This window comes from Telopea speciosissima, chromosome 6 (assembly GCF_018873765.1).
Source record: "Telopea speciosissima isolate NSW1024214 ecotype Mountain lineage chromosome 6, Tspe_v1, whole genome shotgun sequence".
Lineage (NCBI taxonomy): Eukaryota > Viridiplantae > Streptophyta > Magnoliopsida > Proteales > Proteaceae > Telopea > Telopea speciosissima.
Window position 1 is genome coordinate 50,326,416 of NC_057921.1, and position 71,415 is coordinate 50,397,830.

The window sequence follows — 71,415 nt, forward strand, 5'->3', positions numbered from 1 at the left end:
GCTAGCAAAACCGGTACGTATCGTCGGATACGGGTGATACGATACCAATACTTAGGACCATGATCGGTTCGAAGAAGAACGATAAGGATGAAATGTTGAATAAAAAATTAATTAAATAGAAAAATTGAAGAAAAAAAAACCAAATGAAGTAAAAAACAGAAGAGAGAAGAAGCGGGTGGGTGCTTTCATTTTTTATTATTTTAATGACAAAAATAGTAAAAAGTAGAAGATGAATAGTGGATTAAATAGATTAGCAGGTTACTACGTGAAAAGGAAGGGCAATCTGGGTAAAAACATGAGGGTAGAAGGAGATGTAAAAGTTTAAAAGCAGGGTAATTTTAGAAAAAAAGTTTAAAATAGGATAGTTTTAATAAATATAGGCTAAGTGTAGGGTAGAGATAGTAATTGTCCCAAGAAGTTACGTATGAAATGATTGGCTACGTGGCTCGCGTTTTTCTCTGAAATCTGGTTGGTAACAACTAATTAATAATTAAAACGTGCCACCTGCCAATCCCCAACCTCTTTCCATTCCCACTCAACTTTGAATAAAAGAAAAAAACAAATCTTTTCTTGTCTTAACTATCTTGTGAAAAAAATTAAAACAGTCACAGATACCTACGTGTCATCATAGGATCATTACAGATTCTAATCCAACGGTTATTAGAAAGGATTGACTCACGTGATAACCCCCGTTGTGATGCTCCATGCATGAATCTATTGGCAACTTCGCTTATAAAAAGGGTTTTAAGGACTCTTGAGTCTTGACTACGAAGAAACAGTTGAACCATAGAAGCCAACATTTTCTTTGAAGTCTTTCTTTCAATTCTTTCTTTCTGTCTGTGTACTTTGTTTCTGTAGTTTCCTTTTGTTATCTCTTGAAACTTGAAAATTCTATCGAATAGGTAAAATGGTGGTGAAGGTCTATGGTCCTGCTATGGCGGTTTGCCCTCAAAGGGTAATGGTTTGCCTTCTGGAGAAGGGAGTTGAGTTTGAGCTCATCCATGTCGACCTTGATGCCTTCGAGCAAAAACGTCCGGAATTCCTTGCTCGCCAGGTGATCAATTTTTGGCCTACTACGGTTCTCTAGTGGATTTTTTTTTTGTTCCGCTAAAGATCCTTTGTATTAAGAAAATAATAGAAAAAAAAAAAGAATTTACGCCCTGATATAGTAAACTGGAACAGAGACAGAGACAACAACAAAAAGTATGATAAAAAGCTAAGAGAGAGAGAGAGAGAGAGAGAGAGTAGGGAAATGAAGGATATACCTAGTGGTAATTTTGCACGTAGTGATTATACTTATCCATCCCATTTATTTACATAAATACACTTAAATACTTATTTACCCGAAAAGGAGACTTAATCACCATTTAATTAAATATAATCAAGTTTATGATCCATTTTTTATTTATTTCTAACTTTGAGTTTGTGGATGTTTTGTAGCCATTTGGGCAAGTTCCTGTGATAGAAGATGGAGATTTCAGACTCTTTGGTAAGATCACTATTTACCAATACCTTGTCTTTTATGTCTTGATTCGTAAATTTTGCTACATGGAAGGTTGATTTGATGATTCTAATGATTTAAAATTCAGAGAGACTGGTTTAGATTGCCTCGTGTATGTTCATGCATCATCTTGGTAGTCCATGTACCCTTTTGGTAATCTTCAGTTTTCAATACTTTATTTTTCAACTTTAACAAATTCCGTTTAGACTGAAAATTTCTCTCCATACAATCTACTTATCCATAAATTTCCACCACATACGTCCAAATTTTCTAGACATGAGCATGAACAATAAGTTAACAAAATTTAAGCACCAATTTTTGACTCATGAGGAGATACCATACTTAGTAGATATTGACATAAACATTAATAATTTGTTAACAAAATTTACGAATCAATTTTTCTTGTTATGCTTACAATTTCCTCCCTCGGGTTCAACCCTTTACCTCCCAACCCAAGCTCCTTAGGTGAGACAAGATTATTCCAACACTTGGGAGCAATAGGTTACATTCTAACCATTAATTGTACTAATTCATTGATATTTCGAATCGTAAAACAGCTTCTCAACAAAGTGGGAGTAAAACTGTGTACATTATGACCCTCACCAGAAACCGTCATGGTGGGCCCTTTTATTTTTTAGGAGACGCAAGATGGCAGATACGACTTTAAAGTGACCCAAATTTGCATGCATGTTTCGGGTAGAACACTTACTTTATTAGATAGGGGGTATAAAAGTAAATGCATGCAATGATGCAATCCTTTGAGCTGAACACCATTCATTCAATTTTGTGAAGTGACACGTTGGTCCGATTTTATTATAAAAATGGAAAGAAAGAAAAGAAGGTGACTTCAACGGCTTTTACTCTACCCATATATGGGAAAGATCCCTCCCCGCCACTTGCATGTAGCCTACTCCCGAGACAAAAGATCATGCAAAATGACCGAACCATCCCTTGAAATGAAAATTTCTACCCCGTTGATGTCTCTTTACGTGTTCTCATGGGCTCCATGTTTGTGCACGAACCACACGCTTGGAGGAGAGAGAGCACGAATGGTCTAGTATGCATGGACCACATAGCCATTTCATCTATGAGACACTTTTTGGGACATAAATCTATGGACGAAAGGAGCTGCATGTGAGATGTGGACCTCCTTTTAATTTGAGATCTCAAAAGCAATGCTGGGGAATCTTCTAAGCCACACTAATGTCGATTATGGGAAATAGTATCATTCACATGGGGTTCATATGGATGATATTATTTCTTATAACTGTAAACAAAGTGCAATAATTCCTTGTAAAAAGGATTCATACGTCGTCTGTTGTGTGTATTCCTTAATATGTCTTCTCATAAAAATGGACCCTACACACACAATCTCTCTCTTTTTGGAAGAAAAAAAAAAACACTCTATTGTGGGATTCATAATTCAACCCTGTTGCTAATTTATCTCACAACCTTGCAGAGTCAAGAGCAATCATAAGATACATTGCATCAAAGTACGCCAACCGTGGCCCTAATCTGTTGGGGAACACACACGAGGAACGAGCTTTGGTCGATCAATGGATTGAAGTTGAAGCACACAACTTCAATGACTTGGTCTTTACTTCAGCATTGCAACTCCTCATCCTTCCAAGGTTGGGACAGCATGGGGACCTGACCTTAGTTGATTCATGTAAGAAAAAGCTTGAGGAAGTGTTTGATGTCTATGAGAAGCGCTTGTTAGAGACCAACTATCTCGCCGGAGAGAGCTTCACACTCGCGGATCTGAGTCACCTTCCCGGCATTCAACTGATGATGGATAAACTCGGAATGAGTCATCTTGTGAGAGGAAGGAAGAATGTTATGGCATGGTGGGAGGATATCTCTAACCGGACTTCTTGGAAGAAAGTAATGAAGCTTATGGGTTGATGCATACTTGAAGGTTGAAATCTCTCCTATATCATCTAAAGAATGAATAATATATAGGCTCAAGAAAAATAAGATATGACATGTGGAGTCCGGAATCTGATCTACCCATATGTTGTCTTGCTAAATGATAGATTATCATGCATGTATTAGTATGGAATCCATAGTCTAAGCATGAATGTACTTGAGGTTTTGAGTTGATTATATACTACCTAATAAAATGCTGAATTCCTTTGAATTGATTAAGGATCTGTTTGGATGGCTATAACACTTTTTAATCTTACATCAACATAAGTAAAAAAATAAGAAGAGGGTTTTCTGAGCAAGCGACATAGGAGAACACACCAATGAGTTGGGATGGAACAATTATACACAAATTAAGGAGGGCAACAAGACAACAAGGGTTCTTAGAGGTCATGGGATCGATTCTTTGAGAGAGAGGGGGGGGGCGGATATGGAGGGAGATTAAGATTAAATATAAAAAAAAGTCTACCCCACTTACCAACCGGCCACAACCCCTGTCCCTCGAGGAAACAACAGGAACTAACCAAGGGTGGGACCCCAAGCACCAGAAACTAAACATCTATAAAAAGATGATACATCAAAAGCCAAGGAAGCAAGGAAATAATACTCAAAGGGATGGTACATCAAAATTGGGGTAGGGAGGAAACAACTAGACAAAAGTTGTTACATAAAAAATTGTGGGGGTGGGGGGAGAAGAAGCAGAAGATCCCACAAAAAGGCAAAATACCTATTCCTTGATGTTTTATCTTTCTCTTTAAAAACAAAAGGAAAAATGCTATATTAATTTTGTCTTCCTCTTTAAAAACAAAAGGAAAAATGCTATGTTAAAAAAAAATTCTAAAATTCTAGATGCTTTGTCTTGCATTTCCTTTGGTTAGGTCCTAACCTTGATAAGAAGATCCATTATATTGTGGGAGATCATCTCTTCTTCCTTTGCCCATTCACGACTACTATTTGGAAAGACATAAGACAATCTTTGCTCCCCTCTTAGGGTGGATTTGTGAATAACTTTTATGAAGCAAAATGGATGATAAAGAATTTTGGAGAGGACTCAATTGGGGTCTTAGCTAAGATTGCATTCTATGCCACTATTAGTCATATTTGAAATACAGAGAATGAAGTGATAATTTTGCAACAAAATCAAGACGAAACTTGGTTCCTTTTACAAATTCAAAAGGGTTTTCGATTTTTCTTATTGACATCCCTCAAAATGTCAAATAATTTGTAACTTTTCTCTTTTACTTTGGACATGGTCAATGGGGTTCTTATCAAAGGTTAAAAAGGTCAGTCCTGAAATTGATATTCGAGTTTTCTCTACTCTAGGTGGAGTTTTCTTGTTGTACTTGTGTTGGCTTTTGGCTATGCTATGACTTTTTCCCTCTCATGGTTCTCTCGGAAGGATGTGTCTCTTGTTTGCTCCCTTTTAGGAACTTCTCCCTTTTTTTTTTGTTTCTTCCTTCTTTTCGAATAAATTAATGTTATCTATCAAAAAAGAAAAAAAAATTAATTATTCTTCTACTCTTTTCTCAAAAGATCTCTGCTTGGTCTCCCCTATTAATAAAGAAATGTCGGCCACAACTTCATTCACCTTATTGCATGAAATCATATATTGAGGTTAAAGGGTACGTCTCCATGTGTGACTCAAACCTAAACCTTAAAGGTATATTTTATACGCACATAATAAATACCCAGAACCACAACGATAGAGCCCTGTCCTTAAAGGCAATGTAACTATCGGTACTAATTTGGGAAATTTTTTTCTTTCCAAGAGTGGCCTATGTCAGCACTCCCCTGTGTCTATTTTTCTCCTCCCCTTATAAATTGACATCTCTACCAAATATCAAAAGCGACGTAGGCCATTTACCCAGAAAGCAATTTTGTCAAATTTCAATAATTGTGGGATCCATGATATTCATTTCTTTGAGACCCGAGAGAGAGAGAGAGAGAGAAAGAGCATCCACGATTCATCAAATTGGAAAGTGTATTTGTCATTTTGATCAACCAAACATTTACTTCCATCCGATGTTTTGTGCGTGATCAAAACCACCTGTGACAAGAAATTAGTCAACAATTTTAATAAAAGATTTACCTACGCAAGCATGCACATTCAAGCATGTGATTTAAACAAATTTCATGAAGTAATGTACTGTAAGACTTGTATATCTCCAAGTAATTAAGGCATCATAAATATCATGATTTTTTGTTATTTCTAGTACTAAAAGGACCAAAGGCGCTTCTAGAAACCTTTCGAGGTCTAAACTTTCGAGATCTAACTCAGCCACTAAAGTAGTCCAAACAAGTGTAGTTTTCTAGAATTTATTTCTCTACCCCATGTGGGTGTATAGTCATGTTAACATCAGTTCAGATATCAAGTCATGTTCCCATCAGTCTTGTTTCCAAGGCCCAACGACTTTTTTTGATTAGAACAAGACCCAACTCATGTGTCCATTTTGATCCCCCCTCCCCCACCCCCGACCTCAAAAAAAAAATTAAAAAAAAAAAAAAAACCCATGTGCCCATGAATGTGGCCTACACTAGTAGTCTCATGAGTCTCTCTCTCCTCTCCATATGAAAAGACACATCTACTCCGTTGTTTCGAGAAGGAGAGAGATAGACACATGGGACAGTTGGTATAAGCCACAGTATCGACAGAAAATTACTTCCCTAAAAATTTATATCAACCAAATACTCTTTAGTCTTGAGCTAAAATTGATCCCATTGACATTGCCCAAGACCACAGCCCAATTGTTTAAGAGAGCATTTTTTTGGGCTTACCTTCCTTACATGTCTAATCACTGGCTAAAGGGAATGAAAATACCCTTATTTAGAAAAGGAAATTCAATTCCTATCCCTAAAATAATCAAAAGAATAAAATTTTCCTACATATATAGAGAGTGAGGTAAAACCATTCCCACACAGACAACTTTTCTATCATGTAGGTCAATAAATTGGCAATTTTTATCTTTACATAGATGAGGGAACACCACCCTAGATAAGCCACATTTCAAATTTGATGCATCTATCTTAATCATATGTCATGCCATTTATATTATTATTTTTTTAAAATAAAGTTTGATCTTTTAATAGTTTCAAGCAAATTCGAATTTCATTAGTCATGATTAAATAACAATGTAGACAATAATATATCTACATCGTTTGGACTCTTCGAAATAATGCCACATGGGCAAAATAAGTTATGGGAGAGGGTGCTTTGAGCGAGCAGGGTACTCCACACCCTCTCACACTATTTTTTAATCCCTCCAGCAAAAGTTTGTATCACATATAGACATTTTTTTTTTGACTAAGTTTCCCTCCACCCATAGAGGGTGGTTCACCCACCATCCTAGGGTTTACAAACCCCTCTTAGGGTTTTTGTATGTTCCAAAATACCCCCCGATATTCTTTGCCACCCTCTCCTGCCCTGCGGTGAATGGGATTCCATTCACTTGGGTGGAGGGAAACTCGGTCCATTTTTCTTTTGTCATATACTTCGCCATCGACATAAGGCATTATATATATATGAGTATAGCTGTGTATAAATGGGCCAATGGTATATGAAGAGGCCCATTAGAGATGTTCCCCATGCATTTTAAAAGTATATTATAAGGGAAAATGATCCCTGCCAGGATGCGTGGAACCTATGCGCCCACACATAGTAATAGAAATAAAACTGAGTCTGTTACAGTTGTTAGTTAGTTTGTTAATTTTTCTGTTTCTGACATCATAGTCCACATGGTCCCCTCATGTCCACGTGTAAGCACAATATGTAACTTAAGCTATTGCTGTTTCTATATAAATGAAAGCAGCTTGTCTTCTCATGCTCAGTGTGAGAAACATTCCCAAAATCTCTGTATCTTCTCATTTCCTCTGTATTTTCTCATTTCTTGTTATGGTATCAGAGCCTCAAGAGTGAACTTCTCTCGCACAACAATGGTGATTTCATCTTCTTCAATGATCGGTTATGATCTTCTGAAGTCTTTCTAAGTGCAGATCTGCAGAATGTTAGGGTAACTCTACAGATCAATTTCTCCTTTCTTGAGTCTTTCTCGATCTATTTTTCTTTAAAGATCTTAAATCTTTTTTGTTTAGATCTTGAGTCTTTCTCCATCTTTTCCTCTACGATTGTTTTACTGTAAGTCTAAGCAATCATGTCTACTGGTACAAACAACTCTGAATCTGTTATGTACGCTTATCCTTGCACCCTCAATGTTGCAAACTTTGTAACTCTTAAACTCAATCAGAACAATTTTCTCCTATGGGAAACTCAAATTTTGTCTCTGATAGAAAGTCAGGATCTCCTTGGCTTTGTTACTAGGGATCTTCTCATACCAGATCGAAAGACAATCGATTCCTCTGGTAACTCAACACCAAATCCAGCCTATATGGCCTGGATTCGAACTGAACGATTGGTTAAAGCCTGGATCACTGGAACATTATCTGAAGATGTTCTCGGTTTGGCCGTTGGAATTCGGACTTCAGCTGAGCTATGGAAGACACTTTCTACAGCTTTTTCTCAAGCATTTGAGGCTCGAGAATTTGAGCTCCTCTCTAAGCTGCATTTTCTCAAGAAAACAGATGCAAAGTCTTTATTTGAATATCTTGTGGAATTCAAGAACATCTGTGATCAGCTCAATGCAATCGGCAAACTTGTGCTAGATCAGAAGAAAGTGTTTTCTCTACTTACCAATCTTGGACCTGCTTATGAGACTTTTGCTACGACTATGCTAAAGCCACCGGTGCCTTGTTATGCTGACTTGATTCCTCTGCTGTTAAGTCATGACTTGCGCAATCAGAATCATCAATCTGATACAATGACGAATTCACACATGGCTTACTATGGTGACCACAACAAGAAGCCTAAACAACAACAGAACTCCTTTACCTCTCATGGTAGAGGTTTTGTTCAATACAGCCAGCGTCAACCACAAGGCAACAGTCAATGGCCAAAGAAGATCGATACAGATTCTGGTCAGACTCAGCAGAAAGCTTCTGGCCAGACTCAATTCAAGTCACAATTCAACCAAACCACTGACAAACAGAGTTCCTTTCCAAATCAGCGCCAAAATCAGTCTTACGGTTCTCAGAACAAGTATGTTGGCTCACCGATTAGGTGCCAAATCTGTTACAAATATGGACATGGAGCTCTGAAGTGTTGGAGCAGGTTTGATAATAACTTCCAAGCTAGAGATGTTCCATCTGCCCTGGCTGCGATGCACATAGCTGATGCACAGGACTTAGCATGGTTCCCAGATACCGGAGCTACAGCTCATATGACTGATACAACAGGTAACCTTAAAAATCTCATCCCTTATAATGGTTCACATACTGTAATGGTTGGGGATGGTACTCAATTACCAATTACACATGTTGGTGAAGGAGAAATTGTGCAAGGTAACACAACTTTACGATTAAAGGATGTTCTACTTGTCCCTGCTATTCGTAAGAATCTACTGTCGAGTTTCACATCTCACTAGGGATTTTCCTTATGCTTTTGAATTTAATGGTGCTGGTTTTGTGATAAAGGACCTACAGACAAGGAAGATATTGGCATCCGGGAGTAGACTTGGTGGACTGTATGCTTTTGATAATAAATCACAGCATGAAGCTTATTTTTCACATCGATTCAAATCAGCAACAGCAGATATATGGCATCAGCATTTGGGGCATCCCCAAGAAAAAATTACAAAATTTCTTCAGAATAAAGGGGTCATTACTGTAACCCATAGCTTACAAGGTCTTTGTAGCAGCTATCAACTTAGTAAGAGTGTTAAGCTGCCTTTCATTTCTTCTTTTACTCGTAGTACAGAGCCATTAGCTCGCATACACTGTGATCTTTGGGGTAATGCTCCAGTTACTAGTGTTCAAGAATTTTGATACTATGCTTTGTTTGTAGATGATTTCTCTCGGTATAGTTGGATTTACCCATTACGGCGCAAATCTGAGTTCTTTAAAGTGTTTGTTATTTTTCAAAAAATGGTTGAGTGACAATTTGAAAAGAAGATCAAGGTGTTTCAATCTGATGGTGGTGGTGAGTTTATGGATTCAGGGTTTATTGCACATCTCAATCAGGCTGGTATTATCCATCACATCTCTTGCCCAAAGACACCCGAGCAAAACAGCATTGCTGAGAGAAAACACCGGCATATTGTCGAGTTGGGTCTTGCGATGTTATATAATGCTTCCATTCCTCTTCGGTATTGGGTAGAGGCATTCTCCACTGCTGTTTTTCTTATAAATCGATTGCCTTCCTCTGTTATAGGTATGGATACTCCCCTACATCTTTTATTTGCCAAGGAACCAGATTATACTGTGTTGAGAGTATTTGGAACTCAATGTTTTCCTTATTTGAGAGGTTATTGCCCAAACAAGTTTGCTCAGAGGTCACTCCCTTGCATTTTTCTGGGGTATAGTGATAGACACAAAGGCTACTTCATTATTCTATAGGGAAAGTCTACATTTCACGTCATGTTGTGTTCACTGACAGTGTATTTCCACTTCAAAGAGCTGCAATTCCAACTCCGATTTCTCCAGAACTTCCCACTGTCGACTTTAGTACCTTTGAGAGATGGATCCCTTCGGCCATTTCCTCACCAGCCTCTACAAAGTCTGTCCCTGATTCTACTACTATAGGTCCATGGTTCTCCAGTGTACATGGCCACATATATCCACCTATTTTGCCTCAACCTGAACCTATTTTACCTCAATCTGATCCTATTTTACCTCAATCTGAACATGTTTTACCTCAATCTGAACCTGTTTTAGATCAACCTGAACCTATTTTACCTCAATCTGAACCTGTTTTACATCAACCTGAACCTACTTTACCTCAACCAACTCCTCTTCTTGAGACACCTATTGCACAACAGTCCTCTTCTTCCTCTCATCATATGGTCACCAGGAGCAAACTGGGTGTTGTCAAACCAAACTCACGATATGCTCTTACCTCTATGACCATTCCCACAGAACCACAATCTATCAAATCTGCCATGTGTCATGATGGTTGGTGTGCTGCAATGGTTGAGGAATTGGAGGCTCTAGCACATAATAATACTTGGACATTGGTTCCTCGAACCAAAGAAATGAATATTGTTGGGTGTCGGTGGATTTACAAGACCAAACTATGTGCTGACGGTAGCTTGGAATGCCTTAAGGCGCGTCTTGTTGCTAAAGGATGCAATCAACAGGAAGGTACTAATTTTCTTGAGACCTTCAGCCCGGTTATTAAGCCTGGTTCCATAAGGCTGATTTTTACTGTTGCTACAGTCCGATGTTGGCCTATACCACAACTTGACGTCAAGAATGCTTTTCTTCATGGGAATCTCTCCACTCCGGTTTACATGAGTCAACCCCTTGGGTTTGAGGATGTTTCTCAGCCCACTGTCGTGTGTAAACTTCAACGAGCACTCTATGGTTTAAAACAAGCCCCACGGGCTTGGTTTGATCACTTCAGTGGTTTTCTTTTGGAGTATGGCTTTTATTGTAGCGTGTCTGATCCGTCGTTATTTGTCTATCGGCATCACGGTCGCATCTTACTTCTCCTACTGTATGTGGATGATAGTATCTTGACTGGGAATGAACCTTTGTTCTTGAATGAATTTATTTCAGCATTGGGTTCTACTTTTGCAATGAAGGATTTGGGTTTTCTGCATTATTTCCTTGGTATTGAGGTTTTGTAAGATGACCACGGTCTTTTTCTCTCCCAATCAAAATATGCTGCCGATGTTCTTCGGCGAGCTAATATGACTGCTCTCAAACCAATTTCTACTCCAATGAGGCTTTCTACATCCTCCGACTCTGCTACAAATGTTTTGTGTTCTGATCCCACTTTGTATCGCAGTCTGGTGGGATCACTTCAATACCTCACTATGACCAGACCAGACTTGTCGTTTGCTGTGAATACCGTTTGTCAACATATGCATCATCCTACTCTCTCTCACTTCAGGATGGTGAAACACATACTTCGGTATGTCAGTGGTACTCTGAATCATGGAATGCGTATCTTGCGGGATAGTTCCCTTGATCTGTCTGCCTATTTAGATTCGGATTGGGCTGGCTGCCCTCTCACTCGCCGCTCTACAGCTGGGTTTTGTACTTTCTTAGGCTCTACATGTATTTCTTGGAGTGCTAAGAAGCAACCAACAATTGCTCGTTCAAGTACTGAGGCCGAGTATAGGTATAGGGCCATGGCTTCCACAGCTGCTGAGTTGACTTGGCTATCTTTTATTCTTCGAGATATTGGTGTTTCTCAGTCCAAGCCTGCAACCATGTACTGTGACAATATCAGTGCCTTGCATTTAACGATGAATCCTATTTTACATGCTCGGACTAAACATATAGAGATCGATTACCATTTCGTTAGAGAGAAGGTGGCTCTTGGATCACTACTCACTCGGTTTATTCCCTCCTCATAGCAGTTAGCTGATGTTTTTACAAAGCCATTACCTCGGAGGGAGTTTTCTAGCATTTGTACCAAACTGGGCTTAGGTCCTAAACCTCTGCTCAGTTTGTGGGGGGATAATAGAAATAAAACTGAGTCTGTTACAGTTGTTAGTTAGTTTGTTAATTTTTCTGTTTCTGACATCATAGTCCACATGGTCCCCTCATGTCCACGTGTAAGCACAATATGTAACTTAAGCTATTGCTGTTTCTATATAAATGAAAGCAGTTTGTCTTCTCATGCTCAGTGTGAGAAACATTCCCAAAATCTCTGTATCTTCTCATTTCCTCTGTATTTTCTCATTTCTTGTTACATAGGAGGGGCAAAATGACTGCCCTACCCCATTCATTGAAAAATCCTACACCTTGTGGATGCCCCTGTGTGCACTCTCATTGGCCCCGGGCTGATGCACGGGCAACACAGCCTGGCAGTGATCTTATATGTATTCAAGCAATCCATTAGAGGTTACTATACCTAGTAGCCTATCAAAATCATGGATTAAGCTTTTAAGCTCTGTGTTGGGACCGTTCAATACACACATTATGAGCCCAATCACTGTTTCAGAGCTTTGTCGGGCCTTAGGCACTGGAACCAAACTTAAGTAAGGGCTTGACTATGGGCTTTCTCTTGGCAATGCACATAAAATCGTGACTTTTTCACTTTTGTAAAACTCAACTCCCAGTTTTAACCAAACTCATGATAGGCTTGGTTTTACCCTGATAGCTTGATGTCTTGGGGGTCTTGATGAACCCAATTAACAAAACTAAGTTTTGTTGGAATGGTTAGGGTTTTAGAAATGTCTTGGGAAACTTAAACCAAGTTATTAGGGATTCCACTTCTTGAATTAATAACCCTAGCACAGTTTTTATGAACCCAAATTACTACCTTGGGGTTTTTTATCCCTTAACTATGTTGAGTTTTATTGTAAAAGTAAAAGTTTATCTGTTGTAAGGGAAGTGTATGTATTCTCCAAAAAGTTAGAACGAACTAAATGAAGATGTTGTAGGCTTGAGCGTACAACGAATCAAGTAGAATTATGTAGGCTGAGGTTTGCCAATGGGCATTTTCCTTAAGATCATAGATGCACGTACCCTAATGGTGCAACCGGGTGAATTCGAGTTGGCCTTCAAGAAACAACAGCTTTGTGGCTTTCAGCAGTAGTAGTGTACTTCCTTACTACAATTCCCTTCGAGTCTCACAATGTATGCTCAAACTCACACCAAAACGTAGGAGGAAGAAGATAAACCGACGAAATCAATAAGCAAATGTATTTTAGAAACAAAGTTGTAAAGAGAGAGATTTTTTGTAAATGGCCTGGAAATATGTCTCTTGAAGGTACCCCTTGGAATGGGTGTGCCCTCTTAATTCCAATGGATGGGATTTAAAGATTCCAATCTGAGTTCTGTGAGTGTACCGGTACAAATGGATATATCTCTGCATAGAGTCAAGTCTCTACAACTCCTCACCACATGAGTATTAACATGCAAATGGGAGGATGGGCGCCTAGCTGCACCGGTAAGGTTGTTCCATTGTGATATGCTCTTTTGTTAACATATATGCAAATGGCATTGTCTGCTTATTGTAGGTATTTTTCCCTTTATTGAAATGCAAGTTGTACATGATGATGACTCCCTGGCCGGGAAAGTCCTGTCTTGTGTGAGGAGGCGGAATGTCAGAATTCCACTCCTTGGTTGTCTGAAGTTTGCATGTAAAGACATCTTGAGCAATGCTCGTATTAATAAATGATCATTTCACTACCCAAAAAAAAAAAGTTGTACATGATGATGTGTGTGTCTTAAATGATGGTTATAGTTGACGTTTAAGAAAATCTAAAACTAGCATTACGTGTTTATTTTTAATGTTTCGCGACACTAGTTTTATACCACTTTCATCGTACTTAATTTTATTTTTAGCGACAAAATTATTTTTCCAATGTATAATAATAACAACATAATTAAGGTTCTATTGCAATTGTACATTCTATCTATCGTAAGTAAAATTATTTACATTGGATATTTATTTCCATTGTAAATAATAGTTGTCTCGGAGTTCTAGTTATGTGTAGTAAGAAAAATTTCCATCGCAAATACCATTATTTGTTGTAATGGCATTTCATTGAATCTGATTTTGAAATTTGATGTGATTAATCCAAACCTTGTCCTAACTATCCAATGTTCAAAATTATCGACACTATCCTACCACGTGACTCAAAATAGTGGATCATTCTAATAAATTTATCAAATGGACCATGAATTTAAAATAAGCCTTTTTCCCATAGCAATCCTGTCTCCCATTTTTTATATCAATTCTCAAAGTCTATCTCAACCATATAATCTTTCTCTTGTAACTTCAGCAATAATCAAATGGTGTTCTAAGTCATCGACCGGCCTTTTAACCTTTATTTAATCATCTAAGTAGCCAATATAGGTTTATGTGTTTGGGCTTGTACATAGGTAGAGGCTTTTTTTTTTTGGGTAAATAGACAAGGTAGAGGTTGAGATGTAGAAGAAGCTTATAGAGTTTCAAAGCTAGTTAAGGTGCAAAATGGCAGAAAAATATGAGCTGTGGACAAATATTCGGGTTGTAAACTCTATATTAAATAGTGTGCCTAATTATCTTCTCCTAGGGGAAGACTACACCCCCATGAAATTATTAGGTGGTTTAGAACCTAAACTAAAAGTTAGACTTATCTACATTGATTGGGCACCTCTCCATTGAGTGGAGAGCCCAATGAGGTATCCGACGGCTGGGCTGTGATGCACACATCTCAACATGCGTCCAGTCAATCGTTGGGATGTGTGAGGCACAGCCCAGCAATCAGATGCTTCATTGGGCTCTCCACTTAGTGGAGAGGAGCCGGATCCTATCTACACTCGCAATCTAAAAATTTTAATCTACATAAGGCTTGCTTTTTTTATTTTTTTTTAAAGGCTGGCCACATAGAGCTTGTTCATGTTCTTTCTTTTTCTTAATTTGAACAATTTTTGTTCTACAAATCCTAAAAGCAAATCTAGTCATATTTGCTTTGACCGTGGTCTTCCATGATATTACTAAATTCCTACTAAATGGATTTCTATTGGTAGTATTTTGATTGTTTTCTTGAGAAAAAAAATTCTCGAATTGTGCGGTACTATTATGTATAATGTATCATAGGGAGAGCGTTCTTTGTGGTGGAGGATGGCCTCTATGCCCAAACACGGGTGCATGAAATGACCATCAAGCCTGCATGATTGATGTCCACACATGATCTCCCAATGGCTGGGGCGTAGGTGAAAGGGCCACGCTCCCAAATAAACTTCTTTTTCCCTGTATTATATTAGGTAGAAAGAACGCTGCCAAGCCGTGTAGCATATGCTTGTGTCTGCTTGTGTCTATCTCTCTCCTCCCTCCTATGAAATGACATATCTGCTTCCTATAAAGTTGGAGGGCGTGATAGTCAACTGGACACAATTTTATTATAATGTATTATGAGGCTATCTGAATGACACCTGCATGGATATATTTAGAACATGTAAGTTCCTTTTGATTGTCTTTGTCTTACTCCCAAAAGTTCTTTAAGTCAAGAAATAAAAAGGGTTTTTTAAAATATTATTTAAAAGTGGTTTTCTATTATGTCATTGTTTCGAATGTTTTTTGAGTATACCTATGAAAGACAAGACATATTTTACAGTTACTAAAAAAAAGTATGTTAAGTTAATAGCTAGGGGAAAAAAATAAGGTTACAAATTATTTGACCACTTAAGAAACGTTAATAAGTAGAGGACCAAGTTTTCCCAAAGCTGCAGTGAAGGAGGGATCTCCTGACTGCGGCTTTCGATTGGGTAACAGAGGGTATCGCACAATAGGAGAAAGACATTTTTGACTTCGCTTAATAGGAAAATATTTTAGGATCCTAAGATGGTGCATGTTGAACCCTTGCGTGGTAGAGGAAAACTTTCTCCATAAAAAAATCCCCTAAATAGATTCACTTATTGGTAGAATTGTAGAGTAATCACCTTACTTATTATGGGCTACAAAAGCAAGATCTAGGTCCATTGTGTGGGACCTAGCTGCATGATTAATACAAGAAACTTAGAAACCACAACCACACATAGAATTAGAAACCCCAACTACAAAAGCAGGTCAAGGGCCAGAATTATTAAGCTAAGCTAATTGCATGAGTGCATGGGCTCCCTCATGGATGGGCCAAGAGAAAGCTCTACACATATATATACCTCCTTATTCAAATTCTCTTTCACACACACACACACATAATCAGTTGTGAGGTTCGGCTTTAGTCATGAACACTCTGCACCATCTGTAGCATATTTAATTAGCAGCAGTCTAGGCAACCCAAGTCAACTTGAGCACAGCAACCCTTTGGACAGCCAAATAGTGGAATACTACTTGGCACTCTGAGGATTGGTGGAGCTCCTTCTATAACTGGGATTCTGGGGATTGGTGGAGCTCCTTCTATAACTGGGATTCTGGGGAGCTTGACATCATTAACCCCATCCATCTTTGTAGCCTTATTCACTGCATGATGATAGTTACAACAAGCCCTGTAAGTGTTAAAAAGCTGAAAGAATTCTTTTTCTTCTTATTTGGATATTAGGGGGTAGACCTCGACACAACGGTAAAGCTGTTCGATTGCGACCTAGTGGTCGTGGGTTTGAATCAGAAGATAGTCTCTCCGTAAAACAAAGGTAAGGCTGCATAGATTATGACCCTCAGCAGACCCTACAATGTCACGAGGAAGCTATAAAGGAAACGAAAATGAGTTATGGGAAGGCTTACTTGTTGTCATCCTAGTGGAAGTCTCGACTAAGTCCCGAGCTGCCACTTCTGAAGAGATGAGTAGAACAAGAGCCAATGCCAGACCCAAGAGACGAAGGAGAGTCCTTGAAGCCATTTTTCTGAACAAATGCTTTCTTTCTTTGATGAATAAGAAAAAGACTAAAGGAAGGATGAGGAAGGATAATAACATCTCTATCCTTTATTTATAAAACTACGTATATACATTATACAATGACAGGGATCCTCTTTTTTTGGCTCATTCATGCTTAATCTAACTAATGGTCCCTACTGTTGACACGTGGAATGCTGTGGAACAGTAACAAAGTGATGTGGACCAGAGTGACGTCTCTTTGATTTGGATCCGTACCCATAATGTTGGACTTTCAGCTTTGGACCCATGAAGTAGTTGGCCATTGTTTACTAAAAAAAAAAAAGAAGTCGTTGGCCATTGAGTTAAGGGTGTTTGGTATGGCATTAGTATGGACAAAATGGTAAAAATGTATCATATCGTAATCGAATCGAATACTTGTACCAAACAATACCGAATAGATTCAGTATGGTATATATGAGATTTTTGTACCAATCAATATTCGATAAGGTATCGTGCCATAAAAAAATATTCGATATGGTGTTAATATGAGGTAGATGTGTAATGTAACGTATCGATATCGTACCAAATATTGGATATCGTATCGATTGACACATTTATATTGAGTTGGATCCGAAATAAACCCCATATATAACAGATAGTTATATGAGTGCAACAAAACAGTATAAAAATTCATAGAAAGAAAAAATTGAGTCTCATTTCTTATGTACAAAAGTTGGGTGAAAATAAACGTAAAGTAAAGCCGTGTAAATTATTTACCCCAACATTGATTGATTAATCATCAGAGCTTAAAGTGGGTGCAAAAGATTCTTTTTACCAAACATATGTAAATCCAATCACGATCTTATAATAAGAACAAGAGATTTTTCTCAATTAATCCCTTTATCCTTCATTTTTCAAGAATCAAAAAAATCTTTTTCAGAGTTTGAATTCGTTCATTTAGAATCCGGGTGCTTACATATGTGTTGATCGGATGGAGGATGATAGTAGTTTGATGCTACTGAGGGACCCATTAGTCTTAATATCACCGCCATATAATTGGCACCGACAATCTATGATGTTACAGCTTAGTAGGGAAGGGCTAGCGTTTTTGGTGCGATACATTTATTGCGTCTATTCATGGAGAATTAACCAAAGTAGGTAGAAGGAATTGGTGGGGCTGAGTCGTCCTGTCACACAACTAACTACAAGCCAAGCCACCGTTCATGGTGGTTGGTGACTCGTCAACATTTCTCATGGAGGGGTTAATGGAATCGGAATCAATCTCAGTTCAAAACTTATCTGAATTGTGCATTAGTTCGCAATGAAGCAACTTTATCGATGCATCCAGCTATATCATTATTATACTATTTATAGTCTCTGAAACATGTTTTTTCCATTGTTTTAGCTCTTAGGATTGATTATTTTTTAATTATTTTATTTTATTTTATTTTATTCTATGTTTTTGGCACTTCTTAGGCTGATTTTTATCTTTATAAGAACCATTGAGCAACAGTAGTTGGCAACTGAAATTTTCCATTGATGTAAATGGTCTATGATGAGAGAAAACAATTGTTAGAACAGTCCATGGATCAATTTTTTTAGCTCTTATAGTTTGTACAAAAAGGCATTTTCCCTCAGCTCTTAGTTTGCCCACCCCTGGGTCTGAGCAACAGTTTATGAAGAGAAAAGAAACCAAGCTCTTCTGAGAAATTGTAGGATTTGAAGGGATGATAGGCCATGCGGGAAACTAGTGCCCAAGAGAGATAGAGAGAGAGAGAGAGTGAATTGTTAAGCTCAATGTGTTGGAAATATTCATCCAAAAACATACATGTTAACACATGTAACAAGGGGAATAGAATACTGATAACCCTAGATAAGTTAATGTTGATGATAGAAACTCAAGCACCATATATAATGTCACGAACCTAAAAACACATGGAAAAAACTTAAGGAATTGGTGGGGTTGAGTCGTTCTACCGGTCACTCTCCTTAAAACTATAGCCGTCCACTATGTTGCAAATTAGGTTATTACGAATTAGCCTTCAAGATAAAACAACTATGCAGGCCCCTCCAGTAGTCATTGCACTCGTTTACCGAATCACATCGATACACTTTAAAGTTGTGCTCAATTGGATATCAACTAAATTGTAAATAAAGAAAGTCAAGAGAAAACAAAGTTGGGAGTCTTATTATGAAGAAATAGAGCCTTATGTGGCTACCAATGTAATGTTTCATACCATAACCAAGGAATCCAAGGATGTGTGGAATGATCTCAAATAAAAGTATTCTAAAAATAAGAATATTTCCTAGTAGAGAGGTCATGGATGTGGTATGGGTAATCGTGGTGGCTAACAATCAGACAGTGTACTCGTTATGGTCGCATTAATAACACAATTAAGAAATGTTGGGTCAAGCATGGTAAGCCCCATTGGGCACAACAACAATTTTCTAATACTTCTATGCCTGATGGGAGTACTGAAATGGTGTTACATCTTGAGAGTAATCAAAGTTTTTAAAATGGGTCCAGTAGCTTCAGACATCCTCTACTACTTAATTGACTGCCACATTGGCTCATTTAGGTATACCCACATGTCTCACTTCCTCGTCCTCCGTTCCTTAGGTCATTGACTCAAGTACATCCTCACACATTACCGATAAACCAAATTTATTATCTTCTTTTCAACAGTCTTAATTGTGGTCATGGCGTCATTTCTCAGTCTATCTCTTTCATTATCTACTGTACTTTTCATGTTTCTAATTGCCCATCACTGTTGTATCCTTTTACCCAAAAAAAAAAAAAAATCACTGTTTTATCAGGTAGTCGGTTTACAAAAAATCTTAATTGCTCTGTTACCTTTTACCCATCCCATTGTGTTTTTTAAGATCTCAAAACGAAGACGACGGTTGGTGGAGAGCATGAGAGGGAAGACCTATACTGCTTCCTCATCTACGGCGACATATGTTACCTCTATTAGTGCTTCTCTTCTACATTGTCACTATTGACTGGGACATCTTTCTCTATTCAAGCTACAACATATGATCCCTAGTTGCAAGTCTATCTCACATATAGAATGTGAAGCTTGTGAGTTTGGCAAGCATCATTGTACTATTTTTCTGTCTCGTATTATGTCTAGGATTCAATCTTTATTTACTTTGGTCCATTCCAATACCGGTCATGTGTGAGACACACCCGAGTCAATGGCTCACACTGCAACTGAGTTGTTGTGGTTAAGATCCTTGTTTAAGAGCTTCATTGAACAAACCTATGGACATGTTTTGTGATAATCAGACAACTATTTACATTGCTAGCAATCCAGTCATGAGAGGACTAAGCATATTGAAATGGACTATCATTTTATTAAAAATGCAGTAATGAAGAAATTGATTTCCACTCTGTTTGTTAGCTCAAGTAATCAACTTGGAGACTTGTTTACCAACAACTTTGGATAGGCTACTGGGATTTTATTTTTTAGAAATCAGACTTTTAACCCAAGAGAGATCATTCTAAGAGTTATATTACAAGGAAGTGGTTTCTCACTTCCATTTCTCTAGAAGGAAGGTCTCAAGACTTGTTGGTTGGATTCCTCCAGCTTCACTTTTCATGAAATTCAATGTGGATGACGCGAGTCTTGGGAATTTAGGATTTGCTAGAATAGGTGGGGTCTGCCGTAATGCCCATTCCACTTTTTTTGGCTGTTTCTCTGTTGGAATTGGTTGGAATCATGCACCTGTAGCAGAGGCTATGACAGTGCACAAGGCGATGCAACTTGCTATCAACTGGAACTTAAGGCATTTGATTATTAAGGCATTTGATTATTGAGAGTGACAATCTCCTTGTTATTCAGATTCTAAAAAGCAACTCTATGGCTCATCCTTGGAGGATTGCTACAATCATCTATGACTGTCTCCAGCTCATTCCCCTATTTGAAGATATTCAGTTTATACATACTTTTAGGGAAGCCAATTCTGTAGCTGATAGTCTTGCTTCTTCTACAGTGGCTGCTCAGCATTGTTGTTGTTGTTGTTGGTCTGATTCTCCTCCTTCCTTCATCTCTTCCTTGATGTATTTGGATTTTGCAGAAACTTTGTTCCTTCGTCAATAAAATGCTTTATTATCAAAAAAATAAAATCAAAAATTTGTTTCAAAATGTATTTCTCCAAGGATGTTCCAAGCTGGACATGAGTGATATCTATGCTTCACTTGATGGAGAGTATTAAGTGTGTCAGTTCTCCTAGGGGATTTTTGTATATGTCTTTCTTATTACTGTAAAGTCACTTATGTCCAGTCTTTAAGTCTTAAGTCCAATCATTAGTTGTGGACCCGGTGGTCCTATTGTAATTTGTTTCTTTTATTCAATATAAATACAATCTCCCACCCACAGTTTGAGTATTCTACCATTATTCAAACCGTGGGCTGTGTTCTTTTCCATTCTCTCATCTTCTCTTCAACTTCTCTCTTTTCCTCTCTTCTCTTCTTTCTTTCTTATGACCAGGTACTGATTCAGGTTCTGGTATTGTTACAGTAATCATCCTTTTGTTAGAGTGGATGCAGCTTTTGATGGGCCAGCAAGCGATCTGGCATATGCAGAAGGCAAAGCAAATATCTTCTTAGCTTTGCTAACATATGCCTTCTTGGTGAAGTTGTCATAGTCGTTAGCTTCAATTTCATCCAGTATCTTACGGTACAATAGCAAAGAAGACCACACCTGCAACGATATCATAAAAGTATTCCTTAGATCATGAAGCTCCTTTGAAAACCAGCATAGATAATGAGATGAATTGATGATATTAGCTTCTTTCCAAAATTAGAAAAGAGATTATCTAAAAATTTATGTCATCTATCTATGGAACTAATTGAAATTTGGAACCATTGCACTAGCTAATGAGGATAAAAATTAAGCAACTTTAATGGCTCTCACTTCAAACAACTGCATGGAGAACACATGATACTAACATGCCACCATGGGAGAGAAGTCACACTTTAAACATGTTACATTTCATCTCCTATTCTTCTTCTGTTGCTAGGCAAGTTTCCATCATTTAAACCATAGGCTCTAAGATTCAATTCCTTAATCAGGACAGCCAAGTGATTGTAATCCTCTTTATTTCAAGCTAATATCTTCTACATTTGAGATTGGGGGTGCAATGTATGTAGGAATGAGCCTGAACTGTACTGATCTACACAATTTTCAGTTGGGTTCATGAGGAATTACATATATCTCTGATGCATTTTAAATATCATTAGAATGTGTTGTCTATTGGTTAATGGTCACATCATGCCATGTGAGACTCGAGTAATGTATGTCAATTCAAGCTTTCATTTTATAATAGCCTGTATGATATTGCAAATCAGGAGAGGGCGGGGCTTGGTGCAACGGTAAGCCTGCTCCATTATGATCAAGTGGTCACAGGTTCAAGTCTGGAAACAGCCTCTCTGCGAAAGCAGGGGTAAGGCTGTGTACATTATGACCCTCCCCAGACCCTACAGTGGTGGGAGCTTTGTGCACTAGGTACGCCCTTTCTCATGATATTGCAAATCAAGCCCTTGTGATCCAAACAAGCCAACCCTACTCAACCCTAGGTGAGTTTATGATCCAGATGATTCTCATAGTATTCTTTTCAGGGAAATTGTAAGATTTTATATATTTCAAAATATTTGCTCTTACCGGCCATCTACTTGCAGAGCTGAGCTCTGTAACTCCCTTCTCTGCTTCTTCGAAGTACATTCGTGCCCTCTTGATCTGGCTTTTCATGAAATTCCTCCATTTGTGTGTTACCTTCCCTGCAAATATGTCTTTATCTGAAAGCCCTGCCTGGGCTAGTTCATCTTGTGGTAGATAGACTCTCCCATTTCTTGCACTGAAGCAAGGAAACTTGTAAGAATTATTATAAAAGATCAGGTGGTTCTTCAAGGCCATTGAACCAGCAAGTTAAATTTATCAGATGGTAAGCAAATTGAACTAATTTTGGGGACAGGAGTATGCTTCTTAGAATGATCTTAAGAATCAGAATCAGATTGATCAGATCAACCCATCCATGTTGGTAATGGAATTAATCGATCCGATCTATCATTTATGGTAGTTTGTCCAATTCAGTGACAATGTCAGGATTTATCCCACAGGATCTTCCAAACCAAGCAAAAAATCCAGGTTCCAATATAATCAATCTTCAAATCCTTGCTTGAATCTCAATCCAAAAATTAGAGCAGACAAAAGAAGCAAAAGAAATTTCTGCAGGTTCATACTTACTCTTCTCCAACATCCCTGAGTATGTTGGTTAGCTGATTTGCAAATCCTAATGCCAAGGCAGCATTATACACACTCTCCATTGTTGCCTGTGACTTAGGATCAATGCCCACAACTGGGACACTCATTAATCCAACAGTCCCAGCTACATAGTAAGAGTAGAGATAGAGTTCATCAAAGTTCATGTATCTGGACTTCCAAAGGTCCATCCTCATACCTTCAATCATGTCTTTGAATGGCTGGAAAATGAGAGACAATCCTTGGATGAGTAGCATACCTAGATCAAAGGCTTCACTACTAGGAATCATGATTAAATAAATAAGCTAAACATAGCCTGGACTGGAAGAAAAAAATGAATAACATAAACTCCTAATAATTGTATCAATCAACCAAGAAAAGAAAAGTAGGAGAGCTGTGATTATATTGTTTTCAGATAAAGCAAATGGTAGCAAAAAATACTATAGATACTGCTAACCTGAATGTCAACAGGAAACTTTGCAACTGTATCTGACAAAGCTGCATCCAGTATATCATATGGACGACCAGCAAAAATATCATCCAATCTTGATTCCCACCTGTCCAAAGCAGTCAGTGTGATATGTGAAGCGTTGTGCCCGTCAACAAGTTCATCTGTCCTTCTGCACCACACTGTACAAACAGGAATTCTCAAGAACTGAATGAAGCAACAATATTCATTTTTCAAATTTGACATTACAAATATTATGAACATAAACTAATCAATGTAACCTTTGATATATTTCTAATATGAAAATATATTTAGTTGACAGCAATTATATTGCCATCCATCCAAAGAAACTGATTAAATTTGTTGATTAATGCTTTGAGACTTGAGTGGGATACTCAAGCAAATTGATTGACAACAGAATGCTCAAACTCCTTTTGGATTTCTCATTTCTTCAGTCTTTGCTGTGTGCTTTGTTTATGTGAAAGTTTTTTTGGATAAGGCAGGAAATGGAGGACAATTTGGATCATCAATGGGTTGGCATTGAGTATATTTCAGATTTCTTTTATGGACTGCTTCTGTAATCCAAAAGATGTTGGTAATTCTTAATAGTAAGAAGCAGAGAATGGTATCAGACCACCCGCATTGGTACTAGGTATGCAGTGTTTGCAGCCAAATCAGCATACCAAATTTTTTAGACTCACAAATCTGCTAAAAGTATACATAGACATCTCCTTGTTACAAGGTCTAAACTATGTAATATGAGAAACTTAGGAGCCAAAAGAGAATAAGATCCTGAAAGTTACATGCTTGGATGTTATATCAGTAAAGTTACATGCTTGGATCCTGAAAATACAAGATAGAAAGTTAGAAATCAAAATTCCCGTAGGGCTAGTCGTTTTAATTTACATGTCTTTGATTTAGTGTATAGTACAAAGGGGTTCCAATTTTTAAAACAGCAGGGAGAGAATGGGTTTTATATGTTTTCATACATTTTCTACAAAAAGTATGGAAAGTTTAAGTGTTTAACTGATAATTAGAGTTGTAAATGGGGAACCATATGAATCTAGAGAAAATACAATGATCAGGTTAGAAAATAGCTTCATAACTTGGAGGTAAGTAGCTCCACATTCTCAGAAGTTTTCAGCTATAAGTAGAATTTACTGACTTATCTGAAGGATCATATGATCATAAATAGAACTAAATTTCTTAAATTCATATACATTAAATATGCCTGACTTCTCTCCGTGAACTTCCTTTCAAAGACAATAACTAGTTAAACAGAAAATTTTCATATTCATCGAATCATACCCCCCCTTTAAACATGTAATTCAATATTTACTGGAATTTGTTCAGCTATTAATGAAAGAATCTACAGAAATAGAATTCCAGATTATAGGTAGAAATTACTCACTAGAGATTGCCCAGAGAGCTTTTCGCCTCTCGGGGGTCATGAGCAGAGTCCCTGAACAAATAACAAAAACAAGAAATTAAATTCCATTAAGATTCCATTTTTTGGTATAAAAAGTTTTCCAAAGGAGAACCTCAAATCAAATCCTGCTAGTTAAAACAATAAATAAGAGAAGGCTAACCCAAGTAGTATGTCTTCGAATGCTCAGCACAAACTTGTCGACATCTTTCATATGCTTCATTCAACAAGCTGAGAGTTCCTGGAACAACTATGTCTGGTTTCACATCAAGGGCCTGTTTAGACTGCAACTGCTTGTTAAACAAATCTATCTGCTTAATTACCATACCATAAACCTTCTGCTTTGATGATATTGCAATTTCTCCAGCAGGGTTTGCAACCAAGCTTGAGAAAACAGGGAAGTTCCCAGTATTCTTTGATCCACCCAAGCAAAAATTCAATTTTGATTTCTTGACTTTTGTTCTCCCATTAACTCCTGAACACAGAGCTCTAGTATTGGACCTTGAATCATGAAACCAGCCACCTTCTTTTACTGACCCCAGAAACCCAATGCTGTTGGGGAACTCTGTGTTGGTTGTGACAACACTTGACAACATAGCAGCCATACTTAAGACTTCAACTTCTGATGCTCTTTAACTGTTCTTGGAACTTATTGTCCTCCCTTTTTTCTCCTCTTCCTTTCCTAACTAAAATTATATCTTTCCTAATTGAATAGAACACCCTATTATTTCTTTCCTGACTTATTAAAGATAGCACAGTGTGTCGCCAGTGCTTGAAGAAGAACAAATCACACAAATAAGTTGAGAGAAGAAGAAAAGAGAAGCCACTTGAGAGAACAACAGATTCATAGAAACCTTCCTATGTGTTGTATTATTATTTTATAGAAGCACTTTTGGGTCAAAGCACTTGTTTCAAAAAGCACTTTTTCAAGTGTGTGTCAAAGTTTCAAAATTGTGTTTTGTTTCATTCCCTCCTTTTTTGTTTCCCTCCTCTATTTTGTTTGAAATTGGTTGTACTCTCTTGTGTGCAAGAGGCTAGAATTGAGCTCAAGAATAGTCCCACATTGGTTGTGGGAGAGTTACTTGAGGGGTATATATATAGGATTGTTTCCTTAAGGTGTGAGCCTTTTGGAGAGGAAGACACCCTACTCTCTAGTGTGTGGGGGGTCCTTGGGGTGCTTTTGAATCGCGCGCGCCGAGCCGAGCCGAGCCGGGCCGGGCCGAGGTCGGGGTGTGGGTGTGGGTGTGGACAAAACCTTATAGGAGTTTTAATGTTTTGTTTAAAACTCGATTTGGTTCATCCATACGGTTGAACCACACTTGTCTATTCGTATATGAATAGTTACACCCCCTCCTCGTACGTGGAGGTATACATACGGTCACACCTCTCATGAAAGGGTACACCCCACGTATATCACTGTATTCATACGGATGTATCCCTTCATGAAAGGGTACACCCCCGTGCGTATATCACTGTATTCATACGGATGTATCCCTTCATGAAAGGGTACACCCCTGACGTATATCACCTGTATTCATACGGATGTATCCCTTCATGAAAGGGTACTCATATTATATATATACACCATGTCATGCCTGTTTTGATATAGAAAGCAGAGCGTATTGTCCCCCGCCACGCGTCCGTTCCAGAGCAGAATCTGTATTTTTGTTTAAGTATTAAGAGGGTCGTATAGCGCGTTTGATATCCCTGGTACTCGTATTAGGTTACGCAACCTATACGTTTAGGAGTTGTATTTATCTTGGAGGGTAAGGTGCAAGGTCAACCCCGTTGCGAAGAGGGGGCATCTAAATCCTTAAGGAAAGTATCTTTCGGAATACGACTCAACTCGGTTGTCCGTGCTTCTTTCTTTACGGTTCGTTTCACTCTTGCAATCGGTGTGCAATAATGTATTTCTCTATTTATGTATATCTGCTTTGTCTTACGAGATATGCCTAACATAACAATCTTAAGGATTTAGATCTTATTTGGCTTATTTTCGTGTAAGACTATGGTAGAATAATTGTGGATACTATCGCATTGTGGACCTTCCACCTCTGCGCACGCCCAAAATCTGCGCTACCATACAACAGTATGGAGAAGCGAGAATAGTCTCGAGTTTGATAAGATAGCACGATTCACCGGGCAGAATTTTAAACGGTGGAAGCAGATGATGCTATTTGCATTAACACAAATAGGGGTGGCGTTTGCATTGATCGATCCCAAGCCTCCTGGGATAGTGAGGATATTGATCTCGATATGAAGAGGCTTGCTTGGATCGGCGATTTTCAATGCAAGAACAGGATTACGAATGCTCTATCGAATGAATTGTATAATGTTTACAATTCCTTTGATCATGCCTACATGATTTGGAATGCTTTGGTCAACAAATATACTCCGAAGATGATCTTAAAGAAGTATGTGGTGTCAAATTTTCGAACTTCCAGATGATGAAGGTGAAACCATCTCTTCTCAAGTAGACAGATTCCAGGTTATGGTTGGGAATTTGGCTAAAGAGAACATGATTTTACCGGATCTGTTTGTCACGAGTTCTTTAATTGATAAACTACTACGACTCTTGGAAGGATTTCAAAACTACAATGAAACACAAGAGGAAGGATGGTCTTTTGATCAGTGGTAGTTCGCATCAAAATAGAGGAACGGAACCGCATTAAAGACAAGGTGAAAAGCCCATTGGATACATTCGATCCAATGCCCATCAGTGGAAACAGAGAAGAAACCAAATCTTAAGAGGAAAGGCAATCTGTTGAGAAAAATTCAAACTCAAAGAGGAAGAAAGGAAATTGCTTCATGTGCGGCAAGGGTCACTTCAAGAAAGACTCAGGAACAAGAAGAAGGTTTTGCCGATAAGGCAAAAGTCAATCTTCTTGAAGAGGAAGTCTTTGCGGCGATGATAATCAAGTATTTTTGGTTGAAAAACCAAATGATCTGGATAATAGACACAGTGCTACGAGGCACATCTGTGGGGACCGAAACTCTTTTTGAGTTATTCTATTTTTGATGATAAGGTCTATATGGGCAACTCTCGTCAACCAAGGTTATCGGCAAAGGAAAAATTACTTTGAAGCTCTCTTCGGGAAAGACACTTGTTTTGGACAATGTGTTGCATGTGCCGAAATAAGACGTAATCTTATTTCGGGCCGCTTCTCAACAAGGCAGAATGAAGTTACTTTTTGAGTCCGACAAACTTGTAGTTACGAAAAATGATGTATTTGTGGGCAAGGGTATCTTAGCGATGGTTTATTTGTACTAAGTGTTTGGAGATAATAAAAGAAAAGCCTAGTGCTTCTTCCGCTTACTTTATTGATTATTATGATTTATGGCATGGTAGATTAGGTCATCGCAATGCATCTTATATTTCTTATATGCATAAGAAAGGCTTAATAGACAATCATATTAAGCAACCATTGACAAAGTGCCCTACATGTGTGGAGGCAAAATTCACTAAAAGACCACATAGGTCAATGGAACGACAAAGTGGCCTTCTTGATTTGGTGCATAGTGATCTTTGTGACTATAAGTCACTTGAATCTAGAGGAGATAAAAAATATGTTGTTACATTCATAGATGACCACTCTAGATTTACCATGGTTTACCTTCTTAAGTCCAAGGATGAAGCAAGTAATGCTTTTATATCCTATAAGGCAGAGGTGGAAAATCAATTAGGGAGGAAAGTGAAAAGGCTTAGAACCGATAGAGGTAATCGAATACTCTAATCTTTCTCGGTTTTGTGAGGACCATGGTATTATTCATGAGACCACCGCCCTTATCAACTTGAGTCTAATGGGGTGGCAGAAAGGAAGAATCGAACATTGAAGGAAATGATGAATTCAATGCTCATAAGCTCGGGTTACCCCTGGACATGTGGGGATGCCATGTTATCGGCATGTTATATTTTAAATAGAGTTCCGCACAAGAAAACCGGTTTGTTACCCTTTGAATTATGGTATGGAAGAAAACCTACCATAAAGCATTTAAGGGTATGGGGTTGTCTAGCCAAAGTGGCTATACAGAACCAAAGAAAAGGAAACTAGGACCAAAGACATGTGATTGTGTTTTTGTTGGATATGCAGTCACAAGATCGCATATCGATTTATGGTTATTAAAACCATAGATGATGTGTTTGACGAAAATGATATCATTGAGTCAAGGGATGAGAATTCTTTGAGAATGTATTTCCTCTTAAGTCTAACCTATTAGAAAGGAAGGTTGATAGTAGTGTATCATCTTTTGGCCAAGAAGTGTCAAAGAATATTGAACCTATATCTAGTGATTCAAGTCAATTACGGAAGAGTAAAAGGCAAAAGAAAGCTACCTTTTCGGATGGTGATTGGGTTGTCTATCTTTTAGACAATGATCCTTTATCATATAAAGAAGCGGTGACATCTTTAGATGCCGTGTTTTGGAAAGAGGCCATCAAAAGTGAACTAGATTCCATTTTAGCCAATCACACATGGATATTAGTTGACTTACCTAAAGGTTCCAAAGTGTTGGACACTAAGTGGATATTTCGAAAGAAATTGAAACCGAGATGGATCACTAGATAAGTTTAAAGCCCTTAGTTAGTAGTAAAAGGCTTTAGACAAAAGAAGAATATAGATTACTTTGACACATTTGCTCCAAGAGCAAGAATAACTACTATACGAGTAATGATGGTACATTTGCATCTATGTATAATTTGGTTATACACCAAATGGACGTGAAAACAAGCATTTCTAAATGGCGACTTGGTAGAAGAAATATACATTAAGCAACTCGAAGGTTATGTTGTGCCTGGACAAGAACACAAGGTATGTAAGTTGGTTAGATCACTTTATGGACTCAAACAAGCTCCAAAACAAGTGGCATGAAAAACTTGATTCGGTACTTGTGTCGAATGGTTTTCTCATAAATGATGCCGATAGGTGCTTGTATAGTAAGTTCAATAAAGGCAAAGGTGTGTTCATCGTACTTTATGTAGATGACATGTTGATAATGGGGAACGAGTTTAGACATTGTAAAGCAAACTAAAGGTTTCTTAATGTCTAAGTTTGAAACAAAGGACATGGGGAGGCTGATGTAATTCTTGGAATTAAGATCATCAGAAAAGAAAAAGAGATTATATTATCCCAATCCCATTATGTTGAAACCATACTAAAGAAGTATGGTTATAATGATTTATCATCGGTTAAAACACCTTTGGACATTAATTGTTTTTTACAAAAGAATTTGGGGAACTGTCTCCCAAAAGAAATACTCACAAATCATTGGTTCGATTACATATCTAATGAACGCACTGGACCGTATATCGCTTTAGCGATTGGGAAATTGAGTCAATACACTCATAATCCAAGTATAGAGCATTGGCATGCTATGACAAGATTATTGCGATATTTAAAGGAACGATAGCCTATGGCCTTCACTACAAGTGGAAGACCAGCCGTGTTAAAGGGCTATTGTGATGCTAATTGGATTTCGGATACCAAGGAAACATTAGCAACTAGTGGATATGTTTTCACACTAGGCGTGGAGCGATTTCGTGGAAATCGGTAAAGCAATCCTGTGGTACAGGATCCACCATGGAAGTGAGTTTATAGCTTTGGAAAAGGCGGGAAGCTGAAGCAGAGTGGCTCGTAACTTTGATGGCGGATATTCCATTGTGGCTAAAACCATTGCCTTCGATATCACTTCATTGTGATAATCAAGCGGCAATAGCTAAAGCTAAGAATAAAATGTACAATGGAAAGAAGCGCCACATCCGCCTAAGACATAATTTTGTAGCGAGTATATTAATGAAGGAACAATAGCTATTGATTTTGTGAAATGCAAAGCAACTTAGGCGATGTTTTCACAAAACCGTTGCCTACAAAAATAATTCATGATTCATCTAAGGGAATGAGCTTAAGGCCCGTGACATAGGTCATGTGATGGACACCCAACCTATGTGAAGAGGTAAATTCCTGAATTAGGTTCAAAGGGTACAAACGAAGTCACTGGATGACCGTCTAGTACTACTACATTTTTGCTCATTCTAGGTAGATAGGAAAAGTAGTACCACCACAAAGGAAGGAGGATGAGTCTTATAGACTCTTAATCTAGTCGGATCTCATGTAAAGTGGGGTGTGTTAACCGTGGTGCACACTATGGACCTGACCTAAATAGATGTAGGAGGTGAGGCCGTCACCGATGAGAATTTTATAGGCGAATTCTCTAAACATCTATGAGACCAGGATAGGGGACAAGGCCGCTTAAAAAATGTCCATCTTTATAAAAGGGATATCACAAACGGTCGACTAGTAGGATGTGGTCTGGTGAACTAGCTCGGCCACACCGATGAGGAAAGGTTCAAGAAGTCTCGACTTCACCGTACTCGTGGCGTAGTTCATCGACCTAGTGTAGGTTCAAGTCCTCAAGACACCGCAACGATGTGTCCTACTATGTCTAATATACTTATCACTCGATATGTATCACTATTTTGAAACTTGTGGGGGAATTGTTGTATTATTATTTTATAGAAGCACTTTTGGGTCAAAGCACTTGTTTCAAAAAGCACTTTTTCAAGTGTGTGTCAAAGTTTCAAAATTGTGTTTTGTTTCATTCCCTCCTTTTTTGTTTCCCTCCTCTATTTTGTTTGAAATTGGTTGTACTCTCTTGTGTGCAAGAGGCTAGAATTGAGCTCAAGAATAGTCCCACATTGGTTGTGGGAGAGTTACTTGAGGGTATATATATAGGATTGTTTCCTTAAGGTGTGAGCCTTTTGGAGAGGAAGACACCCTACTCTCTAGTGTGTGGGGGGTCCTTGGGGTGCTTTTGAATCGCAAGGCCAGCGGCCGAGCCGAGCCGACCGGCCCCCCCGGGCCGTGGCCGAGGCCGAGGTCGGGTGTGGGTGTGGGTGTGGACAAAACCTTATAGGAGTTTTAATGTTTTGTTTAAAACTCGATTTGGTTCATCCATACGGTTGAACCACACTTGTCTATTCGTATATGAATAGTTACACCCCCTCCTGTACGTGGAGATATACATACGGTCACACCTCTCATGAAAGGGTACACCCCCGCACGTATATCACCTGTATTCATACGGATGTATCCCTTCATGAAAGGGTACACCCCGTACGTATATCACCTGTATTCATACGGATGTATCCCTTCATGAAAGGGTACACCCCCGTACGTATATCACCTGTATTCATACGGATGTATCCCTTCATGAAAGGGTACTCCAGTATTATATATATACACCATGTCATGCCTGTTTTTGATATAGAAAACAGAGACGTATTGTCCCCCGCCACACTCCGTTCCAGGAGACATCGTATTTTTGTTTAAGTATTAAGAGGGTCGTATAGCCGTTTGATATCCCTGGTACTCGTATTAGGTTCCGCAACCTATACGTTTAGGAGTTGTATTTATCTTGGAGGGTAAGGTGCAAGGTCAACCCCGCTGCGTAAGAGGGGCATCTAAATCCTTAAGGAAAGTATCTTTGGATACGACTCAACTCGGTTGTCCGTGCTTCTTTCTTTCTCGGTTCGTTTCACTCGCAACCGGTGTGCAATAAGTGTATTTCTCTATTTATGTATATCTGCTTTGTCTTACAGTATATGCCTAACATAACATTATGAGATTTAAATCTACCTAAAGCCTCAACAAAAGAAAAGCAAAATTCAAGGTTGGTGCAGAGCTCTGTACATTTGATCCTTAAACAGAAAAAGGAAATCTTTGGGTTAAGAATTCTGTACAACTAACCTCCTTTCTATTAAGAATAAATTTTCAGAAACCTAAAGCACTAAAAACCCAGAAATGTACTCACGATTGCCTCCCCAAATATCACCGGCAGAACCAAAAGCTTAGGTGAGTACCCTTTAAATGTTCACATGTGTTTCTGTTATTGTTTCCTAGTCAATCTTACTTTTCTGTGATTCTTCTTCTCCATAATTGGCAGGTATTGTTTATGTTTTTTTAATGGAAAGGTAATGAGGCGTCCATGCTGAGGGTTATTTTTTATTTTAAATTTAATGCTGAGTTGCTTTCTTCATGCCAAACGTGTTTTTTAAACAACTAATTTTAGTCAAATAATTTGTGGGTTAGATTCGGTCTAGGATTCAAATTCAATGCAATTATTTAATTTTGGAAAAAGTTTTTTGTGCACCACATGGTAAAGGTTTATCACACCATTTAATTTAAACCCCTTCCCAAAAAAAGACACAAACCTATTTATAAGGTTTTTATTTTTTTTTTCAAAATACCCTTCTAATTAGGGGTGTAAGTGTGGCCTTGTTGGCTCTAGCCCTCCCTTGGTCTGGATTTTTCAACCCCGAGGGCGGGTTAGGGTTGGAATTTGCGGCCCGGGTCGGGTCGAGGGCAGGGTTGAGGACTTGGGAGCCGATCTCCCCTTAGATTACGTTTTACAATTTAGTGTTTACATATTACTTTTTTTTAGTATCTAATTATCAATTGGTTTATCAAAAAAAAAAATCTAATTATCTATTGAACGAAATTATTTAAAATTTTAAGAGTGGACTAAGTTTTTTAACCCAAATGAAAGTTTAATAGTCAATTGAGTATGAAACAAACCAATACCTAATCACATGTTTCTCATTTTTTAATGCATAGGACGATGCAAATGGGAAAAAAGAAGGGTCAGTTAGGATCACAAAAATAGGGTCAATCAGGGCCAAACCGTGGGGCCTTTGCAAAAATCAAGACCGACTCAGCGTAGCCTAGTCTAATCGGGGTCAATTAGGGCTGGGTTGGGTTGGGTTGGGTTGGGTTGGGCTAGGTTGAGATATCTCAACCCTAGTTAGGGCCGGTTTGGGCTTGGGCTGAGCTAATAGGACTTAGGGTTATGCTGGGGTTTTAAAAACCGGGCCCTATTTCACCCCTCCTATACCCTTTCTCGTGCATCAGAAGTTTTTATGCCAGCATTAAGTGCAGCCAGATGGACATAAATTCTCATCCAAAATGACATTAACACTCCCTTTTGACGGAGTTGATGGAAGAATCTCTTCTACACAAATACATTCCCCTAATTGTTATATAAAATATGATTAAACAAATGTATTTGGCATTAATAATGCTTCTTAATTTTTTTCTCACATGAAAACTTGTTTGTCGGTACAATGTGACTATTGATGGATTAAAAGTTTTTTTTTAATAGACTACTTGTCAAATTTGTGGATCTATGACAATGATTTAACTCATGATGTTGCAGGCTTTCCCTTTTTATTCTAATGACAATCTTTGCCCTTCAATTATGGGAAAACCAAGCTTTTATTTGGGTGAGTCACCTGAATCGAGTCAAAATTTTGGAATACTTAGCCAAAGTGAAAAATGATAAGATTGATTCGTAAATGATCTCAATCAAATAGACTCAGTCTTTTTAGGATTTGGCTCCTGTCCAGCCGTGGCGGGAGCTGGACCGTGCAGCACCCCCCTGAGATCTCTCCACCTGACCTTAGTAGCATCCAACGGCTGTCATTTATAAACTCTATTTTAATCCCCATTAGGCTCTCACCCGACCAGATTAAGTAAACCCGACCCGATGTCTAGCAAATTTTGAAACCATCTTGCCATTTTGAACGGCTTTCTGGCTTTCTCTGCGGGTAAACTCTATTTTCCCCCTTTCTGGCTTTCTCTCTGCTCTTGAATTCGCTCAAACCCTAGGTGGAGAGATCAGCTCCATCTTGCCTTTTTTATAACGATACAATGAGACAGACATGATGCTTTCCACTGATTTCCTAGAAAATAAGAAGTAGACCAAGCTTTGAACACTAATCTGTTGGACATAGAATAATGGATTGATGCTTCCCTGCTTCCATTCTCACTGTCCACCACTGTACTGTTATGAAGCAATCCCCATATCTCATTAGTTCATAGGAAACTGAAAAAGTCATTCTAATTACAATCCCTCTCCGAACTGCAAGAACATCCAGAGGGTTTTGTTTCATCCAAGAAACTAAGTTCAATCTCTAATTAGCACACAACCCACCCACCACAATCCTTGGTTTTCAGTCACAGTTTGCTGTAAATCCCTTGAATAAGCTGAGTAAATCTCCTGTACCAACAACGAATAGCACCCTCATTAGGGTTTCCCCTGGAAAAAGGGAAACAACGAAGATGATTTAAATCTAAGCATTGACGAGGATGAAATCCCAAAAATCTCCGTACTGTAAGTCTCGGAAACGCAAGCCATCGACTTAATCATCGAAATCAAGCCCACAACTAAAGGAGATCGGCAGCTATCGTTAAGTATTTCGCCGGCAAGCGAACTATACAAGAACACCCAAGGCTTAGACCAGTGTCTCGCCCTAGATCTCACGAAATCAGCCTGGTAGTCCCTTGCAGCAGAAGCAGCGGAATAAACTTCAGGCTTTTGATTGGGAACAAACAGAGACCGTACACAGCAGTCATGAAACAAAGCTAGATTTTGAAATTTAGGTTCAGAACGAAAATGAGAGAAGGGGAAGAGAGAGAGCGTAAGGGTTTTGTCTAACGAGAGAGGAAAAGCTGGATTTTGAGAATCAGTCGGGTCGGGCTCGTCAAACGAGAGGGTGAGGGAGTCAAATGGCTAAAACGATAGAAGAAATCCAGATTACTGTCGGATGCTACTAAGGCCAGGTGTTAGCATCTTAAGAGGTGCTGGATCGTCCAGCTCTCGCCACGGTTGAACAGGAGTCAGATCCGTCTTTTTATTCCAGTCACCATAAACTCGATGAGTCTACTCATTTTTTAAAATGCATAATTTTTTTTTAAATGTAATAACTTAGAAAATCATTGTTCAAAAAATAAATTCCAACTTAACAATGGAGTAGTGGACAAGGGGACCATCATTAGTGAATTCAATTCGTAGGTGCATGCAATGGTCGGCAGTGGGATGTAATAATTTAATGTGGGTCAGTGGGTGGATGGTGTGATGTAAGAATTGTCACTTACTCCAAATATGGGGCCCAAGTAAATATGGTAACAAATTACACAAATGTCCTTATTCTCTTGGTTTGCTGGCTGCTACTGCATGGGAGATAATAGAATCTCATCAATCATCAGTATATAGAATATACAACATGAAAAACAAGACCGAGTCGTCATAATTGACTACTTGACTGTTAAACATGTTTGCAAGGGTATAAGCTCAAAATTCACTGATATGACATTCTCACATTTCTCTAATTTTTTTTATTAATTCATATATATTTACTGTATTTAAAAAAAAAAAAAAAAAGACTCGCCATAACTAGGTTTGACCCGGTCAAGTCAGTAGTTTTCTGAAAGGCGAGTCAAGATTACCTAGTTTGCCAACTATTGTCCTCAATTAAAAATGATTTTTTTTTTTTTTTTGAATAATTACCCAGCATTTGTTATGAAGTGTTGGCAACATATTGAGCGAAAATTGAAAGAAGATTAAAAAAGAAAAAAGGTTTTCGTGCATGATAATGCATCAATTAAGAGGATTTAGATAATAGGATAATTTCTTAGATCTATTAGATAACAACGAAAATTACAAGATATATATGTTTCAAATTTGTTTTACATCCACTCTTTTTTATTTTAAAAAGATTTAGTCAATCCTTAAAGTTGGTTAATAGTCATGTCATGTAAAAATAAAATAAAAATAAACTTTCAAAATTATCTCAAAAATCTTTTTTAATTTTAAATCACGATAGGAAAAATAAAAGAGAAGGGGCACGCATCTTTTTCTACTTATTTTATTATTATTAGGGAAAATATCATCCCCCTCTCCTCTAAGGATCCATAATATCAATTCAATACCCAAGTTACCCAAGTTTTGAATAATGATAATGCCTTCTCCTATTTTTTCAAGATTCTATCAATTTTACCCTAATCGTTAAAAAACGTCATTAACTGATGATGTAGCACGTATAGAATTTCTAAAACCCCAAAATACCCTTAATATAACTTGACTTCAATTTTGCCCTCCCCTACTTTCCCTTTTGCCTCCGTTCCCCATGTCCTCTTCTTCCTCTGCCAACACCACCATCATCGCCACCACTGCCGCCTCCGATCCTCTTCGACCGCCAGCACCACCACCACCTCCAGTACTACTATCATCGTCGAAACCCCAAACCCAAGGAAACAGAAGCCCCTCTTCTTCTCCGTCAAGCTCTGCACATCGATCTGCCGTGATCCATTCTTCTCCATCGAGCTCTGCACAAGGCGCGATCTAAACTTCATCCTCTCCATCGAACTCTGCAATTTCGATCTGAACTTCTTCTTTTCCGTCGAGCTCTGCAACCAGGATTTTTTTATTTTTTTTTTACCCGTCATTTATTCATCATAACACCTCATCAAATCAAAGGGCAAAATTGGTCATTTGGCTGAAGGGTTGAAGATCTCATCGGAAAATAGAAATATTGCCGGAATGTCCACAAAATCGAAAACCAAGAATTACAAAACGAAGAAAAACTTTAAAACATGGTGAAAACCAAAAATCAGTCCTCTGAATCCTTAAACCTTAGCCAAAAGCATTGGATGTAACAAAAAAAACTCCCTTTCTTTTCAGCACTGTATTTCCACAAGAATTGGTTCAACCCATGTCAATTTTTCTGAACTCGTGGTGGTTCAAAGTCTGATATGGGTAATTCTTTACTCAATTCTCTTTCTTTTCTCGATTAAGAGAAAAAAAACCAACCACCATTTTCTGATTAGAGGTGAGACAGAGAGGAGGTGAAGACTGTTTTCCTTTGCCTTTGGTTGCTTTGATTCGGTACTTGTTTCATGATTTTTTATGAATGTAGATCTGTAGCTCACTTATTTAATGACTTTTTAGGTGGATGTAGATCTGAAGCTCACTTGTTTCATGAATTATTTAGGTGGGTAGATCTGAAGCTCGGTGAAGCGATGAATCTAGGAGGCAGATCTGAAGTTGTGAGTGCAAATTTGAAGCAGTGGGTGTAGATCCGAAGCTTGAACCGGCCGGTGAAGATCTAAAGCTAGGAGGAGAAGAAGCTGCTGCTTGCGCAAGGAGTTTCCTTGTGTTTTCTGAGCACCGATCTGAGCAGGGAGTTTCCTTGAGTTTTCTGAGCATCGATCTCAATCAGCTCCAGTAAGAAGATCTGGGCACTGGGAAGAAGATCTGAGCACTGGATTGAAGTGGAGGAACCAACATTACTTCGGTCATTTCGTCAAACTGCTTCAAGCCACTACCTAAAGAAGCACATCTTCAAGCGGTGACGGCGACGGAGAAGGTGGAGGAGTTTTTTTTTTTTGTTTTTTTTTTAAACAAGCGGTTTTACATTGAACGGTTAGAGGCGAGGGTAATATCATCTTTTCACATGCTGTTTTAACAGAGTTAGTCACTTAGGTACGGTCGATAGAATATTTAAAAAGTAAGGAAGAGCATTATCATTTTTCAAAACTTGAGTATCATGTTGATATTAAAGTAACTTAGAGGAGAGGGGATGATATTTTCCCTCAATATTATTAATGTTTCTCACTTTTGTTTTGTTTTGTTTTGTTTTGTTTTTATTTATTTATTTATTTATTTTTATGATTGAGTTTCTTTCCACCAGCTGTGAATGAGATATCATTCACCGTAAGGCGGGAGAGGGTGGGAATAAGTATTAGGAGGGTATTCTGGAATATACTAAAACCCTAGGAGGGGTTGGTGAACCATCCTCTTTTTTTTTTTTTTTTTTTAATATATTTGTATTGTTTTCTATTCTAACAATTAAGATGTACTTCCCTCTAATTTCGATGCTATACCTTGGTGTTTTTTTTTATAGGGGATAATAACCGTTTTGATTTCTATTCTATAATTAAGTAGTTAAATTAGGTTGGGCCAATTTTGAAAGTTTTCTTTTATTTTATTCTAATGTGGCATGAGTACTAACCAACTTTGAGGATTAATTGATTAAATATATATATATTTTTTTTTTTGGTAAAAAAAAGCTCAAAAAAGTGATCAATGTCCAAAAAATCTGTAGCGATCAAAATAAATTGTCCATCTAATAGAATGCAGCAGGTCCACCCCACTCTATCAAGGACTGTATTAGAAATTTCTACGCAGATCAAGATGGGATAATGTAATTCAGGTAGAGACTTAAACAAATCATAAAAAGATATATCAAGATTATCCTGAAACATTTTAGATACTGACAAAACATTGTCACATGAGAATTTCCTTGTAACAAAGAAAAAAAAAATTAAAAAATTTGATAGATTTCTCTTGACAAACTGCTAAAGGGCTTGATTTTGGACATTAAACTCCAAAGTCCAACTATCCACTAGAACTCTCCTTTATTCATCTTTCTCCCTTTCTCCCTTTCTCCCTTTCTCTACTTTAGTCAGAATTCCATGAAACATAAAATCTTAAACTCCACGAAATCCTAAGCCTCAGAACCATGAAAGTCAATACTTGAAACTTGGAATCGGAGGTTGGAAGTTGCTAGTTTTTTTTTCCCGATAGGTAAGGGGAGGGAAGGATTTTGAACCTCTTGGTAGCAAAAGGCTTTAGACACCACAAGCTACCAAGAGCACTAGGCACTTGTTCACAAATTTATTTGTTGAATATTTCATGAAATCAATCGAAAATAAAAATAGAAATCATATCAAATCCGACCTATATCCCAAGAAATTTGTAACCACTACAAGGGAGGAGGAGGAGGAGGGGACAAGAAATTTGAAAGTTACTGATTATTAAGCTATATCGCCAAAGTTGAAACATGAGCCTCTTTTAGGTGTCATCACTAGGCTTTCACCTTGCCTAAAATATAAAAACAAATTTGATGTTGAGAGTGGGATTTGAACCCACGCCCTTTCGGACTGAAACCTTAATCCAGCGCCTTAGACCAACTCGGCCATCTCAACATTTGGTATAATTTTAATAATTAATAAAATTATCTAAACCTGGCACTTTAGTTCGTAACTTAGGTAACATATGTCATAAAATCAATGGATGGCAGTATGGCACTGCCGCATCGATAACGTGTGTTTATGGAAAAGAAAAGTACACAACGAAAGCGTCTCCACGTGCGACGATGCTTGAGTCTTGATTAGCTTTTTACAGTTGGATTGGAATAAATTCTAACTGGGTCCCAACACAGATCCCAATCCGATTGCAAGAAGAACATCGCAGTTTCATCTCTCATGTGATTACGTTCCCTTATATATTCTGTAACGGCGAAGGCAACGAAGTAGAAGGTAAGAGACGAAGAACAGAAATATCGGAGAGATCGCAGCTCCCTAACCCACCAACGAGTTCTCTTTGTTCCAAGTCTAACAGGTAAATGTTTTTTTTTTTGAAAATAATATTAATTTCCCATGTTGTTTTTGTTATAATTTTAATATATAGAAAATTCCTAGATTAGCTTTCATGTGGATGAATTACTTGATTTATTGAATTTAGTCAATTAGGGCTGTCTGGATCTGGATTCTAGTGTGGGTTAACCAAATTCCTTGAAATCTGGATGAGTTTTTATGTGTATTTCCATGAAAATTCGTTGAATCCGGTGCTTGTTGCGGTTCTGATTGTTTTTTGTTTGGATGGATGGAATGGTGTGCATGTTTGGATGAATTTCGTTTCCTGGATATTCCTAGTTTTTTTTTTCCTCTCCAAAATTTCAGATGGTAATTGGAGCTCTGGTGCCAGTTTGAAGAATTTCGGTCTCTGTTTTAGGTTTTAAAATGTAATGATTATTACGGATGGACTCCTTTCATCTTCATGTATTCTTGTGCGTCTAATTGGGGGGGGGGGGGGGTTGAAAGAATAACCTTCCAGATAAGAACCCAAGATAACCCAACACAGAGAGACTACCCAAAAATTAACAGAAAACCCAACTTCCTCAGATGAGAGGCAAACTCTGGGAAACAATCATTAATATCAAAATTAAGAACCCATGAAAAGGTGGGAGTGATCCAATGGTTAGATTCAAAGTAATTTGAAAATCAAGGAATTCTGAAATCTGAAACCCTGGAAACTGTAAAACTTAAATTAAATCAATTCAAACCACAAGAACTGCAGTAGTTTAAACTAATCCCCAGACTATCAGAGTAATTGACTGGTTAAATTGAAATTAATTTTGAAAATAAAAATTCTGAAATCTAAAATGTCAGAAATATGGTGATTTCTAAGTAGCAGAAATTTCAAGCCTCAAATGGGGCCCAAAACCTGATTGAGTTCTCTCCTAGGTGGTTCTTAAAGTCTCCAAAAGATGGGCCTGATATGGTTATCAGATCGGCCTGCGGTAGCTTAAGAAACCAGGCTGCTATAGGAGTCAGAACAGGGGAGCTGCAAGTCACACTAAGAATACTAAAACAAATTGATTTATCAGGCTTCTTATGACCAGAACACAACCCTTGATCTGTGAATGTAAACTGACAAAGACAAAGAATAAAACTATGACAGAAAACTCAATCGATGGGGATAGAGCAAAACCTGGTTGGAATTTGTATGAAATAGATAAAAAACAAATCATAAATAGAAAAGGTTTCCCACCCAAACTGGATCAGCTTCTCACTGTCCACGACTTCTCACCAAGGCTTCCCACCTGAGACTGAATCGCACAGCTCCATTAACAAATCAACTTTATTAATCTTCATCGTACCTGGCCTGTGTCCTTACAAACTATATTATAAGAGACTGAAATAAAGTCCTAAATTGACTATTACACCCTAGCTTATGGACCAAGCTACTAAGAAACCAACTAACTACACCTTAACAGAACAGGGGAGTTAATCCTCATCAAAACAGAAAGTAGTTATTAAAAGTAAAATAGCTAATGGGTCCACACGGAGATGGGAAAAAATAAAGGACTTAAAACTTCAACAAAAAACTTAAAAATTAACTAAAATTAAACACTAACTAATGGGCTGGAAAATAGCCTTGTCAAGCTATGCTTCTGCTGGGGCTTGCTGCCCTTTTCTTCTGATGGAAACTTGTTTTCAGCTCCTGCCCTGCATCAGCATCAGTGCAGTTTTTACTGTTCTACATATTCTCCGAGCTTTTGTTCTTCATTTTTACTGTAGATTATTATGAACCCCCCCCCCCCCCAACAAAAAATAAAAAATAAAAAAAATAAGGGAAAATATCATCCCCCTCCCCTCTAAGTTTCCTTAATATCAATTCAATACCCAAGTTTTGAAAAATGACAATGCCCTCCCCTACTTTTTAAAGATTCTATCAACTGTTCCCTAAGTGGCTAACTCTGTTAAAATAGCATATGAAAAGTCAATATTACCCTTTTTAAATTAGAGTTAATGGGTGGATCCACCAACCCGACCTTGGCGCACATTAGCACCTTCTCAGTAGTGCACGTTAGCAAATTCCAATTACTTAACTTAAAGAAAACCTTTTTTTTTTTTAAAATTATATTGAGGGAATCAGACGGAGAATATTCCCCATCGTCTTCCCCAAATCGACAAACAGGGAAAAAACCCTATTATGGTTTCAATTCACCCACCGCCGCCCCTTGTGGTGGCCAAAAGGAGGGCCGACAGCCTCCAAAATCATGGGCGAACGACAACTGCTGCTGCTATTTTGGAGATCAAACTAGAAGGGCTACTCGACAGTAGTTGAAGGCTGGTCTGAGATTAGGTTTGGTCTATGCTGATAAATCTCTACATCTGATCCCTATATCAAGAATTGACATATCTTAGAATATATTCATCTCTTTAACTTGAAATTTTTAGAATTTATCCCTTGATATATTATCTCCACTCGATGGGATTCTTAAGCTCATCCTTGAATCCTGAGTTCAAATCCTAATTCTGTTAAAGTGACATACTGATATGTACAAGGGTCTGGGTTGAAAGAAAATAAGGAAGAAGGTAGGTAAGAGATAAGGCAAGGAGATGGAAATGAGAAGCCAAATAGAAGTTGGTGGAGGGTGGAAGGTGAAAGGCGGAAGTTGGGGTGATTGTGGATGGTTGAATGATAAAAGATAACAGAAATCAAATCTCCAAAGCTTAATTTCAGTTTTAACAAGCCAGCGGATTCTCTGTTTTTCTATTTATTTCAGCATGGTTTGATTTGATACTTAAATCTGATTTTGTAACCTGTTCAGCCCCAACTTTTGGGACATCAAAGAGCATCTCCTAGGTAACCTTCGACCTTAGTTTGGTGGGCATCAGATCAACATCTTGGCTGCTATCTGAAATCACCCAAAACCTGCAAATTTTGGATTTCAGAATTTTGGGTATCGTTTTTTGGGGTTTTGGAAAGGGAGTGGGTCACGGTGTGATGATAAATTTGGTTAATCGAAGGAAAAGAGAGATGGGTTCGGTTAGGGTATTTGGAGAAGAAGAAGAAGAAAGGCGGGAAGAAGATTGGAGATGGAAATGAGGGCTTGAGTTTCAGTTTCGTATGGAGAAAGAGAAGGTATTATCCAGTCCAAGAGAGGGATGGAGGAGCTGGGTTAAAAGATGGAAATGGGGTTCGACGGTGGTGGTGGCGGCGGTGGTGCTGGTGGTGGAAGAGGATCTGTGGCGGCAGTGGTGGCGATGATGGTGGTGCTGGCAGAAGAAGAAGAAGAAACGTAGAGAGGAAGAAGAGGAAATGGGGTTTTAGGTTGAAGAGGGTAAAATTGGAATAAAATTACTAAGGGTAATCTGGGGTTTTAGAAAAATTGGATATCACTTAATGGTGTTTTTTAACGGTTAGGGTACGGTTGATATAATCTTTAAAAAGTAGGGGAGGGCATTATCATTTTTCAAAACTTGGGTATTGGATTGATATTAAAGAACCTTAGAGGGGAGGGGGATGATATTTTCCCAAAAAATAAAGAAGAAAAGGTCACTTGCTTTCATGGATTTCTGGGCTAAAAGTTTTTTTAAAGATTACTCTGTTTTCTGTACTTTTAACATTCAGAATTAGACAAATTTGATGGAGACTTAGGTGTCTCACTGCAGCTTTCTTCACCTAAATCTTATGGTTTGATTTTGTCTTAGTTATGAATTTTCTTTTCGGAGTTTTTCTTTCTTTGATCTTCCATTATTGCTGGAAGTTCCTGTTGCAGTCTTACTTGAATGCATGTGCTTCTGTTAACGCAATTGTATTTCACATGCATACCATTTGATTTCATCTGGTGACGAATATTTGCAATTTACATCCATGGAATTGGGGCTTGGGATTGATGCAGATAAGTCACCTAAAGGGCTTATTTGATTGGAAATAAGCCTTGGGATGGATTATATATGTATTGGGCCTTTGATTCCATTTGTTTTCTTTGTAATAGGCCACTTTAATGGGCCTAAAATATGGGTAGAAAGTAAGATAACGGGATTTACTTCATTAGTTTAGTTAGGGTCCTACTGTGAGTCAATTTCTTTCATTATTTTAGTTTTCTAGTCAGTTTTTGTTACCTTATTATTTAAGGATTGGGTTAGGCCTTTCCTTTTTAGTGTTTGAGTTTTCTATATAACTTTGTAAGGGGCTACAGCCTTGTACACGATTTGGTTAATGAGATTGAGAAAAAGGAAAAATAGCTTTGTGTTTTGCTCTGTGAGAGAGTATGGTGAGTGACCAACATATGGTGAGAGGCCATGGGTGAGAAACCCGAGTCTAAGAGAGACTACCCTATCTTTTTCTTCCCTTCTTTGATTTTTTGTTTTTTATTTTATTGTTCTGAAATTTGCTGCAAATTCGAGTTTGTTGCTGGACCTGAAGTTTGCGATCTTCTTGTGGACTGGTTACCACTTGTAACTAGTCTACATTAGGGATTTATAGGCTTAGGCACGTGCCAGGTTAATTGGGACCCTGGAGTAGGGAGCCATAATCCTCAATTTTGATACTTTTGAGAGTGGATGAATCCAAACCAAGGGGAAAGGTAAAGAGGCGATCTCTCCAAAGTCTAAACCCCAAGATTTAAAGAGCTGAAATTAATTAATTTTTCTCTAGATTGGTCTGTTTTTTTTTTCCGGCCCGGGGGTGGGGGTATATAGAAACAGAAAGGAGAATTTCATTAAGAAATAGAAGAGTACAGCAGCCAGAAATATATAGGGCTTTTGAATGAGATTTTGAACCAAAAGCAAAGATTTGTGTTCAATCAATGCCCAATCATGTTGATCCATTGACGACCTTTCCAAAACCTTAAATAAATGGGTTCCTCAATTTCATTCCTAATTATGCTATGTCCTATGTATAGACAAACAATTATGCTCAATTGAGGGGTTCCTGGTCAAGACAAAATCATTTTTGGGCAGGGCTCAAGGAAATCTGATTTAGAGACAATACAATATTGGTTTTCCATTGGAACAAGCAAAATAAGTGAAGCCATGACTCATGAGCTCATAGCATGAACAAGGCAAACAATAATAAAACTAACTTCATTCTTGAAACCCCAGAATTAAATTCACTCACTTTTCTCTCTGTTGCTTTTGTTATTGTTATTGTTTTCAGTTTAACCGCCTGTAACTTTTGTAACTTACGTGCATTATTGATATCTTAAGATGGTCTTCATCAAATGGAACTAGTTAAATGGTTTATTTAATTTTTTTATGGTGAAAATTTTTTATTTATATTTAAAATGGCACTGGATTATTGTTTCTCAGTTCTCACTCATATTTATTTGTTTTAGCTTCCATTATCCTTTTTTTAAGTCTAACTAGGAATAAGACCAAGCATATTCTAATTGAGGCTTAAGCTTAAGCAATATGTTCTTTTCAATTCTTTAATTAGTTCGGGTTATGAGTTAACATTAACCTAAGCCCCTTGGTTGGACTTGGTTTAGCCTTTAACTTGGGCCTATCCATTGAGTTGCCCACTGTTGGATGAGCATGTCCATTAAAAGATGGGATTTATTATTTGAAGTTTAAACCTGTAGGAAGGAGTACCAAAAAGAAAAGAAAAAGAAAAGTGTAGGAAGCGGTTACTTAATTGTGATTGTTACATGTGTTGAGACTCTTTCATCTGTCTGAGATTTGTCTGGAAGTTCATGTTTTAAGTACCTCGAAAGAGGATAGAAAGATGTTCAGACATAAAAAAGATATCTGCCTAGGGAGTGGAAATTTGAATAAAGAATACTAAGGGGCATATCTTTCTCAAACCTGATAAGATTACTCGGATCATAATGTAATTCTAGATGGCTAGAATACCAACTAGAACCAATAACCAGGATCTGCTAAGAGTTGGAGGAATCAGCTAGGTCAAAATAGGTGAGATTCTGAAATTAGGGTTAGGGTTAGATGGAATCTAGGGTTTGATGGTAGGGTTAGTTAAGTTGGTGAAGGGAAGTCTTCCAGTAAAGGTCTTGAGATGTTTTATGGAGGTTGAGTATGTAAACAAAGATGAATATTGAATTAGGGTTTGGATTTCTGGATTTTTGGAAAGTGGAATGAGGGAAGATCTAGGGTTTAGAGTGATCACCTAGGGCTGGGACCAGAATGAGTTTCCCTTATGGTTAGAGGGAAAGATCGAATCTATAAAGATGGGATTTTGATGAGTGGATTGGCCTGGACAAGATTTAGGGTATGGGGAATAAAGCACGGGTATGGGGGAATATTAGGGCTGGGTTTAGAGGATTAGGAGAAGAGGGTTTGGGGGATGGGGTTGTGAACTTGTTAATTTTGGGATCCTGGAACTTTGTAGCAGAAACCAACAACTGAGCTGAATCTTCAAACTATTGGCTGTAGCAGAACTTAAGCAACTTGAAAAATTGAATGCAGATCAATGGAGAGAGAGAGGCAGTGAAGGCTATCTCAGCCTGGGTATCTCACCTTAAAAAAAAAACCCTGGGTATCTCATCCTCACAGCTTATCCCAGGACAGGGGGGGCTCTCAAGACCTCTTAAGTATTTATAGCCCTATGGCTGGAAAAGAAAATAAACTCTAACTATGACTCAAAACATAACTAGGACTCATAAGTGGACTAGGAATACTAACTAGGACTTCTAACTAGGATTCAAACTTGCACTAGGAATCCCAATTAGAATTACAATTCAATAAAAGACTAACTAAAAGAATAACAAATTAAAAATCCTAACTTCAGCCCACGATTTTGCTGCTGGTGTAGGGATTCCCGTACACCTACCCAATGGCTACTCCTTTTTAGACAGTCAATTTACATCAGATCAATATTTGAACTATTCTACACAAGTAAACAAGAAGTTCAAAACCACTTGTTGGTTGTTTTATCCATTTAGATTTATACACTCTAAAACTTTCATCTGACTTAGACAATCATCCAAATTTTGGTGTGACAAGAAGAAAAAGAAATGGTGATGCAGCTTCTATTATCAAATAGCACAAGCACCTTTGAAAAGCTTACTTTGGTGATGGGGGTTGCACTGTCTTGGACCGACCCAAACCCATTTGGGGTATCCATGTGAAGATGAACCGGGTCCATGGGTTTTTAGGTCCAGTAGGATATTTAATTTCTTAGAGTTTTTTATTAGTTGGGATTTTATCTTGTAATCTTTCATTTTAAATAGACTACTTAGTGTTAGAGTCCTTTCCATACTTCAGTTTTAATAGGCTAATTAATAGTAGAGTTGATTTAGGAATTTATTTTTTAGTTTAGTAAGCAATTAGGAGTTTATTTTCTGGGTTTTATAAATAGAGATGTAATCCAACGATGGAAGCAGATTGGATGAATTAAATTATTTTGAGTTGGACTTCCTACGTTTGTGGAGCCAATGGAGGCTGTGTAGCCTGCCTTCCCCCCCTCCCCCTCTTCTCTTATTCATCTTTCTTTATTCTATTTTCTGTTACTGTTCCAGTACTCTGATCTGGTGCACATCACTACCATCGGTTGTGAGTTAATTTCCCCAAACCCCTTCTTTCCCACAGCTTTAAGCGTAGGACTACCTGCCCTAGGCAGTTTCAGCCTCGGAATCTCAGAACCAAAGTCTTTCCATGTGGAGAAATACCAAACTAAATCAAACTTGATCTCTGTTTTACCGCCAAGTATGCTTCAGAAGCTTGGTTTCAAGTTCTGGTTTGATCTTTTGAGTTAATAAATGCTGCATCTAAGATGATAATTCGTTGAGATGCTTACCCTGAAATTTCCATAGGATTAGGATTCCTATGTGTAAGATCTCTTCTTCGAACCAGAATTCCCCTGCTGTTCATGTTTGAGTCATGAGGTTGAAGAAGACAACATTCCTTTCCCCTTTGCTTCTCGGTTCCTTATCTATTAAATCCATTTTCCTTGGTTTCCAATTATACCCCTAGACTTTAGGTTAATTCATCCTCAACCCATATTTTACCTTTGATTCCAAGATTACCCTTCTATTACAAATCCACTCACCCACGTCTGGTTCCCTTTCTATTGTTGGTTGAGTTTCATTAAATTTCGATACTGACCTCTTCTAAACTCCTGTTTATTTACAATTCTGCCACCCCTTTTATGGGCTTCAACTTATTTACTTAATTGCGACCCTCCTAGTAAACGTTGATTTATTTACGGATTTGCCATCAACCCTCTTATTTGAGCCTTCTATTATTTGGGTGGGCCCATAAGCAACCCAGTAAGGGTTATTCCAACCCGGGTGTGCATTATTTGGTCATGTTAATCTCGCTAGAAATCAGGTTCTCTAATACCAAATTTGATTAATCCGACTATTTCGAGGAAACTGAACTCTTAAGGATGTTGATGAAATTTAAATTAAGATGAGGTGGATACCACTGAGATGCAAGTAAATATGGGTATTTGGTGTTCTTTTTTCAAGGCTAATTGCAATGTCCCTGCATGGCTGTTTTCCTTTTCACGTGACAATTCACTTGGCATTGAATAATAGTGAATTACATAATCTTGCCACACAAATTCCACAGTTATGATATCATGTTTTTAACCCTCAAAGGGCTCGATTCAACCTTTTATTCTCAGTAATTGAAGCTTCTTTTGTCCCCCCCCCCCCCCTCCCCCTTTTAACAGCCTCAAACTATAATTAGTAGTGAATTTTCTTTTCTAACATTCAGAGATAATCAAAGTATGTTTTTGAATCTAAAATAAATTTGTTAGCTTGGAATATAGTGCATTTAACTTCGTGTTTTTTTCTTTCCTTTATTTCCTCAGTAAACAAGGTCTGAATAGAAATGGTTGCAAATGGTGCGAATCCCCCAAGAGGCAGTGCAGCAGCAACTGCCAGCATGCGAAGGCGGAGGACTACCGGTGGTGCCAGTGCAGCAGCAGGGGCAAGTGGGACAATGCTCCAGTTCTACACAGATGATGCCCCAGGGCTCAGGATTTCACCAAATGTTGTGCTTGTAATGAGCATCGGATTCATAGCCTTTGTTTCCATCCTTCATGTCGTAGGAAAGTTATTCCTTGTGTCCAGAGAAGCTGGGAGGTCTTAAGAGTAACAAATACAAAGTTCGCTTACTTTCAAGTTGTAGGTAGGAAAAAGTATTCCAGTTCATATGGATTTTGTTTTTGGCATGATTGATGCAGGAGCTTGAATCTTTTATGGTTTTACTTTTAGTTTACAAACATCAATATGATAGTGTAGAATTGGTTCTCTTAGCCCTGCAAGTTGTGTTTTTCTTTGTTGGCTTCCCCTGTTGCGATACTGTCCTTAAAGTTCTGTATTTTGTCAAAGGTAATAAAATTACAAGATCTCACAAAAATGGGTTTTAGTTTACCAGATGGACAGAGTTTCTCTCCACCCATGGTGAATGGGATCATTCACCAAGGGGTGGGAGAGGGTGGGAATGGGTATCGGGAGGGTATTTTTGAACATACTAAAACCTTAGGAGGGATTTGTGAACCGTAGGATGGTGGGTGAATCATCCTCTATGGGTGGAGGAAAACTTTGTCCTTACCAGATTACCCAGTCAATTTTTAGTTTCACAAGATTACTCAATACAGAGATGGGTATTACAAAACTACCCAAAACAACTACCCAAAACAGTGTCTTTGAATATGGTACCCCTTTGTATATCTATGCATTGGACAATTTTGTCCCACCTTTTGTGGTCTGCCCCTCATCTCCAACCGACGGGGACCTTCTGTTGTAACTGGAGCGCTGCTGTGCGCATCGTGTGGTGCAGCAGTGGCCATGTGCACATAGTGGGGGCTGCTGTGCGTACAGTGGGGGCCGTTGTGCACACATGGTCGCTGCTGCGTCGCACGATGTGCACAACAGCGCTCCAGTTACAGCAGCGGATAAAAATTCAACCGACCGCCCTTGAGTCTTGACAGCATGGAAGGACTGCAGGATTAATCGAGTGGCCTAACCATGGCACCATGCTGAAGAAGGCCAGAGGAGATGGTGGACTTTCAGGACACAAATGCCGTCGATGGCTCCGTCTCCAATGTAAGCTTTTGGAGTGGATCTCCCACACACCGTCTTCCAAGTGGGGAACGCTTCCCCTTTCTCGGGACAATGCTGCGATGAAGCTCAGCCGTAGTGGGTGGAATCGTTATCACCTTCAATTTGCTGCCCGCTCCAATTCCTCACAGAGGAGCGGTTCTCCCACACCATGCTCTCAGCATCTCCCAGCCCATGAATCTTGTCATCAATAGCCATTAGACTACGTCTTCTGCACAAGAGCGACCATTTCCATCTCTTCTTGTTTTCTCACCCCTCTTTCTGCTTGTTTTCTTTTTCTATAGGAATGTGTGCTTCTCTCTCTCTCTAAATATACTTCATAGACATGACACTGTTCTCCCATCGACTGAAAGACGTCACTTTGGATCCGCATTCAGCCACCATCGATTGAGCTCCTGCTGCCAATGCCCTACAAAAGATTCATAACCAACGATGTCTAATTCAGTACGCCCCACCTCCACCCCTGCAACTCATCCCCACCCCTGTTCTTCATCCTAATCCATCACCACACCTCCACCCTTGCAATCCGGTCCCACCCCTGTTCTTCATTCCAATCCACCGGCCCACCTCCACCCCTGCAACCTAGCCCCATCTCCAACCCCTGTTCAACATGTCCCTTACTGGAAGAGCCTTGAAATTTAACTCTGCACCTAGGGTAGGGCAGTTTCTTTTGGTAATCATACAAACCAAATGCCAATCCCAAAAGATTAACACAGTTTTCGGATCGCAGAATAAAAAACATCTGTTTGGTTTTCGTGTATTTAATGCATATAAAAAAGGGCTCGAAATTGCTATATTACCCCTCTCTCTACTCTTCATCTTCAAGAGAGTAGAGAGCCCGACTGCCCAAATTCGACATGAAGGCCTTGACACAAAGTCGCCCTCGTCCCTTCCCTTCCGACGACCTTTTAGGCTTACAGCACGGGCGCTGGAGGACGAAAACTCCCTCTCTCTCTATTTTCCTCTGCTTCCCTTCTTTGTTTCCGTTTCGCTGCCTATGAACTTGCTTTCATTCGTATGCTCTGAATATTTGCATGGTGTATGAGTTCTTACTTTGCATACTCAAGACAGTAAAAGAATATCCCTGTGAAATAAAACAATCTTGGTTTCCTTAGACAAGTGACGAAAATTTGATAAATATTCTGATGGAAAATGTTAGACGTACTTTCTAGTTGTATGTTAGGGCTTGGGTATGTTTTAAGTGCTTACAAGTTGGATCATCAAATCCCACGTCAAAGCAATTTTTAACACTAATATAGAAAATCAAGCCAGTAGGATTCCCAACTATGGTCAAGACTCGAGACTATTCCTTACAGCTGTTTTAGTCACTCAACCAAGGCTCAAATAAGGTTAAAACTCTGCTCTTAACAGTCCCACAAATAAGCCTGAAATTCATCGTTGTTCAAAGGGTGCGATTGGCCTTTCAATGGCTACAGCCATAATAGGGGAACTGAGGAAGGGATTTAGTAGATTATGAAGGCAGCTCAGAAATTAGGGTTTGCTGGTAGGGTTGGCAAACGGAATGGGATATGATGGATTACATGTTGCAGGGTAACTTATAGTGATATATCCCCAATTATGTAGGCGAGCCTTATTTGTTTGTCTTGTTTTGCACTCAATTAACAACAACATGCAATCCAGCACCAATGTTCATATCTACTAAGCACTGGAGTTGTGGGATGGGTCCTATGGGATATACTTTGGATCTTTTGATGTAGTCTTGAATCTTGATCTTTGGACTTCTTTTCTTTCGTAACATTTGGAGTCTTTTACTGTGGCTAAATTTTGAAACTTACGTTTTATGGTTCTTGTATTATGTTGGATGAAATCTTTAGAGTTACGATCATAGTTGTCATGGTGTCTAGGCAATCCAAGGTGTTGGAGGGGGTCCAAATGCAAATCGAGACCAACAAGGCGACGCCTTGACAACTATGGTTTCAATGTCTAGTGGAGGACCGGTTGGGAGAAGAGGGGAAATTTGAGAAGAATCAGAGTTCCAGGGGAGAGAGAAGAAATCTCATTAAGAAGAGAATTTGGGGGGGGGAGGGGGGGGGGGGGAGGGAGAAGAGTGCACTCGCACAGCCACACAGGCTACTCAAATCTTAACTATTTTATTCTATTCAATTTGAGTTCTAATATTGCACGATTACATGGTATAAATAAAAGGAACCAAAACACTCCTATGCTAACTTTAAAACTAAAAGAGAACGTGACTCTATCTTGGACTTTAGAAATAACATCCTAACTCTAACTCTACCATGACTCAGCAATAACAATAAATTATGAAATTGATCAACCTCCTAATGGACCCGATTACAAAATATATCATAAAGTAAAATATCCTACTGAACTATAAATAAAATTGGAGCCGGTTCATCTCCGTCTGTATACCCAAATTGGTTTGGGTTGGACCAAGGCAGTGATTTTGCATCAATTCCTCCGGTGTTGAGAAAAACTCGACCTTGATATTTGTAGAACTGAAGAATTAAAAACTCACGAGCAAGGGTTATAGGTTCCATGCTTGCAGTCATAAAAAAATCCAAAATATGAAGCTTTGGAAGTGCATCCATGGCTGAAAAATCATGGGGAAGTACGAATTCATGACATGGAATAGCTTTCACTTCACTGGAGTCTGTTGTTACATGATCCACAATCTTCTCATCTTCTGTTACCATGATTTGTTGTGCTGGTTGAGGTTGTATCACTGGTGTTGCATCTATTGGCTTAGAAGTTAGAACAAATGTCATCAATTAACCCATGAAGATTGAATATTTGGCGCATGTGAAATGGATGTAAAGCGCCCAAGTTTTTGTCACGATCAACGATCCCTTTTCATGCTTCTAACCAGTCTCGACCAAATTTACTAATGCACTGAAGAGAATCAAACACTTCACAATATGCATCGTCACAATAATAAGAAACAAAGAATTCAACAAATACAGAATCCTCAGAATGAATAATGATCTGGTCATTCTTTAATAACATCTCTACCAGGGATTGACAGACGAAATTGTCGTATTGTCCTTCATCAATAAACAACATAACAAGTTTCCATTGGACAATCAAACTTTAAACTTGAACATACAGGAATCCATTGGTATAGAACCAAACAATTAAAGGAGACTCAAATCAAGGAGTTATTGGACTTATAATATCAGTGGCAAAATTGTTAATAAAGTGAAGCACAATTGGATGGCATTTTCGTAATATTAGAGTTAAACTAGGAAACACAAGGGGATTGTAACGCATGGGGTAAGGGCAAACTTGGAAGCATAAAAATTAAGAGTTTAAAGGAATAAAAAGTTGGAGCTGGGAAATAGGAAAAAAAATATGGGTTTTTGATAAATGCCATCCTGAAAATGTCTATTTGTCCAAATGCCCTCCTATAATTTTTTTAATTATAAATTCTCTCTTATTTTCAAAACAGTGTAGCACTTTGGTTTAGTCCGTTAATTTGAGACGTTAGACGTAGTTTCAGGGAATTTAATAACTAAAATGTCCATCTAATTAAAACCCATCAAAATTAAAGAATAAAATGATCAAATTGCAGTCATCTTCCCAAATCATTTAGGGTTTGAAATTGAAATTTTTTTTTTCAAATCAATTAAGGTTTGAACCCATCTAGAAATCAGGACTATGAAGAAGGGGAGGTGAAGATGAAAGATTGTGATGTGGTTTTATTGCACAGTGGAGGGCCGAAGCATAAACCAGATGGGTTCACAAGGGGTTTTGAAACTTCACATTATAGTTCCCTTTTCCAAATGGTGGGTTTAAATATCTCGTTGGGTTTTTTTTTATTAAATGGCCACCAGTAACATTTCAACTAATGTTGTAGCAATACCATGAAAATTGTAAGAAAGCACTTTCACCTTTTCATATCACTGAATTGCTTTACTAATTCAGCAGAGGATTATGAAAGTAGGGATGTAAGCGGATCGGATTCGGCTCGGATAGTGTTATATCTGCATCCGCATCCGATTAATTTTTGGACGGATTTGGATAGTGCTAAATGGATATGGACACGAATACGGATATGGATTGAATATTTTATCCGTTGACATGTAAATATAGTTTTTCGGATAACTATAGCCTATCTGTATCCGTATCCGTTTAGCTTTTGGACGAATTCAAATAGTGCTAAGCAGATACGAACACGGATATGGAAACGGATTTCGGTAAAAAGTTCAAACTAAATTTTAGAAGGCTTAAGAACAAATTCAGGTAAAGAACAACCAACAGTTCTTTTTCTTTATTGGGAAATATCCTTCTCATTGCAATGTGATATTGTTGTTAGTAGGAGATTACTTGATTTAGAACCAACTAAGACATATCCCAACGATATTAGATGGAACATTTGCAACTGCATAAAGTAGCACAGCTGAAGACCTTAGATATATACATGTTCAGAATTTAGCCTTTTGGTGATGAGTTCAAATGGAAATCCTTCTTATTTTAAAACAGCAGTGCTCACAACCAGATTAGAGATGTTGCTTTCAACTTCGCATAAGGTAACACGACAGGTTGTCATTCAAATTTTGAAAAGAATAGGGTATCCAAACTTGCAGATGCTGCTTTTAACTCCGTACTGGGAATCAAGTCTGATCTCTTGCTTTCAAATGGGTTCAAACTTTAATTGATTTGAGAAAAAAAATTTCAATTTCAAACCCTAAACGATTTGGAAAAGATAAGGGTAATTTGATCATTTTATTCTTAAATTTTGATGGGTTTTAATCAGAAGGGCATTTTGATCATTAGATTTCCTAAAACTAATGTCTTACGCCTCAAACTAATGGATTGGACCAAATTGCTATACTATTTTGAAAGCATTTACAATTAAAAAAATTATAAGGGGGCATTTGGACAAATAAGCATTTTTAGGGAGGCATTTGTAAAAAATCCAAAACATATATATATATAAAGCTTGGAAAATGAGACGTGCCCATGGTTTTAATGCATGGCATCGGAATGGGTATTGGCAACTCATAAAATTGATATGATATTGATATGGTATCGCCTTGGATTGACTGTATCGGACACAAATACCCTTAAATTTTCATAAAAAATGAATTTTCTGATCATTTTACCCCTTGTCCATATTTTGCTATTGATACGGTATCGGCATAGTATCAAATATCGACAACTAGTAAAACTGATACGGGCAATACGATACTTGGAACCATGGACGTTTCCCACTTGGGGGCACATGTGGGTAGCTGATCCTAACAACACCATTAACATGAGTAGGTAATATGGAAAGAATAAAAAAGGATTTTAACGAAAGAACTTACCGTGGAAGAGGGGCAGACGACTTCGACCGGGAATTTCCTGCGTCTGGAAAACCACAAACAGCGGGAACTTCGAGTTGGGTCGACCAGTGGCGGAAATCGATTTCAGCGTAGGATGGCGACTTTGACGGAAGAAGGGAACGGCGACTTCGAAGAACTCAGGTATGCTTTCGTTCTTTCCTTTTTTTTTCTTTTTTTTTTGGCCTCTCGCTCTCTCTGCTATATATTTTTTTTCCTTGTATTTCGTCTCTTGCTCTCCCTGTGTTTTTTTTTTTTTTTTGTTTTTTCGTTTTTGTTGCCGGGAGCTAGGGTAAGGGGTTTATGGAACGGAGTTGCAGAAAAGGGAGTGGTTGTCTGTGCTAAACGCAGGGAGGGGTCTTGCTGTGGAAACAAAGGGATGAGGTTGGTTAAGTGGGGCAGTGGGTCGGGGTTTTGCTAGGAGAGTGGAATGAAAGGGAGGGGTAGTTGCTGGAATTGAAGGGAGAGTTATTATGCAAGGCGAAGGGGGTGGGGTTGGGGTTCTAGATGAGGCAGTAGGTTGGGTTTGCCTGCGGAAATCACAGGGATGGGCTTGGGGTTGCTGCGGGAGTGATCTCTCTCTTATTCTCAGCTCTCGGCCTCTCGTTAGGATGAGTACCGTTAACTGAGCAAGCAAGAGGAAGAGAAAGACAAAAGTTGATTGGGGAAGGATGATGGTTCCTTCGGATTGTTTGTTCTTGAAAATTGGAATGTGAAGTGTAAATGCGGCTAGTATGGCCAAGTGGGAGATGTTGGTGAGGTGGCCATCTAGCCTCACCCACCTTAATGAAGAATTGAGGAGTAATAAAAGGGGGGGAACGGCTGTATAAAGGGTATATGAATCTAAAAATATTAGACTCTGGGAATCGATAAATACAGCCAATATTGTGGAGACCTTTATATGAGCATTGAACATTACAAAGATATTGTTTGAGATTAGTAGCAAGCTACTAAAATTTTCCTAAAGCCTCTACTGGTCCTAAAATCATCTTCTCTTAAGTTTAAAACCTCTTGAACAAATGGAAGCTTTTCCAGTTGTCCGCTTTGAATGGATCCTAAGAGACTTACAGTTGTCCCTTTTGAAGTTGCATAATTGTGTATTCTTCAGTTTAAATGGCACCCTTTTCTCTCTCTCTCTCTGTTCTTCACCCCCCCCACCCCCACCCCCATATGGCTGGGTGACCTAGCTAGGTTCCTTGCAGGTCACCTGATCAGTATTCAAACAGAAACTTAGAAGCCTATAGTTTAAACTTTGAACCTTACACAGCCACAGATCTTCTCCACGGTCCATACTCGGCAACCATTTTTTGGTAGAGCAATCCTTAACCCTTCACACGGATCTTGGAGACAAAATATGTAATACATGGATGGCCAACTATACAGATCCCAAAGCTAAAAAGGGCAGACACAAACTAGCCCAACAACTGAACATAATAAAAACAGATGTAGACCTAAACAACCAGTGGAAAACTAAAACAAAAAAGGGGTCCTATGAAATAGAACCCAGACCTAGCAGATTCGAACAGAGGTATGTGTATATCTGATATTTATATCTCTAAAATAGAACCCTTTAATGGCTTAATCTCCTGATACCACTTAAAGTTTCACATGTAGAAGTTCTTGGCAATTCTTTGTTGCTACTCAAAATGCAATTCTGAAACTCATCTCCTCTGTATGGTTTTCAATCGTCCCAACAACATCAGGTGACACTTAACCATTTTTGAGATTCTTCAGCTGACCTAGTGTAAGTGCAGAAAAGGACTCATTAAAGAGTGGCTGATGAGTATGTAGCTCCTTTGACACTTCCTTTGTGCTTGGCCGGGATAGCGAGTTGATGTTTAAGCATGCAAGAGCTACTGTCACGGTAGTGACTATGTCCTGTGCAATCTTACTATCACTTGGGAATGGGAGACGTGAGTCTAACACATCCTTCAATAGTATAATTTGGCCAACTGGTGATGTTAAAGAAGAGATGAATTCCCCTGGATGTCGTCCCATTATTGTTTCTAATGCCAATACTCCAAAGCTATAAACATCACATTTTTCTGTTATAGCCATGGTGTATGCAAGCTCTGCAAGGATAGATGAAAAGGGAAAAAATCACTTAAATATGAACATGAAAAATGTCAAGACAGAGAGGGAGAGAGATATCATCAACTTTGTCAGGATTTTCAGGTTTAATGACCATATTGGGGACCCATGGCATCAATCTCAAAATATTGAGACCATTTAGATTTAGATGAATGAACACCATGATCCAACTAATCAGTATAGTGGATCACTATTTTTCATTAAAATCCTAGGTTCTGAACCACTTATGGATTGTGAAAGAAACTTTATACAACATTGATAACAAAGATGAAGAGGATATCAACAAAAACAAGAAGTAAAAGGTAATAAAGAAATTTCCACAACAAAAACATCAACAACACTAGCTACAACAAGAGAAAGAAGTAAATAGTACTAACAAGGGAAAATACCTGGAGCAAGATATCCATATGTGCCTTGAAGTGTTGTCCAATTAGATGAGTCAGGCTTTAATAGTCTAGCAACTCCAAAATCAGACACAATAGCCTCAAATTCTGAGTCTAACAAAACATTACTGCTTGAAATGTCCCGGTGAACTATCGGTGGAATGCAATCATGATGCATGTAGGACAAAGCATTGGCCACACCTTTAATGACATTCATTCTCTTCTCCCAATTCAATTCCATAGCTTCCACTTCATTACTCAAGATATTATATAGGCTTCCTCCTTCCACATACTCATAAACCAGAAACATGCATCTTGGATGAGAACAAAACCCATAAAGTTTCACAATGTTCCGATGCTTTATTTCCATTAACACACTAATTTCATTATTGAAACTCTTTTCATCCGCTAATGCCTCACCTTCCAATGGATGAAATTTCTTCAATGCCACCACATCGCCTTCAGGAAGAACTGCTTTGTAAACAGTCCCATAACTTCCAGCTCCAATGCAATATTTTAGATTGAAGTCTTCTGTTGCTGCAATAATGTCTTCATATGCTATTCTCCCATCGAAATTCCACAATGAAAATACATTCCCATGGCTTTTTGCTTTTACTTCTGCATGCTCAATTTTTGCTTTATATCGAACAAGGACAAGAATGGCAACAATTAAAATTGCAAGAAATAGCACTGCCGTAATAGAGATAATGACAGAGATCATGACTTTGTGCTCCTTTATACTTGATCCTTTGCTAGCATGGAATGAACTGCATGGTAAGAGGCCTTGGATTTCGCCACACAACCCTTTGTTGTGTGCAAAAGCTTGTGGTGAAGCATTTTGAAATACTTTGCTATTGGGAACCATGCCTTCCAACTCATTGTAAGAAAAATCAATGGTTGACAAGCTAACCATCCCACTAAGAGAAGAAGGTATTGACCCTGTAATCTTATTATGGGAGATGTTCAAAATTTCCAACATAATCAAGTTTCCAAGCTGTGGTGGAATCTCTCCATCAATTGAGTTATAACTGAGATCTAGATGATCTTGTAGAGCTATAAGACCACCAATCTGATACGGAATGCTTCCAGTCAATGAATTCTTACTCAAACTCAATGAATTCAGTTTGGAGCAAGAAACAAGTTGTTCAGGGATGGATCCAATTAGAGCATTTGACGAGAGGTCGAGGAGCTCCAAGTTGACTAATTGACCAATTTCAACGGGTATCTGCCCTGAAATTTGGTTTTCATTCAAATTCAAGGTGAACAGAGCAGACAAGTTTCTCAATTCCTTTGGTATCTCTCCAACTAGCTGATTTGAAGAAAGGTCAAGCACTCCTAGTCGAGGTAAGTTGCCAAACTCAGGTGGGATATTTCCACTTATCATATTGCCATAAAATCTTATCACTGTCAAGTGTGAGCAGTTTCCCCAATTCGACGACAAATTCCCATGAAATCTATTGTCACTCAAGTTGATATAATAAAGATCAGGATGTACTCCAAAGCTATCACCTATATTTCCTACAAGTTGGTTGCTTTGAAGTCCAACCCACAGTAAATTTGAGCAATTTTTGAAGTTTGGAACAGGACCACTGAGAAGATTATTATAGAATTGTAGCCAAGTCATATGGCTCAGATTAGCAAGAGTACGAGGAATGGAGCCAATGAGATTGTTCCCACCTAATTCCACATCAACCAGATTTTTTAGAAGCCCTATTCCTGAAGGTATTGGACCACTAAGTTGATTCTGGTAGAGCTGTAGGGTGTTTAAGCTGCTTAAATTAGCTAGGGTAGGAGGAATTGAACCGGTAAGATTGTTCTGATTTAGCCCCAGATAAACCAGATTCTCCATATCCCCTATTTCTGAAGGGATTGGACCACTTAGTTGATTCTGAAAAAGAAACAGAATTTCCACATTGCTTAAATTACATAGAGCTTGAGGGATTGAACCAGAGAGAGTGTTTTCTCCCATTTCCAGCAGAACCAGATTTTTTCTTTGCCCTAATTCTGAAGGTATCGGTCCAGTTAATTGATTCTTGTACAGGTACAGAAGGTTTAGATTGCTTAAATTACCTAAAGTGGGAGGGATTGAATGAGTGAGTTCATTAACACTAAGGTCTAACTCAACCAGATTTTTTAGGTCACCTATTTCTGAAGGAATTGGACCAGTAATTTGATTGTCGCCAAGATTTAGAATGTTTATATTACTAAAATTACTTAAAGAAGGTATGACACCAGAGAATCCATTTGCAGAGAGATCAAGGAGGGTGAGTTTGGAGCAGGTACCAATATCTGCAGGTATGGTTCCAACTAGTTCATTGAAGCTGAGATTTAGAAGTTGGAGATTTGGTAAGGAAGGGAAGCTCAAGTTATCAAGCTTACCTTGTAAGGCAGACTCTGGTAGATTTAACTCCATTACACTTCCTTCATTGTTGCATGAAATTCCAAACCACTTGCATGGACTCACAGATGAAGAAGTATGATTGGTAGTTCTGTTTGTTGGAGTCATCATCCAGGAATTGAGAGCAGCAGCTGAGTAGTTCTGAAGGGTGGCTTTCCATTTGAGAAGAGCCTCAGCCTCGCTTGTGGTAGCATCAACATGGCAAGTAGTGAAGTTGAGCAAACTGGCTGGTTGAAGAGCTAGTAATAGCAACACAGACCAGATGGGGAAGGCCATAGAAGTTGGGGGGATGGAGTGATTGTGGTTTTAGCTTCAGTTATTTATATGCAACTAAACGTTCCTAAAAACTAGCAATGACAGGCAGATGTCGGTGTCATTTATATAGTCAACCCTCCTTGTAGGTGAAGATTTGGTAAGATGATATATATATATTTTTTGGTAGGAGGTAAGATGATATGAATCCTTAAATGATGGAGAGAATTTAATCCGTTTGTCTATTTTTTCAATTTTTTTTTTGGTTTATATTTATTATTTCTCTCTTCTTTTGTTATCTTAATGGGGGAAAAAAAATCCATACTTTAAAATGTGGAGTACGTTCACATGGTTTGTCACATCTTAACCATAATAGAGTTGCATTGATACTCTCTTGAAGAACCTATTTTTGATATCGTAATTGGTAGGTATGGCATGGGAGATTCCTACATTGGCAGCTTAAAGAACCCTCTCTCCTATTTGAGAAGCATACCCCACACTTTCATATAAAGAGAAAAAAAAAAAAGGCGTATCTAGTGCACGAGGCTACCGGTACTGCAGAGCTTGGGGAGGATCATAATGTACGCAGCCTTACCCTTGCTTTTGCAGAGAGAGAAATCTCTTATATATCACAACAATGGATGTCGTTGTCGGTAGGGAGGGCATGATGGCCAAAGAGGAGAGAAAACATAAATAAAATACCCTATAAAAGACAATAGCTCCCTAACGTAGTTGGTGAGTTGTGATGCGTTTCATGCCCATGATCTCCAGGAGGTCTCGAGTTGGAGAATTTGATTTGTTTTCAAATTCGAAGGTTGCCTTTTTCTTCTAATTTGCTTCCATCGTTGTCATGTTTCACATGAAATGATTTTATTGATGGAATTGACCCGATTGTATAGTGGTTTCGGATTGGGTATGATACTTTTGTATTCAAATTTAAAGGACATTTAACAAGAAAACATGAGAATAATAGGGTTACTTTAGAACTGCAACTGAAGTTCCTCCTCTAAATATTAATTTTATCTCACTTGGGCAATGATTGGGATTGATCCGTTCAACTCATTGAATCTTCAATCCTCCTCTAAATATTAATTTTATCTCACTTGGGCAATGATTGGGATTGATCCGTTCAACTCGTTGAATCTTCAATCCAAGACGAAATGTTAATTGCTTTTCACCACCTTGGGATTTAAAATCCTTGATTGCACTCCACCATTTTAGAGAGAGAGAGAGAGAGAGAGAGAGAAAGAAAGGAATTTTTATCCTCTCCTGTTATAGCACGGTGCTGTAACACATCGTGCGGTAGCTACACAGGCCATGTGTTTTATGTGGGGCCCGTTGAGCCACATGACCTGTGCAGCTACGCACGATGCATTACAGTACCGTAGTGTAACAGGAGACGATAATGAGAGAGAGAGAGAGAAAGAGGATTAAAAAATTGTTGGACTTGTTGGAGCCTCTCATCTATTTTTTTTTTATTTTTTTTTATATAAAAGCCCTTCGCTCTTCCATGATGGTTAGTTTCCTAAACGGAATTTGCCGCTTTGAGACATTCAGTTTCCTACGCTTAAACTACCATAGGATCCGCAATATTGCCCACATTATCTTGCTACTAAAGAGAGAAGATTATAATATAAAAGTAATGCGTTATCCCTTTTAATTATGGTTAAAATCTAATCCAATTAAAATATATTGCATTGTCATAATTAAAAAGACAATTAACCTATTATTATTTCCTAATAGATGCCATGCATAATTAAAGTACTTTAATTTGCATATATCCTCCACTAACAATTCTCATAATGATCATGATCGAAAACCAAAAGTGTGATCAAACAATATTAAAATAATAATTATATAAATTTGATATGGGACAATGTTCTCTGTGCCGTAGCGCAACCTGCGTCCAGGCACATGGGCAGCCTGTGCAGGGGGTAGGCTGGTCATTGCGCCCACCCCTATGTGCCTGGGTGCAGGCTGCGCAGCGGCACAAAGAACAACGGCCCATTTGATATATATAAAATAATTTTATAAACAATTTACAAAAATAACACTAGATCCAGATTTCAGTTTGATCTATCACAAATATTCTTTGTTTGATATTTCCAATCAAAGGTAGTGGATTCCATGTTGAGCATCTTTTTCGTTCACGATGCACTTCCACAAATCCAGTGCACTAATATATAATCCAAAGAACATCAACCTTATGGTGTACTAAAACCCGTGATATAACAGTGTTACAATAAGGATTTCTTAGGTCAAAGGGTCAACAGATGATGAGTATGAATCTTGTCCTTACACAACCGACAGTAACACATGTAAGATTTTTACTAGATTATTTTCTATACACATACGCGATATGTAATTACATTTATGTTCTGAAACCAATATTTCAAGCGACGTACAATATAACAACAAATAAATTTATGTATTAATTAAATTCGAGTTTAATGGATACACATTTCCAACACTTATTTCTTTATTATTTATGATAATATTTTATTGCACCATATTGTGCTCTCCTATTTGTCTCTTGCTAGAAACCCTTCTCCCAAAATAAATATAAGATTTGATTAAATAAACAAGAATATCCTTTAAAAAAAAAAAAACAAAACAACAACAGCTGTTTACCCAAAGGATTGCAATCTACTGTGAAGAGGGCATCATTCACACCACCTTAGGTCCTCAACAACAACAAGAAGGAGCACTAAGGACCAAATGAAAAGTTTTGCTAAGGCATCAAAAGCCATGTCCTACATACATTATTAATAAATTAATGGGACACCTCCCTTCCACAGTTCCACCATACAATAAACATTCAGGTCCACCCACTGTAAGGAAATATTGAATTCAAACGTTCTTGGGAATTAATTGTTTAAACCTTATCTTGTATGAGGAGGCCGGGAAACATGCATGAGAGACGTGCATATCTATCTCTCTTTTTCAAACTAAAGAAAGAGATGTCTTTTGCATGGGATGAAGAGAGTTTACCTTTTTTTTTTAATGAATAAATAATAATAATTTTTTTTAAAAAAAATATAGATAATAGTTAAAATTCTCTCCAATGATTGGTTCAATTTATATGTTATCAACTTGGCTATCCCCTAGATAGCTGACCCTGTCCCTTTGACATTTTCCTCTCCAAAGTAAATGGGATACTTTGTTTTTTTTGGTAAGAAATGTAAATGGGATACTTGGTCTTATAAGAGTGCTTATCAAAAGTCAAAAGTATTTTTTTTTAATGAGAAAAAGGTTAGAAGTATTTGGTTTGCTCATAAATGTCACAAAGGGTTATGAATTTGATACTGTGATTTGACATGTGATCTATTTAAATTATTCTATATAAATCTCACTGTCAGAATCGCTATACAACCCTTTTTTCTTTTTTTCTTTATTTTTTTATTTTTTGGGTGCAATTCAAGGGCCGAAAGACCATCATGGCCTCACAAGGAGGCAAGAGGGGATCCAAAGGGGGTCAAATATGGTACCAATAGGCTCCATTTCTTAGAAAGCAATTAAATGTGGACTAGGTGTCGCTGAGGACATTTGAACCACCGATCAAGCTCCCGATGTTGTTTCTCCAAAAGAGCAGCGAACCAACAGGGCAAGCCCTTGATCGACCAATACAACCCTTTCATATGTCAAAACTAGATGTGTCCATTAAGGATATTTTTTCCTTAGTCTCCATTCGTTTTGACGTGGAAAATTTTACTTCAAAAAATTTATAAAATTTATGTCGAAACAAATGGAGCCTTAATTTTAATGCGACAAAACTTTCACTTTTTAAAATGACATGATAGGTGTTATGTCCTCCTCACAAGTCAAGAGGCGTGCTTATCCACTCCATTGAGGAAGACAAAGAGGTGGTTGTAAATGAAGGAGAAAACAAGAAAATGTGGGAGGAACTATATGCAAAGTGCCAAAACATCATTCAGCCATGAAGAAGAATAAAATGGGAACGGGGGGGGGGGGGGGGGGCTCTCATCTACTTTTTTAGGTCAACGTACACCATGTAGATGTGGAAACAACACCAAAACTGTGTAACTTGTGGTGCGTAAAAGCCCATTTCAGCATTTCTACCAAGAGGTCTTGGGTTCAAGCCCCTTGGTTCACATCTTTCCTCCATCGTACCTATAAAAAAAAAAACATCAAAATTGTGTCCTCCCTGTTTGCTCACCTATAAATGGGTGGGTTGAGAGGTTAAGACATTGAAACAAGCACACGACAAATGAGTTGTGAAAGCTTTGTGGAATATTGGATTTAAGTAATCTTTTTAAAGGGTTTGAGAGTATGAGTTGAGAGAAAGTGTATAAGGGATATCTGGTTTTGGATACAAGATTGAGTTTTATTTAAATCCAAAGTATTGTTCCTTGTACTATTACACTCAGTTTTTTCATAACGAATAAGTCCAAGTTACTCCTATAAATGTAGACATAACTGAATCACATAAATACTTGATGTCTTGTGTTACTATTTTTTTGGATACATGGGTCTCACATATACACTATTCACGTGCCATCATATTTCAATCACATAAATACTTATGTGTTGTGTTACTATTTTTTTGCATACATGGGTCTCACATAAACACTATTCATGTGCCATCATATTTCTCCATTTTTCTTTACGTAGAGGTGGAAAAAGGATTATTGTTTAGGTTCCATTATATTGATTGACACTTCAAACTTACATCTCCCCTTGACATTTTCCTCTCTAAAGTAAATGAGATACGTGGCCTTACAGGAGTGCTTATCTAAAGTGAATTTTTTTTTTTTTTTTTTAATGAGAAAAAAGTTATATTTGGCCTGCTCATAAATATCATAAAGACAATAAATTTTGACATTGAAATTTGACATGTGACTTATTTAAATTATTTTATATAACATAATTGTCAGAATTGCCATATAACCCTTTCATATGTTAAAATTAGATGTGGCCATTAAGGATGTTTTTTCCTTAGTCACCATTCGTTTTGACGCGAAAGATTTTACTTCAAAAATTTTATAAAATTTTACGCGGAAACAATCAGTACAAAACTTTCACTTTTCAAAATGACCTGATAGGTGTTATGTCCTCCTCACAAGTCAAGTGGAGTGTTTATCCACTCCATTGACGAAGACAAAGAGGAGGTTGTGAATGAAGGAGAAAAGAAGAAAATGTGGGAGGAATTATATTCGAAGTGCCAAAACATCATTGGGCCATTAAATGAAGAAGAAGAAAATGGGAAGGGGGTGCCTCCCACCTACTTCTCTAGGTCAACACCATGTAGATGCGGAAACAACACCAAAACTGTGTCCTTCTCCCTATTTGCTCACCTATATAAAGGGGTGGGTTGAGAGGTTGAGACATTGAAGCAAGCACACAACAAGTGAGCTGTGAAAGCTTTGTGTAGCATTGGATTTTGAGTATTTTCTTCAAGGGGTTTGAGAATGTGAGTTGAGAAAAGGTGTATAAGGGGTATCTGATTATGAATACAAGATTTGAGTTTGGTATAAATCTAAAGTATTGTTCCGTATATTGTTATTGTCTCAGTTCTCTCATAATGAATAAGTCCAAATTACTCCCATAGATATAGGCATAATTGAATCATGTAAATACTTATGTTTGTGAGTTTGCTTTTAGCATTTTTGTGTGTTATATTTTTTTTGGCATACATGGGTCTCACATAAACACTATTCATAGTTACTATTTACATGAGACTATTCACTTGAGGCACAATTCATGTGCCATCATATTTCTCCATTTTTCTTTACAGACAAGTGGAAAAAGGGTTATTGTTTAGGGTGATTGGCACTTCAAACTCACATCTCAAAGTGTATGTTATGGTCTCATGTAGTTTCTTTTAAACCAGATATTATCTTCCTTCTAGATACTAAATGTGATCAAGAGTTCAAAATGAAATGCATGCCAAGATTTCTTCGATCTTTTTCTATAGTGGGGTGTATTCCCAGTTCTGGGACTTATTTGTCGATCTCAATGGAAGGAATCTTGTTCGTGAGCCAAGTCTTTCAGATTCTCGCATTTATCACATGCGATATAGAATTCTACTTATAGAAACTATATATCGTATGTGATCTCTTTCTCTTCTCACCATATCTTATTTTATTCTTTCAATCTCTTGTAATCCTCTTGTATATAACTATATATATTTTGGACATTGGAAATCAATAAAATCATTCTAAGAATTCCAACAAAGTCAATCTTTAAACAAGCCACATGGTTCAAATTAATATCCACGGTTTAGCTGTTTTTTGATAGCAAGTGGGAGGATATCCGGAAACCTAACTTAGAAATTCAATGGTCTTACGGTTTTCGTTAAGGCTCCATTTGGTTGCAAGGGGAATTAAAGGGAAGGGAAGTGAAATTTTCATTCTTAAAAAAGGAATTTTTGTAATCAATACCCCATGTGACAATATCATTAACTCCAAATCATTCCATATTTGGTTATTAAATTCCACTTTACTTTGCATCGAATTCCTTTTGATTTAAAATGTAAAATAAATGTTACATGTAATACGTATCATTACTAAATATGATAAGAAATTTAAGTAGTTTATACCATCACATGGGGTAATGATTACAAAAGTTTCTTTTTAGGTTTGAAAAATTTCCCTTCCCTTTCCTTTAATTTCTCTTACAACCAAACGGAGCCTAAGAAATGAAATTATGAGTCTTTGGTCATCTGGAATCTAGGAAGCAGTCTCTATTTAGTGAATACTTTGTTCTGGAATCACCAGAACCTGGCTTTTGGAAGCTGAGGAACTATATGTCTTGGTTCCTGAAATTCCTTCGACTCTAGATTGTAATACTAGATATTATCATCTGGTGATTAAACATCACTTAAGGAAACCAACTATCCCATCTCTTTGTTGTTCATATGCAAAACATCTTTTCTACCTCAAATCAGTTGGACCCTGTTTTTATTAAAAACTTGTTTGTTCCTAGTATTTTTCATTCCATAAATTTGAATTTAGTTTCTCTCCCTTTTGAGCTTGAAAGTAATGATGCAGTTTTTTATTTGGCTTTCAAAGCTCTTGGATATGATGGAGTCCCAACAATCTTTTTCCAACAAAATTGGGACAAGTGAAATGTGATTTATTAGTTTTACCATATGAGTTTTCATAGATTGTATATATGGCTAACTAGGATAATTGATCTTGATTGATTCTAATTTGATTCTTTCCATTATAACTAGCACAATCATAGGATGTAATTAGTCTTTAATTTGGGATGATTGATTCCTTGTAATCATGTATATATTTATCTCTCCATATCAAATTAGTCTCTAATATATACATGATTACAAGGGATCAATCATCCCAAATTGGAGACTAATTACATCCTATGATTGTGCTGGTTATAATGGAAAGAATCAAATTAGGATGAATCAAGATCAATTATCCTAATCAACCATATGTACAATCTATGAAAACTCATATGATAAGAATTAGTTTTGACTATGATTACTTTTCCTCTAATGTTCTACCATTTATATTAATTATACATTTTGTTATCGTAATTCTTAAAAAAGATTAGGCTATTAGAGTTGAGGATTTTAGACCTATTAGTTTCTGTACAGGTTCCTATTATATTACTGCTAAATTGTTTGTTAATAGACTGAATATAGTTCTAAATAGGTTTATTTCCCCTTTTCCGATTGCATTTATAAAAGGCTGACAAATTGTCGATAATGTGATTATTGCCCATGAGATTTTACATTTTGGCGTAAAATTTACTTAGAAAATTTTATATGTAACATTTTACATGTTGAAAATTGTTCAAATGTTGAAAAATTTTTCAACATGTAAAATATTTTTATGTATGGAAACTTTTTCAGATAAATTTTTCGCCAAAACAAACAAAGCCAGTTCTGATTGATAATGGGGCTGCAGTGAATATCTTGCCCACCAGGATGCTGGCCAAGCTTCAAAGGACAAAAGGTGACTTACTTCCGACCGAAATGACAGTCACAAACTTCATAGGAAAATTTACAAATTCATGAAAAAGCATAAAACCAGAAGGGATTGGGTGGCTATTAAATTGGATATGTCCAAGGAATATGATTTGTTAGAATGGGGTCAGCTTCGTGGAATTTTTGAGTTTTGATCCTAAATGGTGTGATATGATTAGATATCTTGTTTCTTTATGTACTTATTTCATTAAATTAGATGAGAGCAATTTTGTTTGAGCTGAGTAGAGGTATCCGACAAGGTTGTCCTCTCAGCCTTTGTTTTTTATAGGAAAAATTCACATTCCTCTCCTAAGGTATATCACCTAGTTACAAAATCACCCCTCAATTTTGAGAAATTTCGCGTGCCTTCTGAGGTTCTTAAAAGTTAACACATAGCCCCCATTCAGTTAGTGTAGGACGACTAACAACGTTAAAAACAAGAGGTGAACTAACACAAATGCCCTTGGCAGTTGGGTTTGAAAACCATTCTACCGTTTAAGGTTTGAAATTAGGGGAAAATCCCAAATCTTCTCTACGCAATACCTGCAAGTCATCTTTCCCCAATCCTGACCTAGAAGAATCACCACCACAGCTGAGCTGTAACAACCCAGCAATGGTTCCCAGAATCGATTAGAATAGTCATGGGATTAGAATTAATTTCTTTTGCGGATTTGAAGCTCTTAAGCGAACCTGTGAGGATGGCAGCTGAGAACGCAATGACAACAACTGCCAAGAACACCAGTGTATGTAGTGCTCTCAGTTTGTGTTGCCTATACTTTTACTAATGAAATTGTCCATGCTGTTCAAGAATCATGCAAGTAAAAATTGGCACGAGCTCAAGTAAAATCAAATGTCAATGGTGGAATAATAGATCCCTTCAGAGGAAGAATATTCCATTACCCTGGAAGATTTGGAGAGGCACATGTGTTCAGCAGAGTTCCCAGATCCCATTGTTCTCATCACGATTGTGTTTGATATTTCTTTTTAATGTTGGGAAAAGTATGAGTAATTGAAACCTAATGGGTTTGGCACAAAGGACAGGTTTTGGAGTGTAGAGGATCTCGATGGAATTACCTGAATTTAGTTATTGCTTGCTTCTTAACTTCCAACCAAATAGGAAGATGGTGAACCACATTTTAGATTTCAAGCCACTAAAACTTGATTGATGTCTGTGATTTCCCGACTTACTATTGTGTGTGTATGTGTGTTTCTAGGGTTTTTTGTATGTAAGAGCCTTGATTGATTATTCTTCCATTTGTTAGGGTTTGTGCTGATGAAATGGTATATGATTTTTGTTTTAGGGGTGTTGTTCTCGGTGACACAGCGCAGCCTGTGCCCAGGCACATGGGGTGGGCGCAATGACCACTCTGCCCCCTGCACTGACTGCCCATATGTCTGGGCACAGGCTGCGCTGCGGCACAGAGAACATTCTCCCTTTGTTTTATGAAGTGTAGGAGCTGAGTATGACAAGCAGGTGCAGGGGATACAGGAAGTATGATAAAATAACACAAGTTTTCAGGGAAATTAGATTTAAGGTCTATAGAATTAGGTGTAGAATGATGTTGTATTTTGAGGTCTGTTTCTAGGGAGTTGAATTGGAACTTGATTGCAACTTATAATTGAAGCAATAGCTTAGAAATCCAAAATTAAGAAATTAGGATTCTAATGGAACCAGTCAGATGGCTTTAGAAGGAATGAATTTCTCCTGAAATTTTGATTGGTTGGGGTGCTCCTAGCTGTTGGACAAAATCTGAGTCGATTTCTTTTTTTAATTTGGGAGCTTTTATATATTTATCTTAAGGGGTGGGGGTGGGGGGTGGGGGGAACTGCGAGCGGGAAAAGTAATAGCCAGGAGACTTGAACTTACCTCCTGGTCAGCATGGGCATGAAGCGCACCACAACTTACCAACTACACTAGACAGCTGTTGTTTTTTACCCGAATTCTTGCTTGAAAGTAATTGTGTAAGGTCTTCTTAGCAGAGGGGCGGTTAACTATTCAGTTTTGAGAAGAAAAAAAAAACACTGAAAGTTTATATGTATGGCTGTGCATAGTGCATAGTTTTACATATAACCGTGCGATGAAGACAATTGAGGTTGGTTTGAAATGATTAAACCCCCTTATATGACGAATCGTTCGATCACCATTTGCTAATGTGCATGAATTCTTTCCCCATACTTATATATTATTTTTGAGAAATAGAACGCTACCCGGTCATGCGCCTTATGTGGTTCCCAACCTTGGTCGCTTGGGATTTCCGTCTTTACATGGGACAAGGCGGTCATTTCCAGGTGGCAATGAGGTTTGTGTGTCTAGGTGTGGGAGCCCGCGTTGGGCTCCTCTGTAGCATGACAGGGAGTGTAGCGCACATCCAACGGCCTGTAGTGCTTGGGCATGCAGCCCAACACCCCGCTTGTGTGTTGGGTTGCATGCCCAAGCACTACAGATCGTCGAATGGTGCGCTACACTCCCTGTCGCGCTATAGAGGACCCAAATCCGTGGGAGCCCTAAATGCAAGGCGCAAGACTGGGTAGCATACTTTCTCCCATTATTTTTTGATTATGAAAAAAATTTTGACCATTGAATATATCTATGGACAGACACAACTAATGGATGAACTAGTGCCTATCCAAAGACTTTTGAGTACTGGGTATTTTGTCTTAAGTTTAATAATATTTATAGGAAAAAAGAGATTTTTATTTTTCTTTTGATTTCAAACAATGATAAATTTGTGACTGGCTAGGAACGCCAGGGTGGAGAAGCTACGTAGGATGGCTTCAAAGGATGTGTTGACATTTTTTTTTCTGCTTTGTATAAGAAAAAGAAGAGATGTTTATGATTAGTGCTGGTTGATTATTTGAGAAATTGAAGGCTATTATGATTCATAATAGATTGAAGAAGCTCATTGACACTAGGAAACTGTTTGCCACCTGTAATGGAAGTGTAAACATTCCT

At 38.0% G+C, this 71,415-nt stretch overlaps 6 protein-coding genes and 1 non-coding gene across 7 annotated transcripts; 3 read left to right on the top strand and 4 right to left on the bottom strand.

Annotated features, from left to right (window-relative positions):
- Nucleotides 1–870: 870 nt before the first annotated feature.
- On the top strand, nucleotides 871–3,417 carry LOC122663659 (glutathione S-transferase F12). Its single transcript, XM_043859270.1, has 3 exons — nucleotides 871–1,054; nucleotides 1,441–1,489; nucleotides 2,961–3,417. The coding sequence occupies exons 1-3, from the start codon at nucleotides 908–910 to the stop codon at nucleotides 3,404–3,406; spliced, it is 642 nt and encodes a 213-aa protein (XP_043715205.1). The 5' UTR covers nucleotides 871–907; the 3' UTR covers nucleotides 3,407–3,417.
- A 7,749-nt stretch (nucleotides 3,418–11,166) lies between these two features.
- Nucleotides 11,167–11,838, top strand: LOC122665889 (uncharacterized mitochondrial protein AtMg00810-like). Its single transcript, XM_043862020.1, has one exon. It carries the CDS (start codon nucleotides 11,167–11,169, stop codon nucleotides 11,836–11,838), a length of 672 nt encoding a protein of 223 aa, XP_043717955.1.
- Nucleotides 11,839–16,118: 4,280 nt separating this feature from the next.
- On the bottom strand, nucleotides 16,119–16,819 carry LOC122663660. The gene is made up of 2 exons (XM_043859271.1): nucleotides 16,641–16,819; nucleotides 16,119–16,379 (listed from the first exon to the last, which is right to left on the bottom strand). Exons 1-2 carry the CDS (start codon nucleotides 16,753–16,755, stop codon nucleotides 16,177–16,179), a joined length of 318 nt encoding a protein of 105 aa, XP_043715206.1. The 5' UTR covers nucleotides 16,756–16,819; the 3' UTR covers nucleotides 16,119–16,176.
- Nucleotides 16,820–21,254: 4,435 nt separating this feature from the next.
- LOC122666295 (phytoene synthase 2, chloroplastic-like) lies at nucleotides 21,255–25,518 on the bottom strand. Its single transcript, XM_043862483.1, has 6 exons — nucleotides 25,032–25,518; nucleotides 24,854–24,904; nucleotides 23,452–23,624; nucleotides 22,980–23,215; nucleotides 22,398–22,590; nucleotides 21,255–21,437 (listed from the first exon to the last, which is right to left on the bottom strand). The coding sequence occupies exons 1-6, from the start codon at nucleotides 25,471–25,473 to the stop codon at nucleotides 21,258–21,260; spliced, it is 1,275 nt and encodes a 424-aa protein (XP_043718418.1). The 5' UTR covers nucleotides 25,474–25,518; the 3' UTR covers nucleotides 21,255–21,257.
- Nucleotides 25,519–39,606: 14,088 nt separating this feature from the next.
- On the bottom strand, nucleotides 39,607–39,687 carry TRNAL-AAG. Its single transcript has one exon. It is a non-coding gene; the product is annotated as a tRNA-Leu (tRNA).
- Nucleotides 39,688–39,972: 285 nt separating this feature from the next.
- LOC122663769 (protein transport protein Sec61 subunit beta-like) lies at nucleotides 39,973–49,232 on the top strand. The gene is made up of 2 exons (XM_043859411.1): nucleotides 39,973–40,093; nucleotides 48,827–49,232. The coding sequence occupies exon 2, from the start codon at nucleotides 48,850–48,852 to the stop codon at nucleotides 49,108–49,110; it is 261 nt and encodes an 86-aa protein (XP_043715346.1). The 5' UTR covers nucleotides 39,973–40,093; nucleotides 48,827–48,849; the 3' UTR covers nucleotides 49,111–49,232.
- Nucleotides 49,233–57,094: 7,862 nt separating this feature from the next.
- LOC122663768 (MDIS1-interacting receptor like kinase 2-like) lies at nucleotides 57,095–60,329 on the bottom strand. Its single transcript, XM_043859409.1, has 2 exons — nucleotides 57,868–60,329; nucleotides 57,095–57,459 (listed from the first exon to the last, which is right to left on the bottom strand). The coding sequence occupies exons 1-2, from the start codon at nucleotides 60,272–60,274 to the stop codon at nucleotides 57,098–57,100; spliced, it is 2,769 nt and encodes a 922-aa protein (XP_043715344.1). The 5' UTR covers nucleotides 60,275–60,329; the 3' UTR covers nucleotides 57,095–57,097.
- Nucleotides 60,330–71,415: the final 11,086 nt, after the last annotated feature.

Bases quoted from the DNA above. Each gene is read 5' to 3' on its own strand.
- LOC122663659 (XM_043859270.1), top strand. From the start codon at position 908: ATGGTGGTGAAGGTCTATGGTCCTGCTATGGCGGTTTGCCCTCAAAGG. The intron at 1,055-1,440 runs GTGATCAATTTT...GATGTTTTGTAG, and splicing joins CGGAATTCCTTGCTCGCCAG to CCATTTGGGCAAGTTCCTGT. The intron at 1,490-2,960 runs GTAAGATCACTA...ACAACCTTGCAG, and splicing joins TGGAGATTTCAGACTCTTTG to AGTCAAGAGCAATCATAAGA.
- LOC122665889 (XM_043862020.1), top strand. From the start codon at position 11,167: ATGACTGCTCTCAAACCAATTTCTACTCCAATGAGGCTTTCTACATCC.
- LOC122663660 (XM_043859271.1), bottom strand. From the start codon at position 16,755: ATGGCTTCAAGGACTCTCCTTCGTCTCTTGGGTCTGGCATTGGCTCTT. The intron at 16,380-16,640 runs GTAAGCCTTCCC...ATCATCATGCAG, and splicing joins TTCCACTAGGATGACAACAA to TGAATAAGGCTACAAAGATG.
- LOC122666295 (XM_043862483.1), bottom strand. From the start codon at position 25,473: ATGGCTGCTATGTTGTCAAGTGTTGTCACAACCAACACAGAGTTCCCC. The intron at 22,591-22,979 runs GTAAGTATGAAC...TCCTTGCTTCAG, and splicing joins CTCAGGGATGTTGGAGAAGA to TGCAAGAAATGGGAGAGTCT. The intron at 21,438-22,397 runs GTAAGAGCAAAT...ATATCGTTGCAG, and splicing joins GCTCTGCAAGTAGATGGCCG to GTGTGGTCTTCTTTGCTATT.
- LOC122663769 (XM_043859411.1), top strand. From the start codon at position 48,850: ATGGTTGCAAATGGTGCGAATCCCCCAAGAGGCAGTGCAGCAGCAACT.
- LOC122663768 (XM_043859409.1), bottom strand. From the start codon at position 60,274: ATGGAGTTAAATCTACCAGAGTCTGCCTTACAAGGTAAGCTTGATAAC. The intron at 57,460-57,867 runs GTATTTTCCCTT...CTATCCTTGCAG, and splicing joins ATATGGATATCTTGCTCCAG to AGCTTGCATACACCATGGCT.